The 71293-nt window shown below is 48.3% G+C and overlaps 2 protein-coding genes across 8 annotated transcripts in view; both read right to left on the reverse strand.

Moving 5' to 3' along the window:
• NPEPL1 (aminopeptidase like 1) overlaps positions 1–10059 on the reverse strand; it is an 18326-nt gene extending 8267 nt beyond the window's left edge. The window contains exons 1-7 of one of the 4 annotated variants that reach the window (XR_007515368.1): positions 9863–10059; positions 8941–9126; positions 8125–8461; positions 7867–8066; positions 6393–6482; positions 5958–6039; positions 3392–3534 (exon numbers count right to left, since the gene is read on the reverse strand). Coding sequence is in view for 3 of the 4 variants with exons in the window: in XM_049868944.1 (XP_049724901.1) it covers positions 3392–3534; positions 5958–6039; positions 6393–6482; positions 7867–8066; positions 8125–8461; positions 8941–9126; positions 9863–10012 (1188 nt within the window). In the remaining variant the exon portion in view is untranslated. Of the gene's footprint in view, positions 1–3391; positions 3535–5957; positions 6040–6392; positions 6483–7866; positions 8462–8940; positions 9127–9862 lie in introns of all 4 variants that reach the window. The other 3 variants (XM_049868944.1, XM_049868945.1, XM_049868946.1) reach the window with 3 other exon arrangements.
• Positions 10060–28790: 18731 nt separating this feature from the next.
• STX16 (syntaxin 16) lies at positions 28791–55033 on the reverse strand. 4 transcript variants are annotated; one of them, XM_049868950.1, is made up of 9 exons: positions 54951–54997; positions 37861–37977; positions 37628–37735; positions 37073–37213; positions 35782–35947; positions 34770–34861; positions 33992–34135; positions 32481–32561; positions 28791–29566 (listed from the first exon to the last, which is right to left on the reverse strand). In XM_049868950.1, exons 3-9 carry the CDS (start codon positions 37718–37720, stop codon positions 29462–29464), a joined length of 822 nt encoding a protein of 273 aa, XP_049724907.1. In that variant the 5' UTR covers positions 37721–37735; positions 37861–37977; positions 54951–54997; the 3' UTR covers positions 28791–29461. The 4 variants fall into 4 exon arrangements, with proteins under 4 accessions (XP_049724907.1, XP_049724906.1, XP_049724905.1 ...); XM_049868949.1 differs by having other exon boundaries at positions 54900–54980; XM_049868948.1 differs by lacking the exon at positions 37861–37977 and having other exon boundaries at positions 54951–55033.
• Positions 55034–71293: the final 16260 nt, after the last annotated feature.

The following is a 71293-nucleotide window of genomic DNA, read 5'->3' on the forward strand; positions in this document are numbered from 1 at the left end:
CAGTTGCTGTCCAGTCAGCTCTGATTCATGGCGACCCCATCCATGTACAACAGGACAAAACGCTGCCCAATCTTGCACCATCTTCACCAATGCTGGTGTGCCCAAGCCCATTGTTGCAGCCACTGCGTATTTCGAGGGCCTTCCAACCTAGGGGGCTCATCCGACAGCACTATATCAGACATGTTTCTGTTGTGATCCACAGGGTTTCATGAACTAATTTTCAGGAGATCACCAGGCCTTTCTTCCTAGTCAGTCTTAGTCTGGAAGCTCTGCTGAAACCTGTCCACTGTGGCTGATCCTGCTAGCACTTGAAATACTGGTGGTACGGCTTCCACATCATAGCATGACACAAGCCACCACAGTGTGACAAACTGACAGATGGGTGGCAGCTCATAGTAATGTTGTTGTGTGCTGTCGATTCTGACTCATAGTGACCTTACAGGACAGAGTAGAACTGCCCTATAGGGTTTTCTAGGCTGTAATCTTTATGGAAGCAGGTCGTCAGGTCTTTTCTCCCATGGAGCCGCTCATGGGTTCGAACTGCTGACCTTTCGGTTAGCAGTCGAGCGCTTAAACACTGCGCCACGAATGCTCTACTAAGGAGTTATTTGCCTTCTTGCTGTGCTGACATTTGCAGAAGTGACAGTGGGTGACGCTGCTGGAGCCCTAGCACGGATCAAGGAGGTGACACCAAGTGAACTCGGTCACTCAGCATGGTGCACTCCTGTGAAATAATGCCAAGTTCTGTTAAGCGTTTCCTTGTTGAAGCAGTAAAATTATTAGTCTTTAAAATCCCAACCTGTGTGTACAAGGCTTCCTCAATATTTGTTGTGTCAAAGGCAGTGTACTCACACAGCACTCCTGCTATTTACTCAAGTGCGATGCGATGGTTGGCTTGAGCGAGAGGACTGGTATGATCGTTTGAGTTATGAGCTAAACTAGCCACTTCCTTTATGGAACCCCATTTTTGCTTGAAAGAATGACTGACAGACATTTGTTATTTAGACGTAGGTATTTGGTCGAAATTTTCTCAAAAATGAACAAAAGGAGCCAGCCACTCCCAGGAAAACAGATGACCTTATTCATTGCCAATGATAAAATGTGTGCTTTCAAGCAAAAATTAGAATTTTGGAAAAGTTGTATCTGCCACCACGGCAGCTCCCTAATTCTCGATGATTTTCCTGATGAGATGAACGGTGGTACAGACAGATGTGATTTTCTGGTATCGTATAATGCAGTGTGGTGACATTTGCATAGCTCTGACAACCAATATTTTCCAAGTGACCCATACAAAGTATTACAACATCATACATTCAAAGTCCAAGAGAGACGGATGGATTTTAAGGTAACAGAGTACAAAAGTTCACTGACATGGTTTCAGATACCACATTGTAACTAACCTTTAAGAAACTACCACTTGTCAAGTTTTGGTGTAATATTAAAGAATAATTTCCACAGCTATGTGAAAAGGCTACATATAGATATAAGGCTAGATTTCCTTGATCTAGTTCAACTAAAACAACATAACGCAACAGACTAAATGTAGAAGCAGAGAAGGTGAGAACCTAGCTGTTTTCTATTAAGCCAGAAATGAAAGAGATTTGTAAAAATGTAAAACAATGACACTCTTCTCACTAGATTTTTGTTTTGGATAATACAGTTATTTTTTGTAAAATTACATTATTTATGTTAACATGCAATGGAGGGTAATAACCCTTACTACGCAGCTGGTCCTGACACAGATAAGACTTATTTGAGAATCGGTTCCTAACAGTTTGGAATCCTCAGGGCTCCCTTCCGGTCTGGCTGGTATCTCCAAAGCCTGTGATCCCATACCTCCCTGAGCTTTGACAGCAGATTCAGAAAAAACGACAAGACACAATGACTGCAGTACAAACACACAGGACTTGAGTTTTTCAATCCTGTCATCCTCTACGACCACCTGGAGATGTTGTGTTTAAATCTTTTTTTAATTCCAGAAGCATATGGAAGCTTCTAGAATCCCAAAGAACTGAAGTCATGAACGGTACTGCAATTTCTGAAATTTACTGTGAAATGGGATTTTTATGAGTCTCTGCCAAATGACCCTTTTTGTTAAAGCCTTTTCCTAACCGTGTATCTGTTGCTGCACGTGAAAATAACTCTCTGAAATTAAAATTAATTAGTTTTGCCCTAAGGGTCCCTGGCGGTACAATGTTAAACGCTTGGCTGCTAACCGAAAGGTCGGTGGTTCAAATCCACCAGCTGCCCTTCGAGAGAAAGATGTGGCCCTCTGCTTCCATAAAGATGACAGTCTTGGAAACCCTGTGGGGCAGCTCCACTCTGTCCAACAAACAGGGTCACTATAAGTCAGATTCGATTCTTATGACTTTTTCTAAAAAATGACTAAGAGTAACTAATTCGAATTTTATAATCACTGTTTGGGCTGAGAGGACACATCTGGAAGCCATGCAGGCTGCCAGTTTTCCACGTCTGCTCTGGATGATCCTGGCTTGTCCCCTCCCTTCTAAGGTCTTCTTTCTGGGATGGTTGAGTCTCTCCTTCCAGATCTCCTGGGGCACACACCTCGCACTCCTGCTCCTCTGCAGTCTTGCCCCCAGAGCCCAGCCCAGGGCCGGGTGTGCAGCACCAAGGTATGGAATGAATGCACGGAGACGCCTTGGCTCACCTGCGCCCCTGCCCTGGCTCTGGGCCTGCTCCTTCCTCTCGCTCCCTGGTGTCACACAGCTTGCGGTACACGCCAGCTCCAGGATGTAATGAGTGTGGAGGCCAGCAGGCCGCTTGAGGTGGGCAGATGTGGCCGTGACAGATGCTCCCAAGTGCCCTCCAAGACAATGGACTTGAGAGGCTGCCCCCAGGACAGCTCCCCAGGATCGCGTCACAGCAACGCTCCCAGTTCACCTGTTTCTGTGCTGCCTCCACGTGCCACTTGCACCTGCTGAGGCATCTTCTTTCTCCTATACAGTCTTGTGTGGCAACTGCCACGCGTTCTCCCCATGGAAGCCTCAACAGCCGTGGGGACGTGAGTGTCACCCTTACCTCTGCCTCTTTAGATAGAACCACCCCCGTTTCTGTGACCCTCGCCTCCCAGGGCCTGTTTTCCATTCTTTAATCACTTCCGCAGCTTCCCTCTGGATCCTGTCCAGGTTTTTGTTTCCAGACTCCTGTTGGAAGTGTGGGCACGAAGTCCAGGTGTCCCACACAAAAGTGTCTACTTCTCAGGTGGGAATCGTCCTACTCACTCTCTTCTGGAACGTGCACCCCAGAGGCACACCCTGACTCAGCACTTCCAGAAACCTCACTGCCTTCTCCTGACTCCTCAGAGAGCTGGGTGAACCCCTAGGACCCCAAGCTGCTCCCAGGACCCACTGCAGCACCAGCCAGCCCTTACCTTCCCTTTGATGCTGAGGCCCCCGGTGTCATAGACGATGCCTTTGCCAACCCATGCAATGGTCTGGGTGGCCCCTTCTGGGGTGTGGCTGAGGACAGCCAGAGCGGGTGGGTGCAGGGCAGCTTTGCCGACACCATAGATTCCTACAAAGAGAGGCAGAGGGGCTTGGTCAGGTGAAGGCTGGAATGGGCAGAGGGCTCCCGGGAGTCCCTGATCACTCCGCTCCTGGCATCAGCCCACAGACTGTTCTGGAGAACTGGCTGCCCGGGCCTGGAGCTCCCTGCCTCCTCCTGCCCCCGCCAGTGTGGGACCGTGGAATGCAAATTAGTTTTATCGCTCTGGGACTGAGAACAAATTCTATGCAAAGTACTATTAGGCAAGAAAAACCACAGAGAAAGTATACTGTATCATTTCCAGAACGAAAAGAATAAGACTGCAAAATAAAATGAGTTTTGGGTGACACTTCAAGGCCATCCAGCCCACACGCAGCTCCTTCCCTGAGCCCTTCGAGCATGGAAAGGTACCATCCTTTCCCAAGCTTGCTCCACATCCCTTTCACCCTTGTCTCACTGTTGGGTTCACGGACCTTGTGTCTTCTCAAAAAAACGAGACCTCTTTGTGGACAAAGCCCATGGCTTACCTCCAATAACTGAGGTGAAAATAACAGCAACCATGACATGAGCCAATAATGGCTGCCTGGCAAACTCCTACTCATCCTGCGAGACCCACTGTGAAGGTCACTTCCTCCATGAGGCCTTCCCTGACAGAAGGACCTCTCCCTCCACTTGGAATTGGTTTGGGTGCTGTGGGAGGCAGCCTCTAAGGTGGCCCCTGGTGGTCACCCCTCTGGGCACTCAGCATCCTAGTGTAATTCCCCACCCTTGGGTACAAGCTGGACCTGCACTGACTCCCAGCTAACCCTCTTCTAACCGAGAGAACACAGCAAAAGTGATGGGATGTCTCCAGATAACTGGCCTAATATTGTGTTTAGTGCTTCTGTTCTACCTCCTAGTTTGTTGAGTAGTGCCTGGGGTCTTAAGAGCTTGCAAGAGGCCACCCAAGGTATAATAACCGGTCTCTATTCTTCTGGAGAAACAGAGGAAGGAAAGTGAGGAATAGGAGGAGGATATGGAACGTGTGGCTAATTGCCTCCATAAACAACTGCCTCCTTTGCCATGAGACCAGAAGACTGGATGGTGCCTGGCTGCCATTACCAAACGTTTTGATCAAAGATTTCATAGAAGAATGCTGATCAAAAAGGGGTGGGCAGGGAATGTGGAACAGAATTTTAAATTCTCATGGACTCCAGATTTTCTGGAGCAATGGAGGCTGGTTGAACCTCCAAAATTATTGCCCTAAGATAATCTTTAAATCTTAAACCAAAAATATTTCCTGAAGTCTTCTGTAAACCAAACAGTAGTTCAGCTTAACTAGTAAAGAACGCCTGCCTTAAGCATTTAAAGAATTATCGATAGGGGATCAAACTGACCACAGCAACTCAAAAGATTAGATAGGAAATTTAGAGGGGAGTGAGTTTATGTTAATCAGAGAGGAACAACTCAGAAAAGGAGGGTGAGGATAATTGCACAACTCGAAGAATGCAATCAATGTCACTGAATTGTACATGCAGAAACCATTGAATTGGTGTGTATGTTCTGCTGTGTATACTCTGAACAGCTGTAACAGAAATAGATTTTTTTTTTTTCAAGCACTGAGATGTCACTTTTATGTTATGTTACAAAAAGGACTGTGGCTTCTCTCTTGCTTGCTCTTCCTCTCCCTCTCTCTCTCACTTAGAGGCCTTGCTCTGAGGGTGGCCAGCTCCCATGCTGGAGTAACCCCACTGAGATGCCCCCACAGCAAGGACTAAGGTCTCTGCCAACAGCCAGGGAGGACCTGCTGGCCGGCAGCCCCAAGACTGATACTTCCCGGAAGCGGATCCCCCGGCCCAGTCGAGCCTTCAGATGACCAGAGCCCCAGCCTCCTGAGAGACTCTGGGCTGACGGACTAGCCAAGCCAATTCCTGGCTCACAGAAACTGTGAAACAATAAACATCCTCTTTCCAGCTGCTGCGTTCTGAGTAATTTGTTTTGCAGCAAAGGTAACGAACGCTGTGACCCTCTCTGCACCAGCCTGTAAGAGCTCGGGGAGGCTGCATCGTGGTTATCCCTGTGCCTCCAGGGCTGTGTGGGGAAGGGGTCTCTGAGACCTACAGGGTCAGATGGTGCTCACAGAGGGGTCTCTTGGGGGAGCAGCCCAGGTGTAGGGAGCCAGAAGCACAGAGGCCCGGAGTGACATGAGCTTGCTTATCAGGGAACAGAGTGGCCCTGCAGAGCTGGCCCGGGGGCAAGGGTGGGCAGCACATGAGGAGCCTAGGGGGATGGGGCTGGGCAGGGCTCAGATCTAGCAGCTTCAGGAATCTGAGTCACAGCATCCTTCCCCTCCAAGAGATGGGCTGCGGATGGACGCAGCTGGTTTCTTCCAGAGCACAGCAAGGCTGAAGCGGGGACAACACGGACACGTGGTGCCCCAGCCGGCCACTCCCTGCGGCACCCTGATCACCCACCTCCAAATCCTCTTGTCTTCAGCTCCTCATCCCGGATGATGGCCGGCGTGATCCCCAGGTCTTTCCCAACTTTCTTAATCTCCTGGACACAGTCATGGAAAAGTCAACACAGAAACACGTGAAGACAGCTAGGACCGAGGCCGGCTCCTCGGTTCTTGTGGCTCTGCCTGTGCCTAAGCCCAGGAAGGAGGATTCCACTCCATGCTCTGCAACCTCCTGCCCACACTCTGGGGTCTCTGAGGGCCCTGGGGAAGAGTCTGCCCCCCAAACCCTCTGCTGGAGCTGGAGGGACCTCCCTGGAAGCAACCCCAGGCAAGATGTGCAGTGTGGTCCAGGTGGGGGCCCAGCTCTCCCTCCCCCCACTCCTTTTGGCACTCCTTAGGGTCTCCTGACAGCGTCCTAGCCTACCCCACCCCCGTGTGACAGACCACAGACCTCAAGAAAGGTGTCTGTGTTCATCTCATTGCAGGGCGTGTCCACGATCCGGGCTGCCAGCCGCACACCTTCTGTGGCGTTCACTAGGCACTAGAAAGACGGGGCCATAGCTGGCTCCTGGGACCTCGTCCCCTCCTTGTCCATTGCCCCAGGAACCCAACAACACACCAGAGGCCCACGCAGCCCGAGGAGGCCAGGGAGAGAGAGGCCAGTGCAAGGGAACCGGACTCAGGGCTGCACCTGCTCCGCCATGGCTTGTAACCCACCAGCCCATCGCAGAACACAAGCTGGGATGGCCGCCCACCAACTCCAAGTCACACGGGAACACTGACAAGCCGCACTTCCCACTGCCTTGCATCTCAGCCAGCTTGAACGGAGCTGCCCTTGTGCCTGCCCAGAGCACATCTTCCCTCTGCAGCCACAGGGATTCCAGCCATCCTTCAAGGCGCCACCGAGGCCAGATCCTCCCGACCGAGCACAAGCCTACCATGCTGAGCCCTGGCGCCTGGGACCTGGGTCCTCTGGGGAGGAGGTGGCCTTCTCAAGTGAGTTCCCCGTGAGCCAATGGACTCTTTGAGGGAGACGGGGCCTGGAGGCTGTGTTGTCCTTGCCACTGGGCCCAGCCCTGCTCTGGGCACCCAGGGCAGAGGGAGGAACACAGAGGAAGCCCCCTGACCCACGGGGCTGACACATCAGTGTCCAGGGGGAGCAGGACCTGGACACGTGGACAGCTCTGCGCCTGCTGGTTTTCGGAGCCAGCACCCAGAGGGCCAGGTCTGAGAGGGGCCTGTGCCGGAGGGTGGGCATCACAGTGCACCCCAGAAACACCACCCAGAGAGCCCCAAGCTTCCTCTGCCGAGGCCTTGACCTGGGTCCTCACCCCTCACCATGCTCTGCCTCACCTGCACCCTCATGCTGCACTCTTACTGGGTCTGAGCCCTGGCCCCTAACCCCCACCACCCGCCCCAAGGTCAGAGCCAGACAAGCAGCTGCTCTCGCTGCCCCTGGCTCCCAGGAAGGATCAATGTTGAGGGGAGAGCAAGGTGGGGGCAATGGGAGTGCTCACAGAGCCAAATTCATCACCGCCCCTCTCGGCTCAGGCTGGGGACCCTGCACACCCTGGTCCTGCCCCAAGGTAATGATACGCAATCCTCAAAGGCAGAGACGGGAACCTGACAGCTCAGATATAAAACATGCCAAGCGCCCCAGTGGGCAGAGATGCCCCTCGACACCCGTCAGCAGCTCCCCACAGGGGCAAAGTTCCCTCCAAGACTGCAGACCCACTGCCCAACTCTGACTCAGGAGACTGTCTCCCAGGAGGCCCGGGGGCCTTCCCGTCACAGCCCCAGATAGGAGGCAGCCACACAGAACCAGGTATGGCGAGGGCAGAGGGCAGCTCGGTGGGGGGGGTGGGGGGGTGCCCCGTCTGGCCACACCTCAGCTTCCTCATCACAAAGGAGCGTCATTCATTTACCATCCTGTCCACAGCTGCATGTGCGCCCAGTGCACGCTCGGCCCCGTGCCATCTGCCGACTCCAGCCGGGCATGACATCCCCCCACGCCACCAGGGGAGGCAGGAGAGGCCACAGGCCTGCGGAAGGTCTGGCGGTGGATGGGGTGAGGGAAAGGAGTAGCCCAGGGACACCCACTTGCAGAGTGGACACCTCCACTGGCCTGTGGAAAGTCCGGCAGTGGACAGGGTGAGGGAAGGGAGTAGCCCAGGGACACCCACTTGCAGAGTGGACACCTCCACAGGCCTGTGGAAGGTCTGGCGATGGACAGGATGAGGGAAGGGAGTGGCCCAGGGACACCCACTTGCAGAGTGGACACCTCCACAGGCCTGAGGAAGGTCTGGCAGTGGATGGGCTGAGGGAAGGGAGTGCCCCAGGGACACCCACTTGCAGAGTGGACACCTCCACAGGCCCGTTGTCTTGCCCGACCAGGAAGAACTCCACCGTGACGGTCTTCTTCTCCGTGCGCCGGGTGGCACCCGAGCGGCGGGTGAACAGTGGGAAGGCCCGGGCCAGGGCACAGGCCAAGGCGAAGACATCGGACCTCTCACACACCAACTGCAGCACAGGGGCAGAAGCCATGCTGTGACCGGGGCCCGAGGGGAGGCAAACCCACCAGAGCCGAGTGGGGGAGCACGGGTCAGACCTGGGCAGGGGGCCCCACAAAAGCATGGAGTCATCCCACCCCTCAAGTGCCTGCCTGGAACCACGAAGGATCAGGGACACCAACTCACAGATGACAAAGAAAACAGCCCCCCAGATGTATTTCCTGCCTTCTGAGGCCAAAAGATGGGACTCGGAGGAATGAACGCTAGATGGAGGGCTGAGGAAATCTGAGTCTGAGTCTTGGACCTGGGATCAATCATCTGCTCTCCCCAGACCTGAGCTTCCCTGCAGAGCTGACAGTATCTGAGGTTGCAGCCATACCACCCACCTCGGAGGAGGCAGGCCTTGGAGGTGCAGAAAGACATATGTCCACAGCCCTGCTGCCTCCATCACCATGGCCAGTGGCACACACAGGCCGAGTGGACACTCACCAGAATGCACCGATGGGTCCCCGGGGGCAGGCAGGTCCGCACCAGCCTGGTGACGAAGTGTGCGGCTGAGGGGCTGTTGTGCCGACTCACCCTGGAGGGCAGGGTGGCCACAGTGGCACAGTTGAGGTACAGGGGACAGCTGTCCGTGGGGTTGGGGTTGAGCGTGCTGAGAGCAGCCTGCCAGAGCTAGGATCAGAAGGGGAGAGACAAGAGGCAGACAGAGGCTCACACAGGCCTCGAGCCAGGAGCAGCGTCCCTGCAGGCGGGCCTGCGTGTCTGAAAGGATGCCGTGCTGCTCCTGGCAGCACGCGCTGCACAGGAATTAAGACGTGCGCCTGCTAGAGATGAGCCTGTGTGTCTCTCTGCTGGCACCCTTCCACCCAGGTGGGATTAAGCCGTGGGAATTCAGAAGGCCAGTTTGGGGACACTTTGCTTCACACACTTTACACAGTGACCTGGATGAGCTGTAGCCAGTTGGCACCGAACAGGAGGCCAGATGCCCCTAAAGAAGGGCAGGTAGAAGTACCCCAGGAAGGCCTGGATGGCAAGTGGAAGCCCTTCAAAGGCCTTGGAAAGCAGATCTTTAGGGGACTCTGGTCACATTTCCTGCCTTGCTCCAGAGGGCTGGCAGAGGTACGGTGGGTGGGGGCTCTGGGTGACTGGGCAGGCGCGCCCTGGGCGCTCTGAGCGCTGGTTCGGCCGGGCCTGGGCCGCTGACCCCGGCGGGCTGGGCCCGAGACCGCCGGGGCTGCAGGCTCCTCCCCGCGGGGCAGGGGCTGCGGGCCGCCCCCTCGGTGTCGGGACGCCAGGCCGGGCGCCCCCCGCCCTCCGGGCCGCAGGCGGGGCCTCCGCGGCCTCCGCCGCCCGGCGGCCGGGCCTCCTCTTCCGCCGCGCGGGGCGGCGCATGGCGGCCGGCGCTCACCTCCTCGGTGACCCGGGGCTGCAGCTTCCCGCGGACGTGGCTCCAGGGCACGCGGTGCAGGTGGGGCAGCTGCCCGAGCAGCAGCAGCGGCCGGCTCTGCGGGTCCGCGTCCCCCGCGCTCGCCAGGAACTGCAGCCCCACGTTCGCCATCTTCCCGCCGGCCGGCGCCCCCGCCAGGCCCGCGCTCCCGCCCCGGCTCCGCTCCGGCCGGCGCCGCCCCGGCCCTGCCCGGCCTCCGCCCCGCCTCCCCGCCCGCCGGGCCGCGCGGCGTGCAGGGCCTGCCCCGGGCGCGAGGGGGCGCCGGCCGGGGCGGAGGCTGGGGCCCAGCAGACCCCAACCCCGAGTGGCCCTGACCCAGCCTCCAGAAGCCGGGCCCAGCAGACCCAACCGGGAGTGCTCCTCGCCCAGTCTCCAGTGGGCCCCGCCCAATTGATCCTAACCCCAAGAGGCCCCCACCTAGCCTCCAGTGGTTCCAGCCCAGCAGACCCCAGTCTGGAATGGACCTGACCCAGCCTTTAGCGGGCCTGGCCTAGCAAACCGGCCCAGTAGCTCCAAGTGGTCCCCACGCATCCTCTAGTAGGCCCTGGCTTAAAACAGACCCCAACCCCAGGCAGCAGGCCCAGCAGCTCCAAGCGGTCCCCACCCACCATCTGTTAGGCCTTGAACTAGAACAGACCTCGGCTCTGGCCAGACCCCAGTCCTGAGCAGACCCAACCCCATGCACTCCCTACCTAGCCTCCAGGAGGCCCTGGTCTAGAACGGACCCCAGCTGAGAATAGGACCCCGCCCAGCACACCCCAACCCCACAAACTCCCACCTGGAATGGTCCCTGCCCAGCTACAAGTAGGCCCCACCTCAAACAGGCCCCCACCCCACCCCCACGCAGGCCTGGCCCTGACCAGACCCCATCAGACTCCATGCCAGCCTACACCAAGTCGCGGCCCCCAACCCCAGCTGTCCACCAGCGACCCCCTAGCTGCCCTGACCTCTGGCGGGTCCTGAGCAGACTCAGCCCAACCTCAGCACAGACGGAAACAGCTCCTGGCCTGACAGACCCCTGCCCCAGCCTCAAGCAGACCCCCTTCAGTCTCTGAGCAGGCCCTACCTGCCGGGTCCTAACCACACCGCACGCCAGTTCCCATCAGCTAGGTTTGGGATCCTTCTGGTGATCCTTGGATTTGTGTCAGCTCCTGAATTCCACAGAGGCTAGGAGCTGCCCTACTGCCTGATGTGGGGGGCACAGGGTCAACAGTCACTTCCCCCTCACTGAGTAGGTTCCCCACTATTTGCTGGGCGCTAGCCTTGATTTGAGAAGGCAGACAGGAATGTGGGTTTCTGTCCAGGCCGCTGCGCCTGGGCTGGCCAATTGCAAATCCAGGCATGGCCTTGTCCAGGGAGGGCCCTTCCCCAGCTCACCCCATTGCAAAAAGGGTCATCTGGCCACAGTCTGGCCCAACTGCCCCCCACCACACTTAGGGAGAGAGGACTTGATGAGAGCAGTGGAGTGGCTGACAAGACGGCGTCTAAGTCACCTCTGTCTCCTCTTGGAGGAGATGGAGGCCAGGTGGAAAGGGGCACCTGTTGGGTGGTCATGGTGAGAATCCCTCGCAGGGCCTTGGGGACATGTGGTGGACGGTGGTGGGGTCACGGGTGAGGGCAGAGGGCCCACCTGGCAGGTGGTGAGAGTGCCAATGTAAGGGTGGGCTGGTGAGGGTACCAGCTTCTGCTGAGGCTCAGATACAAGGTTTAGGGATGGATGACCCAGATAAGGCAGCTGGGAGTCATTTAAAAATAACATTCTGTTAGCCCATACTGCCCACATCCTGATAGGCAAGGGCCTCTCGTTAGCACCCCTCTGTTACCTCCAGCTAGTGCCACATGCCATTCCTCTTGAGTCTCTCTTTCATTATGACAGAGCCCTGGTGGCTCAGTGGTTAAGAACTTGGTTACTAACCAAAATTTGGCAGTTTGAATCTGCCAGCTGCTCCTTGGAAACTCTACGGGGTACTTCTACTGTTTTATAAGGTCGCTATGAGTCAGAATTGACTTGACGGCAAGGGGTTTCATTTTGGTTTTCTTCATTATAAACCTTAAAAAATAGCAATACCAACTCCCTAGCCTGGCATTCAAGGTCTCCACTACTGACTTCCCAGTGTGTCTTCCCTGCTTCTGGCTTGCAGCCTGCACACGGGCCCTTTCCCGTCTCCCCCCTCAGCATTGCATCATGGTCCTTGGCACAGGGTAGACCTTTAAAAGCATGGTGCTAGTCTAGAGCTGTGGCATCCTGGGGGCAGGCCTTTCTGTCCCCTTTTGTCCTCAGTGCCTGGCACAGAGCGGGCACTCAAAAAATACATGTTGACTGAGTGAAAAGGATTCCTTCAAAACCCTCAGCTTTTCGAGACATAAATGTCAACGTTAATTGGATCTTATTTTCTTCGAAAGATTTTACAGCAGCTGAATGCTTTCACACATTTGTAAAGGGTACTAAGCATGCATAAAGAGCTATCACTCTCTTTTCTGTTTGCAAACACGGTGCAGACAGGCACATGGTTCTCTAGCAGAGGGCTGAGCCAGCAGGGGGATCTTCCTAGAGGGGTAGAGTCCTAAGCTGTGCCGGGAGGGGTAGAACAGGCTCCACAGGCAAAGAGGACAGGGGATGGTACCCAGGTGGGAGAAATCACAGCAGGACGCACACAGGCAGAGTACAAATATCCCAGACTTAGGATGTATTCGAGTTATGACAAAGAACCACACATATGACATCCTTTTTTTTTTTTTCTACATCTCAGTAATATGTACAACGTTGCAGTGTATAATTTGCTACAATGTTACAACATTTCTCAGCGGTTCATTCACAGATGTTTATATGTAATGTTTCGAACCCTCAAAGACAAAGATCTGCTTTCTAAAGATACTGATGATAAAAGGCAATAGTAATGAAAACCTTAAAAAAAAAAAAAAATGAGGTCTTCGACTTACATCAGAACTGACTTACAACGGATTCATTGGAACAGAACCCCGTCTTAAATCGTGGACTACCTGTATGTCAAAAAAACAAAAACAAACTTGTTGCTGTCCAGTTGATTCCAACTCTTGGTGACTCTGTGTGTTACAGAGTAGAACTGCTCCATAGGGTTTTCTTGGCTGTGATCTTTATGGAAACATGCCCAAGCCTTTCTTCCACTGCATCACTGGGTGGGTTTGAACTGCCAGCCTTTCGGTTAGTAGCCAAGAGCAAGCCATTTGTTCCACCCAGGGACCTAGTGTCTATCCAAACCAAAAATGCAAAGACAAAAACCATTGCCATCAAGTCAATTCTGATTCATGGTAGCCCCACATGTTACGAACTGAGCTCCATGGGTTTTCTTGGCTGTAATCTTTATGGAAGCAGATTGCTGGGCCTTCCTTCTGCAGAATTGCTTAGTGGGTTTGAACTACTAACCTTTTAGTTAGTGGCCTAGACCAAACTGTCTGAGTCACCCGGGAACCAAGAGTACGTCCAGGGGCTCTGAAACGAGTGCAGTTAGAACAGAGGTGAGGAATGGGTGACAGTGGTGGGCTGGGGGTCTGATTTACTCCCTAGGTAACAGAAATGAGGGGCCCCAGAAGCATTTGAGGAAGCTGTGTCTGGCAGTTCTCTGCACACCGACTTGGAAGGGAAGAGAAACTGGGGATTGAGAGATAATTTGGGGGTCCTTCTACTTAGATTTCATCTATATTTCACAATAGACTGAATAACCACAACACCCCCAACAAAGGATAAACAGGATGATTTGACTCATGCAACATTTATTGAGCACTTATTATACACGAAGCAAGAGAAAATGTTCAGTGCTTCTTAGAAGCAGGTATTTGTGATTCTGGTTTTAAGCCACCCCTGAATTAAGAAATCCAAACTAAACAGAAGGCTAAGGAATTATTCCACTCCAGATGCCTGCCAATTTCCTCAAGATGAAGCTTGTGGCAGATACAAATATATTCCAGGAAAGTACTTTCCCCTTCTTGCGCAGACTTTACATAAATAAGACAGGCAGTGCTTTGTTTAGATAAGTTTTTATGAAGGTATTAATCCACGGCTCAGTATATATTTCACTGTCAATGAAAAATTCACCTCTATTTAATTTTCTTTTAAAAAATCAAAGTTTAAGACAACTTACCAGATATGTAATGCAACCCAAGAAATAACTTAGGGTTTGGATGCCTTGAAACTCACCCTACACTCGACCAGGTGTGCAGGTTTCACTTAGGAGTTGAAGAAAAGATTGAAAACTGCTGGAAAAAATCAGAATAAAGTTCTCAGGACTTATTAGGAAGTTTTTGGGCACAGTTCAAATTCTAAGACACAGTTCTGAGTGCCTATAACATACAATGGCTCTAGGTGTGTGGAATGTGCATTTATATGTTAATTTCATGCCAGAGTTCACCTGGAAAAAATCTCCTCGTGCTCCTTTAGACTCCACGAGGTTCCCAGGATCCATTATCTCTGACACTCATTTCCTGGGAGCACTTGCTTCATGCTTTCGGGTGTTTTCATTCATTTATAAGACAAATATTTATTGAATACCATTTCTGAATATCCTCAGGCATGGTCAGGCTTCCAGGGTATAAAGGTGTGGTGTCTGTGTGTGTGTGTCTGTGTGTGTGTGTGTGAGTGCAGGGAGGTCAGGTTTACAGAATACAATTGTGTGTGTGTATATCAGTGTGGGAGGTCAGGCTTATGGGATACAATGGTGTGTGCAAGTGTGTGTGGTGTGTGTTTGTGTGTGCGTGAGTGCAGGGAGCTCAGGCTTCTGGGATACAATGGTGTGTGTGTACACTCGCAAGGAACAAGGGGGCAGATACAGCAGTAAAATCCAGCCCATGGGAGACTGGATGCACCATTCAGGTTGGGTTTGGAGGGATGGGTAGAAGCATGCCAAGCGGTCTGGTCCCTGACAAGGAATGACAAGGAAGACACACAGTATTAAAAGGCAGGAGCCATTCTGGCACCTGTGTGTAAGATTCACACTGGGCCATGGAGTTCGAACTTGCCTTTGTGGGTAGCTGAAGGCCAATGGAAGTTTCTTAGCAAGGACTAGGGTGATGTGAAACAACAGGGAGGGTTCATTCCTGCGGGGAGGGGGAGCACTCTGCTTCGTGGCCTGGAGGAAGCAGAGCCTCCCTCCATGACATCATCCTGGGCAGCTGGCCTAGAAGCGGCCCCCCCCCCCGCCCCAACACAGACAGGGACACATGTACGACCTCCCAGGACGCTGCTCTGTGTCCTCCCTTCTTTCCCATGTCCTAAGCCCTGGCTGTCCGGGAGTGCCTCGGTTACACCTTGCAAGTATTATACCACATCTGGAAGCTTTGCACTAAAGGTTCCCTGAAGGAATGAAAAAGAAGCTAATTGCCATGAAAAGCACATTTCTCTCAAAACTGTTATGTTGAAGAATTCATGAGCCTATGTACTAGGGCTAGTACAATGACAACTTGTACAACACCCTTCACCTAGATTCACAGATCTTTTCGTTCATTTTCTGTACCATTTAAAGGAAGTGGCAAACCCGCTGCTGTCGAGTCAATTCCAACTCATAGCGACTCTAGAGGACAGAGTAGAACAGCCCCATAGGGTTTCCAAGGCTGTAATCTTTACAGAAGCAGACTGCTACACCTTTCTCTCAAGGAGCAACTGGTGGGTTCAGACTACCAGGCTTCTGGTTAGCAGACAAGCATTTAACCACTGCGCCACCAGAGCTCCCACACTGGGTCACCTAGGGACTTCTAATAATAAAAATCAAACCCATTGCTGCCGAGTTGATTCTGATTCATAGCGACCCTATAGGAAAGAGTAAAGCTGCCCCATGGGGTTTCCAAGGCTGTAATCCTTACAGAAGCAGACTGCCACATCTTTCTCCCGCAGAGTGGTTGGTGGGTTCGAACCACTGACTTTTTGGTTAGCAGCCGAACCAGGACTTCTTAAGTGGCAGACGCTTAGCCCTAAATACCTGAGTGTGTATCTCATAGGCATAAGAACATAAGCCCACAGTGCCACAATTCTATCACGACCACACCCATGGAAATTTAACATTGAAGCAATGATATTATCTAATATGCAGTCCAAGGAGCCCTGGTGGCACAACTGTTAACTGCTTGGATGCTAACCAAAAGGTTGGTGGTTCTAACCCATCCAGTGGCTCCACAGGAGAAAAGACCTGGCGATCTGCCCTCGTAAAGATTATAGCCTAGAAAACTCTATGGGACAAGTTGTGTTCTGTCACATGGGGCTACTATGAATTGACTCATAATTCCTGTTATTGTTGTTAGGTGTCATCAGGTTGGCTTCAACTCATAGCAACCTTATGTACAACAGAACAAAATGTTGCCCAGCCCTGAGCCATCCTTGCAATTATTGCTATGTTCGAGCCCATTGTTGCAGCCACTGTGTCAATCCATGAAACTTCCATAGCTGCCCCCAAAATGTCCTTTATGGCTTTTTCTTTTGTAATCCAAGATCCAAACAAGGATCGGGCATCGCTTTGGTTTTGAAGTCTCCTTGAGCTCCTTTCATCTGGAGCCTTGTCCTTCCCGACGTTGACACGTTTTGTAGAAGGCTCCACAGTCTAGATTCATCTGCTTGGTTTTCTGGTGATTAGATTCAGGTCAAAGGTTTTGGCGTTTCTCATCGTGCCTTGTCAGGAAACACATAACCCAGTGTCTCCCAGTATCCATGAAGTTTGATGCCTTGGCTTAAACGGGGTCTGCTAGACATCTCCATGGTAAAAGTACCTTTCCACCTTTTATAATTAACAAACTCATATCCATTTCCTCTCTATAATCCCTGAAGTGATACTTTGAGGCTGCTAGAATGTTCCACGTTCCAACAACCTTCCCCCAGTGGCTTGAGTGTCCAGTGGGGAATCCCCAGCTGAACCAATGATTGATTCCAATGCGGTGACGGGCTAGCTCCATCCCTCCCTCTACATTTATTACCTGGGATTCTTCAGCAAAGAAGAGCTCCCTGCCCCCACCCCCAAGGGCTCGCTACATAACATGTGGGATCCAGTGCAACATGCAAACGTGAAGCCCCTTTTTCCAAAAAAGGGTTTCAAGACAGCAGCAGTAGAACATTTAACCAAGCGGGGGTCCTTCTGAGCTCAGGGCCCTGGACAACTCCTGGGTGGCTCGCCCATGAAGCCAGCTCCATCCCCCAGTTATCACATATGTACACATGACGTACATGTGCACACATGCATTTTTCGGAACCCCCACTCCACGAGTCCCCAAGTGGGCCAGTGCAGGTCCCGTCAGATGGCTCCCGAGTCCTTTCGACATGTTCCTATCTATGGTTTCTGGAGCAAGATGGTCCCCAGGCTCGCTTTGCCCCTTCTCTGCTCCAAATCTGGCTGGAGTCAGCCATTTTTCCAAGGAATCCTGGTTCCTTGTTGTGTGGGGATTGGTTGGTTGCTTAGAAACCCAGGTCTGTGCGCTGGGTAAGCTCTTTGCTCCTTGGGTGCTATTGCTTCTGGGTCCTTTTAGACGACAGAGGTAGGGTTTTTATTAATTTCTTTGTTATATCATGAGTTCATACTGATTCCCAACAACCTTCCCCCAGTGGCTCTAGTGTCCAGTGGCGATCCCGAATATGGCGATTTGGTGATTCAAGCCCCACATTCAGCGTTGGCTTCAGCGATTCTGTATTTGTGTCTCTCCTTTTCCTGCATGAGAAACCTGGTTCCCAGTCACCCTGATACGTACACGCTTGTCCTTTCTTACCAAAACCAAACCTGCTGCCGTCAAGTCGATTCCGACACACAGTGACCCTATAGGACAGAGTAGAACTGCTCCATAGGGTTTTCAAGGCTGTGATCTGTGCAGAAGCAGACTGCCACATCTTTCTCTCAAGGAGCAACTGGTGGGTTAGAGTTGCCAAACTTTCGGTTAGCAGCCGAGCACTTACCACTGCACCACCAGGGCTCCTTCTCCTATAGCAGGCCTAGTATATACAGTTTAAGACTTCTTTTTGTTCTCAGAAAGATCTATTAAAAATTTTCTTGATTCCGTGCGTATGCGTGGTTTATCAATGTGATGTATATTTGGATTCATTTGCTTATTTGTACTCAGTGTCAGGGTTGGCTTTTTTCATTTGTTTTCCATTTTATTTTTTTTGATTATGTAAAACATTTATATGGTTCAAAAGTGAAAACTACATAAAAAGGTGTGCTCAGAGACACCTGCCTCTTCTCTGCCCCCCACACACCTTTTCACTCACTCCATAGGTAACATTACTTGGAATCGACTCAACGGCAGCGGGTTTGGTTTGGTTTTAGAGGTAACATTGTTTTTTTTTTCTTTTTTTTTTTCAATTTTTGGTTTATGTTTCTTTTTTTTTTAAAAAAAAGAAGATGCTATATATTCATGGATTTTACGCCAGAGGTGGCACACTGCAGGTAATCCTTTGCGCTTTGATGAAAAACACATTTTGACGTCTTATCTGAAGTACGGTGTCCTTGCTTTTCGGTATCAGTGGAAAGAGAATGTGTTAATACAAACGTACGAGCAGAACCATTTATTAACAACAACAAGTGTTCCTTCCTAACATCAGATTTTAGGGCTTCTCAATAATATGAGGGGGCTGAACTAGCTGCTCTGGGGTCCCTTGGTGCTCCAGCAGACTAAATTATTCTCTGAGGAAGGGAACCATGTAAGATAGTAATAACCTGTCCTGTCTTGGGAGCTAAATTCCTCTTTATGTTTGAACACCAGCAAAATTATTTTTGTAGCTGCAACAGTTTTCAAGGGCATGTGGAAGACCTGGAGCCTTGGGCTGGGGAGGGTGGCTGCAAAAAGGGAAAGAGAAATAATTAACAGACCAAATGGGTTCCACATTCCTTTAAGCAAACTCAGCATATGAAATGGAGACGTATAGCAAAGCAAAATGAGAGGTCAGTGTTGATTTTGATCAAGAACCTGTTCTTTAGAAAAGCCTTCACTTACAGGAGCCTCTTAAATCCTAGGTTTCTCTAGTGCTTTTGAAAGGATTCAGTCTTTAAAAAACTCGAGTCACATTTTTCCAGAAACATAAAGTAACAGGTCTACCCGTAGCATCTAAATGTAGATCTTCTTTTTTTTCGAGGTAGGAAAAAAAAAAACATAAATCTATTGCTGAGAATTTTGGCAGTTAAGCCACGTGAGGAAAAAGGTGGGGGAAGGAAAAAACAACCAGGAATTGTTAGTTTTAAGGTCAGTGAGAAGAAAATGCAGTATTTTCTTCTCATTAAGTCTGGAAGGTTCCATATTTCAGGCTGGTTCATAGTTATAGACGGAAAATACTGAGATGCGGCAACCTACCTCACTTACATCCCACTGCAGGTTAAAATGCTAGGCTTGAAACCAGGATCGCCTGTCCCTTCTCAGTGATTTACAAAACCTGAGTGACATTACAGCCCAAAGAGCGTAAAAAGCATTCCAGTCAGGTTCGTGGCTTTTCCTAACATCGTCATAAATTCAGTAATACTTAAACATCACTTACGAGAAACACATACATTTTGAAGTCTTCTTACCACGTTAGGAACGCATAGTAAACATGTGCTCTTAAGTGCCATTCTTAAATCACGATCATGAAATCAAGGAGTCTACACTGATACCAAGTGTCCCCTCGTGTTTTTTGGTCAAAGTGTACAAGGAGTTCCCTTTTTTTTTTAAATGAGAGGCTACTTTCCATTCCCAGTCCTCTTGGAGAACGGTATAGCAGTTAACTGTAGTCCGTTGGCAGCGTGGCTCTCTAGGGAGGACTCTGGAAATCTGAGAAGGAGGGTGATGAGGATGGCGGCCAGTGTCGGTGCTTACCAAGTGTTATGGATTGAATTCTGTCCCCCCAAAAAACATGTGTTGGAATCCTAACTTGGGACATAATCCTATTTGGGTAGGGTTTTCTTTATTATGTCAATGGCACCATATTGGTATAGGGTGTGTCCTAAACCTGATCACTTCTGAGTTATAAGGAGCAGGTTAGACGCAGAAGAAAGCACAAAGGGGGAAGATAGATCCACATGAAGATCCCCAAGGAACCAAGGAATGCCAGGACTACAGAAGCTGAAAGAAACAAGAATGTTCCCCTAAAGCCAACACAAAGAGACAGCCTTCCCGTAGAGCTGGGGCCCTGAATTCAGACTTTTAGCCTTCTGAACTGTGAGAAAATAAATTTCTGTTCCTTAAAACCCCCCACTTGTGGTATTCGTGCCACGCAGCCCCAGGAAACTAAAATGCCAAGTTAGGGTTCAGGAGCTGCCAGTGACTTGGGGGGCCCCTTTCCTGCACAACCACAAGATGTCTGCCTCCACCCAGCAGGTGTGGGTGTAAGCACGGCAGTTCTGTGTAAATTTAATTATTAGCATGAACTGAAGGTACTGTCATTGTTTAACTCATCCGACCTTTTAAATGGATAACCAACCTTGAGGCTTAATTGGATTAAAAAAAAAAAAATCAATTTCTAGCCATTGCCTAGAGTGGAAATGGAGAGCTGCACCACGCTCAGGCAGATGTAAAACCAGTTTTGCTGAAGAGTATTTATTATTTACAACTTTGCAGTGACATTCTCTCTCTTGGTAAGCAGTTTATGTACACCTATACCTTTAATGAACAACCGCAACTATACACAGACATGCGAGTCATGTCACCAGCAAAATCATTATTTTCCGTTGGGCAGCAGCCCCATCCATCAGCAGAAATCTGTGCACGCCAATTACGTGGCAAACGGAACTGACGGTAATGACATACCACTGTTTGCAAGTCGCTCTTAGCCTCAGTCGGGTCTAATCTTTGTAATAACAAAAAATCCTTGAGGAAGCTTTTTACCAAATCACACCTTGACCATTCAATCCTTCTTGAAGAAGGTCATTTAATTTTATGGGAAGAAATGAACAATTAAAATGGCAGAAGCAGAATGAGTAGTGGCCTGGAAATGAGAAAACAGAAGATTCTTGTTCAAGCCCTGTGTTTCTACTTGTCATGTGACCTTGACAAGCCCTCTTGTAGACCTCAGTTTCCACATCTGGAAAAGAGGCGGGTTGCGGGGGGCTGCTGCTCCCTGCCCCCAACCCCTGAGAGGCCAAGGGATGCAAACCAGGGCTCTTCGCCTCTATTTCCACATTAACGAAATGAGAAGAATCATGATTAGCTAATGGTGGCATCTGGATGATTCGTTAAAAGCAGTTATAGAATAATAGTTGACAAACAGAAAATGCTAGTCCCAGTGGGCTATTTTAAACAAGCCCAAATTAAATGTACATTGTGTTGAATGGGGTCTCGTTTAAATGGTTCATTTTAGCCAGATTATGGAGCTGAGGCAAAGATCCACGAACTTACACTGAGCATTCAGGACTCCTGAAGAGCTCATTTGGACAATTGGACAAATGATTATTTTCTTGGCCTCGACTGACCAGATAACTGTGCACACATCTCCAAAATTCACCTCTCTGGAATGTCCCTTTGTATTGTAAGAGAACCCAGACACACCTTGGTAGGGTGATGTCCCCAAGGATGGGGTGGAGTTGGGGACGAGCTGAATGCAGCAGTGCAGACACCGCTGAGTCTTGAATCTGAAACCCCTTCATACGACGCTCGGCTCTTGGCATGCCAACACAGCTCCCTCAATCACTTTGAAGGGATTTGCTTTTTCTCAATTTCAAAACAAAATTAAACAAAACACACCAGGTAACAAGCTTAGAGGTAATACCTGGGTGGTCAAGACAATTTTTGAGGAAGTGTTTAAGGGCTAATCATTGATGTGGTGCCTACTTCTCGAATGTAGTCAGCACCAAATGAACCAGGTCTGCCCACCTAACCCTGAGAAGAAATGGAAACTTATGAGTTAATCAATGAATTAGTACCACCATGCAGCAGGAATTCTTAGTGCCATCTTGTTCTCCCTATACCCAGCTAATGCATGTTTCTTTGAAAAGGCATGTTAGCTATGTCTCTCCACATGGTTCCCACGTGTTTTGACTAGAATGAGGGATCCTGATGATCAAGAACAAGATAGCGCGTAGAATAATGTGCTCTTCTATTAGACTGAGATCCAGGCTATGCTAGTTGTCTTAGTCATCTAGTGCTGCTGTAACAGAAATACCACAAGTGGGTGGCTTTAACAAAGAGAAATTTACTCTTTCACTGTCTATTAGGCTACAAGTCCAAATTCAGGGTATCAGCTCCAGGAGAAGGCCTTCTCTCTCTGCTGACTCTGGAGGAAGGTCTGTGTCATCAATCTTCCCCTGGTCAAGGAGCTTCTCGGCACAGGGACCCCAGGTCCAAAGGACGTGCTATTCTCCTGGCTCTTGTTTCTTGGTGGCATGAGGTCCCCATGTCTCTCTGCTTGCTTATCTCTTTTATATCTCAAAATAGATTGTCTGGAGACACAATCCAATCTTGTAGATTGAGTCCCGAGTCATCAACATGATTGCCACTAATTCTATCTCATCAACATCATAGACAGGATTTACAACACATAGGAAAATCACATCAGATGACAAAATAGTGGGCAATCACACAATACTGGGCGTCACGGCCTAGCCAAATTGATACACATATTTTTGGGGGACACAATTTAATCCCGGATACTAGATAAGTCATTTTACTGTGGCTATGCAACTACATACAGACCAGGAAGAAGTCCATCTTGTTCAAACTCTTGGTTATGATCAGGCTTCTTAAATGACGCTTACTGAACTTAGCACGGTGAACTGCTGTACAGCCTGTTCTCTTATGGTCAGCGGGAGAAATGAAAGGGGACAAGGATGTGGCCACCACTTCCAGGCTGCCGACCAGGCATGCCTGAGGGCAACGGCCGATCTGTAGCTTCCTGCTGAACAGGCAGTGTTTTGGGTTGTGTCTGTACACACATGTAGCACCCCTGAAAGAGTGGGCCGCCAATGCCTCATTTAGGACCGTAACCCGTGAGCCCACTTGTCTTAGTTCTCCAGTGCTGCTACCATAGAAATACCCCACATGGATGACTTTAACAATCAGAAATTAATTTTCTCACAGTTTAGGAGGCTAGAAGTCTGAATTCAGGGCACCAGCTCTAGGGGAAGGTTTTCCCTCTTTGTTGGCTCTGGAGGAAGGTCCCTGTCTCTTTGAGCTTCTGCTCCTGGGAGATCTTCATGAGGCTTGACATCTCTCTTCCCCTATCTTTGCTTGCTGGCTTATTTAATCTCTTTTGTATCTCAAGAGATTGATTTAAAACACACCGTACACTAATCCTGCCTCATTAACATGACACGGACAACCCAGTCCCAAATGGGATTATAGCACAGGCATAGAGGCTAACTAAGATTTACCACACATATTTTTGGGGATACAATGCAATTCGTAACACCACTGCTTGGGACATACAAATGGTTTCTTAAACACACTGGGGAGCCTGCGTGTTTACACGTGGGTGGCTGCCTTTCCAGGAAGCCCCATCAGGATGGAACTGCAGTATTAGTCCCACTGGTCAGAATGTTCCAGAAGCCTAAGGCAAATGTCTACCCTTTGAGTAGATCTGTTCTTTGGGCAGAACCAACGGGCAACTTGACAGATGGAACTTCTAATCAAAGCATGAAGTGAGCAAGAGCCTAAGAAAGGCTCTTGCTGCTTCTGCGTGGGCCACTGGAGGCTCTGAAGATGGAGAACTTCCGTGAGCAGCAGCACCTCAAGACTAAGCTGGCCAAGGTGACTACGTGGAAAGATAACTCTTATCTATATGTACAGACTCTGGTGTTTAATTTAAAAAATATTTGTACACGCCTCCATCTGACCTTCTGCCATGTCTCCTGCCATAGTCACGAACGTTAATGCTTAATGATGAAGGACCTGCCCACCCAGCCTTTGAGGACCGCTGAACACAGACATGTTCTTGGTATGTTATCTAAAGCATACATTTGCATAAGAAAAATTATTATGTCTCTTAGGCAGTTTCCCTTTTTGTATACTAGATACCCAGCTGATTGGTCCTCTTGAAAGGGCCCATTCATTAGATAGACTTCCAGACACAGAGGCAAGGGGCCTCCAGCACAAACCACCGTTGGCCCAACATTACAGGCCAGGCCCTCTCAGAACACAAATGTGCCCGAAGGAAACATGAGCTTATTGCTAAAATCAATACTAGGATTGCAGGATGGTCTTTAATCTGCATGATTGCTTTATTATACAAAAAGTTTCCAGTGACAGTAAATTAGTTTTTAAAAAGGACAAAAAAAAAGTCCCTTTGGATAGAAGCGCTTCACTAATTGCTTTATTTAAGCGTATAAGAAAAAAAGCCTCATCTGACCAATGAGGTTGGAAGGGTTTTATTACCTTTAAGAAGCCATTAGCTAGGATAAAACACTGAAAGCACTTGTGTCAAAACAAATAAATAATGCTCTCTCAATTAGCAGAGAAAGCGGTCAATCCGTTAAAAGTCCGCGACGCACACACTGCTTCACGCAGCCAGCACCCCCCACCCCCCAACACACAAATTAACAGAATAGACAGTAGTTTTCAGCTTCTCAGGAAAGATCAGTGGGCGCCATGGGGAGCTGATGGTAAACATTCACGTTTCTCCTCCCTGGGCTGGTCAGCTGCCCCCACCCAAGGACACAAAGGGGCAGGTAATTGGCCCCAGGCCCTCAGCCAAGGCTGCTGAAGATGAAAGAGCCCAGCTGGTCAGGGTGAGGGAGGGACCCTGAGGTACCAGGACATGATTACCGTCCTTTCCTTTTCCATCCCCAAATGCTAATGATCTTTCCCCTGGTGAAGGCTCAACAGGAAAACAGTGTTCAGAAGGCCTCAACAAGTGCGTGCCTGGCTGGTAACTGCCTCTGACTTGACTTGGGGCTGTGCCTAGATGGGGCTGTGCCTAGATGGGGCTTTGCCTGGCACTGCACCGGCTCAGCCAGAAGGGGCACGTTTCCCCCATCCCCACACAACATCCTGAACACAATTTCTAATCAGATCCCTTTTTCACCCAAATGGGGTGGGGGGAAGGGGGGTGACAGACACAGAAACTAACCCTCATAAGCCTATGCACTGAAAATAAGTACAAATACATGACACACCTTTCTTAGCGGGTAAGGCCCGGCATTTTGAAAAGCTTTAGCGACCATCCAGTATTGCCATCATGCCCATCTCTGAGGAAAATCCCTGAATGTGAATGGCCTCACTTCCATGAAGAGCCTTTCTAACTCAGAAGGTCTTGACCACTGAGTCAGACATGCTCAGCTGCTAACCGAAAGGTTGGAGGTTCGAACCCACCCAGAGGTGCCTTGGAAGAAAGACCTGGAGATCCACTTCAAAAAAAGCAGTCATTGAAAACCCTACAGAGCAGTTTTACTCTGACACACATGGGGTTGCACCGAGTTGGGGTTCACTCCATGGCAACTGGTTTGGGTAGTTTTTAAAGAATACCTACAGCTACTCTGAGGGTCTGTAGCAGGCCAAGGAGGGGCTGGGTTTTTATTCCCTGATCCCTTTTCTAAATAACTGTTCCTCAGGCAATAAAATGCTATTTCCTGAAATGCTACATCTGGATCATTCTACGGCCAAACCAGTGACAAGACAACCATGGGTTGCCTGACCGGACATACACCATGGGGAGAGGGCTGCCTGACGGGACACACACTATAGGGAGAGGGCTGCCTGACGGGACACACACCATGGAGAGAGGCTGCCTGACGGGACACACACCATGGAGAGAGGCTGCCTGACGGGACACACACCATGGAGAGAGGCTGCCTGACGGGACACACACTATAGGGAGAGGGCTGCCTGACGGGACACACACCATGGAGAGAGGCTGCCTGACGGGACACACACCATGCAGAGAGGCTGCCTGACGGGATACACACCATGGGGAGAGAGCTGCCTGATGGGGCACACACTATGGGGAGAGGGCTGCCTGACGGGGCATGCACCATGGAGAGAGGCTGCCTGACGGGACACACACCATGGAGAGAGGCTGCCTGACGGGACACACACCATGGAGAGAGGCTGCCTGACGGGACACACACTATAGGGAGAGGGCTGCCTGACGGGACACACACCATGGAGAGAGGCTGCCTGACGGGACACACACCATGGAGAGAGGCTGCCTGACGGGACACACACCATGGAGAGAGGCTGCCTGACGGGACACACACTATAGGGAGAGGGCTGCCTGACCGGACACACACCATGGAGAGAGGCTGCCTGACGGGACACACACTATGGGGAGAGGCTGCCTGACGGGACACACACCATGGGGAGAGGGCTGCCTGACGGGGCATGCACCATGGAGAGAGGGCTGCCTGACGGGACACACACTATGGGGAGAGAGCTGCCTGATGGGGCACACACTATGGGGAGAGGGCTGCCTGACGGGGCATGCACCATGGAGAGAGGGCTGCCTGACGGGACACACACTATGGGGAGAGAGCTGCCTGATGGGGCACACACTATGGGGAGAGGGCTGCCTGACGGGACACACACCATGGAGAGAGGCTGCCTGACAGGACACACACCATGGGGAGAGGCTGCCTGACGGGATACACACCATGGGGAGAGAGCTGCCTGATGGGGCACACACTATGGGGAGAGGGCTGCCTGACGGGACACACACCATGGAGAGAGGCTGCCTGACGGGACACACACTATAGGGAGAGGGCTGCCTGACGGGGCATGCACCATGGGGAGAGGGCTGCCTGATGGGGCACACACTATGGGGAGAGGGCTGCCTGACGGGACACACACCATGGGGAGAGGGCTGCCTGACGGGACACACACCATGCGGAGAGAGCTGCCTGATGGGGCACACACTATGGGGAGAGGGCTGCCTGACGGGACACACACCATGGGGAGAGGGCTGCCTGACGGGACACACACTATGGGGAGAGGGCTGCCTGACGGGACACACACCATGGGGAGAGGGCTGCCTGACGGGACACACACCATGCGGAGAGAGCTGCCTGATGGGGCACACACTATGGGGAGAGGGCTGCCTGACGGGATACACACCATGGGGAGAGGGCTGCCTGACGGGACACACACTATGGGGAGAGGGCTGCCTGACGGGACACACACCATGGGGAGAGGGCTGCCTGACGGGACACACACCATGCGGAGAGAGCTGCCTGATGGGGCACACACCATGGGGAGAGGGCTGCCTGACGGGACACACACCATGGGGAGAGGGCTGCCTGACGGGGCACACACCATGGAGAGAGGCTGCCTGACGGGACACACACTATAGGGAGAGGGCTGCCTGACGGGACACACACCATGGGGAGAGGGCTGCCTGACGGGGCACGCACCATGGGGAGAGGCTGCCTGACGGGACACACACCATGGGGAGAGGCTGCCTGACGGGATACACACCATGCGGAGAGAGCTGCCTGATGGGGCACACACCATGGAGAGAGGCTGCCTGACGGGACATACACCATGGGGAGAGGCTGCCTGACGGGACATACACCATGGGGAGAGACTGCCTGACGGGATACACACTATGCAGAGAGGGCTGCCTGATGGGGCACACACTATGGGGAGAGGGCTGCCTGATGGGGCACACACCATGGAGAGAGGCTGCCTGACGGGACATACACCATGGGGAGAGGCTGCCTGACGGGACACACACCATGGGGAGAGGCTGCCTGACGGGACATACACCATGGGGAGAGGCTGCCTGACGGGACACACACTATGCAGAGAGGACTGCCTGATGGGGCACACACTATGGGGAGAGGGCTGCCTGACGGGACACACACCATGGAGAGAGGCTGCCTGACGGGACATACACCATGGGGAGAGGGCTGCCTGACGGGACACACACCATGGGGAGAGGCTGCCTGACGGGATACACACTATGCAGAGAGGGCTGCCTGACAGGGCACGTACCATGGGGAGAGGCTGCCTGATGGGACACACACCATGGGGAAAGAAGGCTGGGGCAGGGGCCTGGGGGCTAAGCGCGTTCATTATCTGTTTGGACAATTGGGATATTACCACATTCTGGACTTGAGTTTAAATTTCTGGAAACAACTTCAAAGTCAATCCCAGAGAACACTTTATGTGACAGGTCCAAATAAAATGTAACATGTGTAACGAGGCCATGCGCTTCTTAAACTTTCTGAGAGGGGCAACAACAGTGGAAAGCCATCAAAAATTACACCAAGATCTTAAAACCACGCTGTTGTCTTAAGAAAACAAAACCCACTGCCCTCGAGTCGACGCCAACTCATAGCGACCCTACAGGACAGAACAGAACTGCCCTATAGTGTTTCTAAGGCTGGAATCTTTACGGAAGCAGACCGCCACATCTTTCTCCCACAGAGCAGCTGGTGGGTTCCAACCACCAGCCTCAGGGTCAATTAAAACAGGAACAACTTCAGTTTCCAACGTTATCCTACAGCTCCAAGAATGTATGAGAGCACCGTGTCAAGAATAGGTAAGTATTGGTGATCTGGCCCATGCTCATATGAACGAGGGATTTTCCAGTCAAGCCCCTCATGGCCCTGGGAAACATGCCTATTTTCTGGGCACTGCCAAGGGGGCATGGCAAAGGCAATAAATCAAAGCTCTGGGGGAATATTTTACTTTGAAACAGAGTGATGTTTGGTTAATAATTTGAGACCCACTAACCCTAAATGGGGTGACCCATTTAAAATGGCCTATGTGTAAATTCACAGTTCATTAAATGGAGTCCGGTTTGAGCAGGTCATTATGGAGTCTGTGTATAAATAATGGGTGGTGCAAGGACTGCTAGGGGACGGCTACAGGACACAGTGGCCAGGTCTGGTGACTTTTACGACACCGTCAAGCTCCCTCTTAATGTGAGGCTAGCTCAAATCACCAACTTTTAAGTTCAGGTGGTTTTCCTTAGTAACCCCTTTTGGTTTACAGTAGAAGAATGCAGTGCAGAAATTTTAAAAGAGCAACACACCATTTAAAGTTAATTTAAACTTATGAAGCTGTTTTAACTGGCCCATCTAAATGTGTTAATTAACATCAATGATGGCTTCTTGTTTTTCACACTTTGTTACTCTGATCGTTAACAGTGATGGAAAAGCCAAATTAAGTTAATGGGGACGGATTACAAATTCTTAAAGGGCGTCTCAGTCTGTTTTCACCTGGAAAATATACAGAGAAAAATGAAGAGGTATTTTTGCCTTGACTCATAATTTTTTGGTGCCCAATTTCTGAAAAACCAGATGATTTAAAAAAAAAATTCTCTTTCAAAAATGATTTTCACATGCTGCTCAGATGTGGCTGCTAAAAAAATAGCCTATACACATACAACATTTACCAGCTTCTGCATGGGCCTGTAAACTCTCAATTCATTCTCTCTTTTTTAAAAAAAAAAAATATATATATATGTATGTAAATTACACTGGTCACAGAAGGCGACCTCTGCACTGCAGCAGCATGAAGGTTCTCGCAGGCTTGACAAGGAAGGAAAAGGAAGCCTGCTGCCCTCACTTAACCACACATGTGATAGGGTCCACGGACATGCCTGCTGCCCCGTCGAGGGTCCCTCAGGGCTGTGCCTTCGCTGCCGGCCACGGGCCTGGGCCAGGCCGCTCACACCAGGGGATTGATCCACACGTGCAGCACCCACAAGCACAATGCCTATCGAGACTTCACGCCGACGAGGATCACAATGAGGACAATGACGATGACAAATAATACCAGGATGACAAGCATCTTGCGGTTCTTCTTTTGATACTGCTCTGCCTAGAGAGAGAGGGGAAACAGGGCAGTCATTCTTCCCAAAAGCCACAATCTGGTGTCACATGTTTCGAGTTTGAGGCTCCCAGTCCTTGACACACAGTGACAACAACTCTGCTACAAGAGACACTTGTTACATACAATCCCGCCACCAAGCCAAGCTGAAGCAATCGACATGAACTGAAGCATCCAGGATCCCAGAGCTACTTCCCTGCCCTCGTGTACTCAAGCACTTGTTTGCAATCTACTGTTAAGATCTAGACGAGCTTGCGAGCGGCCATCTAAGCTACAACTACTGGTCTCTATTCATCTGGAGCAAAAGAGAAAGAAGGAAGTCTACAGAAACAGGGCTTCATCTACCCTGAGACCAGAAGAACTAAATGGTGCCCGGCTACAGCCACTGACCATTGTGATCAGGGCAACAGATGGACCCTGACTGAATGGGAGAAAAATATGGAATACAACCTCGTATTTCTAAAAAACAAAACAGACTTACTAGACTGGAGGACTCCCTGAGACTACTGCCCTGAGGTATCTCCAGACCTTGAACAGAAATACACTCCTGAGGTCACCCTGTAGACTAAACTGGCTCAAAAAATAATGAGTATCACCAGAAAACACTGTGTTTCTTTAAAAAAAGTCACCTATATGAGACCAAACAGTCAATAATTACTTAAAACAAAGATGAGAATGTAAGAGACAGGGAAACTAATGGAAACTGAACAACCAGAACAGAAATAATGAGAATGGTCACGCATTGTGAAGAATGTAACCAACGTCTCTAAACAATTTGTGTAGAAATCTTTGAATGAAAACCTGAACTGCTGTGTAAACCTTTACCGAAAACACAATACAAAACAAAACAAAACACAGGCCCCTCTGCTGCTTTCCAGCTAACTGTTGCCATCTTTGCAGGGAAGCCCCATTTCTGGAGTCAGCTTTCTGGATGCACACACCCCTCCTTCACTAGGAAGTGAAACCACTGGCCTGGTACCACAGCCAGGATGAAGGGTATTGATGGCCCCACAGAGGGTCATACTCTACCTCGCCTGACTTTGGGAACAAGGAAAAATGCATCCTTTAAATTAAAGCCCGGTTTGTGTACCTGGGATGTCGTGGCAGAGAGCTGACCTGAGCTCAGTATGTCTCTGAGGACACAACAGAGAAGAGCCCCCAAGCTCCACATGGGGCCCAGGCCCCGCACTCAACACCTCCGCCCCTACAGCCATCATCCACAGCTCAGATGCTGTGTAGAGATGGGGTGGTACCCGGCACAGAGCAAGAGAAAGCTGACACTGCATTCCAGAGAGCTGGGATGGAGCAACCCTACCATACCCAACTCTCTCCTGCTCTACTTTCCTGGCCCCAGCCTACCTGCTGATGGCTAGTTTTGTTTCCTAAGTGAACGCACCCATCCACCAGGAGAGACAGGGTGGATGCTGGGAGAAGCTGGCCAGTTTTCATCACCCTCAGATACGCTGACTTCCAGGAAGGGGCCAGCCACGCCAAGAGGGACAGGACTGGAGGGCGAGGCCAAGCACACTTACTTTTCTAATCAGTAACCAGAACAGTGGGAGCCAAGACTCAATAATGCACTTTAAAGCTGCTCAGAGCGATTTATAAAGTAGAACATAAAACAAAATTTTCAGTTTCCCCCTAGATTTGTCCACTCCACGGAGAAAGCCATCCCCTTTATCTGTGTGATATTACAAAACACAGCGCACTTTTTTTATTTAAGAAACTTCAAAACTCATGCATAATTCAACAGCATGTCACAACCTGGGCATTAAAAAGTGAGAGACTAAAGTTACTTTTCATCCTTTTAATATACAGGGCTTGGCAACCCAATTAATCTCAATGCTTCAGGAGCCCTCTGCAGACTCAAGGCGAGCCTCTCTTTCTCATCATGAGGTGGAGCCACGCAATCACCCACACGCCCACCCACGCGTGGTGCCGGGCACACTGCGGGGACAGGTGGGGCTTCTGGCCAGACTCTGCAGAGTCTGACTTTATAAACCTGATCCTGATGGGGCCCTCTCTGCTGCAGGACACGACTGGTTTTCAGAAGAGACAGAGCAGTAAGTACATCAGTGAATATCAGAAAAATGCTCATTACAGGGCTGGAAATACCATGGGGTTTTAAAGACACAAGGAAACGGCCAGAATTTATTTTATTTGGGAAGTATTATTAAACTCCTTTTAAAGAAAATATACACCCAGCTACATATGAGATCCGTTTGGCAGTTTATGCACGTGTTTCCCATAACTGGTTACAGGATTTCCAAGGTGCTTTCTATTTCTTTTTTAAAAAAAGAAAGATAAGTATCATGGAAAATATCCCTTAAATAGCCACCTTATTGACAAAAGCATAAGACAGCTAATACTCTCACTTCAACAGACCTCTCTTTTCTCAAGGTAATACGCAGATATGCGGCAGGGATTAAAAGGGAAAATGAGATTTTTATCTTCTCCAGAGTGACTCCCCAGCAGTAGTTCATCAGAAATGCGTCACGAGAAGAGATGCCTGAGTCAGCGCAACGAGCAGACAGATTTTTCAACACAAATTTCGGCAAATGACCATTCAATTCATATCCAAAAAAAAGGACTCAAAAAGGATGAAATATTTTCTAAACGGAAGAAAACGCCAATCCCTTTAGGATCTGCTATCACCGAAGGTAGCTCTCAGCAAGCACAGGGTGAGGTACACTAGCAACCTCTAACTGCAATAAAACGGGCATCCACACACACTGTGGGCTTTGAAGAGAGGGATAGCGTGCCTTTCTTTTTCACACGTCTAGGATGAGAGTTGACACTACACAAGAATGCCTGAGACGGTTATGACCAAAGAGAATCCACTTAGAAATTCTGGATATCTGATAACAGTTCCTAAAATTCTCAACTGCTGAAATGATGTTATTACCTTGTGAAGCTGTTTCAAGCCGTCTTCGGTTTTGCTACAGGACTGTTCAACGTTATAGTCGATTCTATCAAGGACCGTACCCTGAGCAATAAACGACAGTTACAGACGATCAACGAGCGCGGCTGGGAAAATTGAGCTTCAAAAATGAGATATGCAAACTGCAGACATTATTATCCACAGGACTATCTGTTCTACTTCACTCTGCTGTAAAGGCACACATGGAGAGCTCCGGAATCGATCATTAAGCAGTATCAGGGGCTCAATGGCAGAGTGCTGTGTTAGTTGCAATAAAGTTGAGCTTATAAGAAAGAAACACTGAAAAATTTCTTTTTTGGATTTAGTTACCACAGGGTATGCCATATTCAGCCTTACTGGGGCTTTCAAAAATATACAGCTCAGTGGAAATAGGCTCTGAGTGGCAAAGGGTTAGCTTTTGTGCCATTTGCTACTTAAATACTTGGATTCAAGTAAGCAGCAAAGGCTGGTGAAACCAGACCTGGTCATGATTCAGCCTGCAAATTAACTATCACGTCTCTAAACATGGACACAGGGCTCCATGGAGCAGAGCAAAGACGCTAAGCTCCAATCCACCACCTAAAAATAAAAAATTCTGCCTCGAGGGGAATTTTTTTGTTTTAATTGATGTCCTAGTTCAAGTAGGAAGGAGGGGACGCTGGGTTATATGGGAGACCAGAGCTCTTCCTGGAAACAGGCTGCATCAGATGAGATAGCAGTTCACTGGGACCTGGAGTAATTAGCGGAGCCAGATCTCCCACAGCCGCAACGCTCCATTCTGTGGCTGGTTTTGTTTTTTTGAGGAGGGGGAGTTAGGACCTACATCCCTGCTGGCAAGATAATAAAATACCCTAATCAGATTCTAGTGGTGAACAAACAATTTAATTCCACTTGAAAGCTAGTGGTTCCAGTAACCACTACACAACAATCTGCCAAAATCAGAAGGGAAATCTTATATATTTGCCGGGATCATGGCTCCACTTGGCCAGAACCAACCAGGCCCCCGAGTAGGGAGCTCACCTGAGTTCCCCTGGGGTGTGGGCAGAGAACAGGAGAGTTTATATTTACATGTTAGATCTCTTCCCACAACAGTAGTGTGTGCAATTTGTACACACATACGTGTACATGTGCACACACAGACACACATACAGATACATACATTACATGCACATACACTATTTTTAAGCAAATAATGTGCACCTTCTATGTTTGCCACCCGTGCCCTCCCCTCACAAGGTATTTTTGTAAGTGTGCTTTGCTAAGCTTTTTTTTTTTTTTACAGCAACAGGTAAAAAAATTTGGCATAGTGGCGCTTACAAAAATATCTCACAGTGGGCAGTGACTGTGGTTGGCCAACAAACGCAGAAGGCGCGCATTATTTGCGTAAATCATGGCATAAACTCACACATTCCTGACAGGACCACAGGGACAAAAGCCTGGAGGATGACCAGATGTCACAGTAGGAAACCAGTGACACAGTGAGGATGCTCACATACCTGTTCTACAATCATTGCCCCTAAGTCCCGGAAAATCTCACTGAGGTCCGAGATAGACTGGACAATCTGGCGGATCTCCCGCTCCCGCTCCTCCACCAGCAGCGTGTTCTGCTCCAGCAGCACCAGCTGGTCATCTGTAAAACCCTACCAAAAAGGGAGGGCAGAGCTAGAAGGTCAGACCTTTCTGTTCCCCTCCAAGAAGGCTGCAGCGGTGTAGCATTTTAGATTTAATTTAAATAAAGTGGATTCTGAAAATATTTCTACGAAGCACATAAACAACATTTTGTCGTAAATAAGCACTTCTTTTACCCTAACAGGAAAGATCTAAATTTGCCAAGCAAGCAGGATGTAAAGCGTTAGGCAGGGCCAGCCCAAGCGGGAGGGTGGCAGGGAGGGGGGGCGGGCGTGGAGAAAACCCCTACTTCTGTGGCCCAAGGCAGGAGGCATGGAGGGAACTCTCACTTCTGCAGCTAAGCAAGGGCTATAACCAGCAAAACCACCAAGGATAACCCTGCGCTTCTCTGGGCTCTTCCCAAGAAAGGCATGTGTTTTCCGCAAGGTTTTGGCAGGCAGATGATGAGTTTTCCCTGCAGCCTTTGGGAAGGAAGGGATACTGTAAGCCCATGGCTGCACTTCAGCCTGCTGCAGAAACCACCCAGTGGATACACAGGTCAGACAGTGCTGGGACATGTGCCCTGCACACAGGCTAAAAGCCTATGAAGAGAGAGAAGGAGACGCGCAAACGTGCTGCCATAAACCCTACAGCCCTTTCACGTACCCGATCATAAAGAGTATTATCGCCTCCATCGTCCATTAGTGGTACTGACGTATCAAAAAAATGCTGGGATCTTTCCTCTCGGTTCTTCATGCCTATCACAGATAGGAATTCACTTTACTGGAATATGTCAACTGTCCTGGTTACTCTTCCACCATTAAAAGGGGGAAATATAGAGTAAAACTCAACAGTCAAAATGGAGATACTTAGAGCGGCTTTAAAAGAAGCCTATCTCCAATGGGGAGGGGGGAGCAGAGGAACCTGAATACACACAAGCATTGGGGTTATTCACGACAGAGCCAGCGGTGTAAATGTTTACTGTGCACTTGAGGCCAAGACAGAAATTACACTTACGGTCTATAAGTGAAACAGTAATATTTAATCCAACCGCTGCTACAAAACATTTTTAAAAAATCAATACTTCTCTCTAGAAGCATCTAATAACAATTCCAAATGGCCCTAATCAAATTTGAGAAGTAATAAAATTAAAATACGAATAGGCCAGTGTTTAGAGGGGGGGTAAGTACTGCTGACTGTAGAGGCAGTCAGCAATTATGAGGGAATCTGAACCAGGGTACAGCTGGAACTTAGGGAGAAAGGGCGCCCCGAAGTGAACCAGTGGTATTGGCGAGGAGGGGCTTCAACCACACCCAGGGAATTTCAGTTGTTAGAAAAATATCTGACTTTTATGTGATAACTTTTTTTTACCCTTTTATAAACAGCCTCCCCATCCCAACACCTAGAAAGCAGCAGGTTTTTAAAATGTGCTAGATTGACCCAGTGTAAATTCTTCAAGCTTGACCCAGAGTAAAATCTGCTCCCCAGTGTGAGCTATTTTGATGGCTCTGCCTGCCACCTCCACCTGTCCCCCACCCCCAAGCTGGGCATTGTTGGCACCCTGGCCATGGGCAGGAGAGAAGGCTTCCTTTGCATACACAAGGTGAACCGTGCTCCCAGCCACCACGGAAGCTTGGGGACTAGATGGCAGACAGCCGCGCTGCCCACCGACACTCACGTTTGAGGTAGCCCGACTGTGCGTGCCGGAAGCTGGAGGACAGCTCCTGCAGAGCCTGCGCTAGGGAGGCCACCACGTTGCGAAGGAGCCGCTCCTCCTGCTGTGAGCAGCCCCGGCTCACCCGGCTCGGCAGGGCCTGCACCGCGCGCTGGCATCTGTGGAAGAGCTGAGACAACAGGCCGGCTCACCGTAAGCCCGGGAAAGGAAATCCTCCACAAGCACGGCTCCTTTCACGAGTCTGGGTAGGCAAGGCAGGATCTGCTCACTCGGGGCAGGGGAGCAGGTAAGCCACCTGGGGCCTAACTTCGGAGGTTGGGCAGATTCCACTAACGCTGCACTTTCAAGTGCCTGCTGTGTGCCTGTCTGCATATGGGTATGCAACACCATACCAACCACTCCACTACAGCATTCTGCCCATTGAATCCCTACAAGCCCCTGAGGCAGGTAGTATTAGTATTAGTCCCATTTTACAGATGAGAAAGCTAGAGTCAGAACAACTCAAGAATCAGGTCCCTGTTTCAGATTCAAACACTCCAACACCCAGGGCCACAGCAGCACATGGCCTCCTCCGTTAACTAGCACCCATGTAAATACCAGAGTTTAAGCACTGATCATGTTTTTAAAAATTAACCAAAGTTAACATTTTATAAGACATTTTTATAGGATACTAAGCTTCTCTAAGGAGCCCCGGTGACACAGCGGTTAAGCCCTTGACTGCTAAACAAAAAGTCGGTGGTTCAAACCTACCAGCTGCTCCAAGGGAGAAAGATGTGGCAGTCTGCTTCCATAGAGATTTTGGCCTTGGAAACCCTATGGGGCAGTTCTACTCTGTTCTACGGGGTTGCTAAGAGCCAGAATCTACTTGATGGCAGCGGGTTTAAGTTTCTTTAGGATACTAATATAGTCTTTCTAGTGCAACAGCTCACAATCTTGTCAATGATGTGGACAAATTTTAATATAAAAATTATTCAAGGACTAGGATAATAGAAGCTAAGCATTCTAAACCCAAATGACTGAACTCAGCGATGCTTTGAAAGTTGTACCCTATCAATCCATAGTAGAAGAAGACTACACAACTCAACTGATAAGCAGCCACACCCCTCCAGGACATTATGCTCAGGTGTGATCCTGGGGGACATCAGGACTCTTGAAGTCACTATGAGAACTAACAAAAGCTCTAGGAAGCGGGCCTCCAATCTTATGCAGAATTGTAAACCTTCGCTACATAACGCAGCTTGACGATGGCACAGGGTGAGGGTGGGTGGCGTGGGGCTGGCCGTCTACCCCTCACCTGAGTGATCTCCTGCGTGGTAATTTCAATGGCATGCTCCTCCTCGCTGCTGTCATCCAGGGTGGGTCTGTTTAAGTGCTTGTCGTGAAGGCCAGCTAATTCTTTCATCTTCTGTTTAATCCGGCTGACATCGTACTGTATCTAAACACATGAGATCACCAGGACCCCACTGGAGCCTGACAGGTACGTGTCTGCTCACAGGTAATTAGCTACGCAGGAGACCTTGCAGGCCTGCTCAGGTGTGAGCAGCCTTTAATCTGAGTTACCAGAAATTCAAACACCCCTGGCTCCTTGTTTTCCATTTCTTCCCATGACTCAGACAGCTCTCACCGATGGTAAAACTGAAGCCAAACTCATCCACACACACACACACACACACACATGCACACACCCTTTCCTTGTGGTGTGTGCACTGAATAAACCTAAAGCTAGCATATTCCTAGAGAAAGGCATTCAAGTTTAGCCAAATTAAATTTTATGGCAGAGTATCTCCAAAGACATTAACATCACCATGACTTAAAGAAGAATATAATGTGAAACTAACACGCAACTTACTTCGTCCATTCCATCCACCCACTTGGGGGGCAGCCGTTTTGTCACACCAATGGCTGCTTCTGGGTCTAAGCTAAGGCCTGACACCAGTGCCATGCGGTCATCAGCAAGCTACAGGGAGACAAAGCCACATTAAAAGAGTGTTATTTGAACCCAGTTTGGATAAGCATACTCTTATTCCCTCTTAAATGTTGCTCCCTAAAAAGATACAGAAATGTAGGAGTAAAAGCACTTGCCTGTGGTATAAACTTGCTTTTGATACTGCTAGCATTTGGAATGTTTTCCTATCTTTTCATGCACCAGCTCTTAACTTCCTTGCACATACTTGTGAACATGAATTTGACTTGATCTGGCTACAGAAATGTATGAAAAAGTCAACAACAGATCCTGAAAAGACAGACCTTTTAGTGTTAGTACAGAACGGCATTTGCCTCAACAGTTAATGTGATCAGATACAAACTGAACAAGATAAGATAGTAGGTGGCAAAGGTAACTAATACAAAGTCTTCAACAGGATCAAGGGTTACTTAAATATACTTAGCTTCCTTTGGAAACAGGGCTGATCCAGTTATCTCAAGCACAAGATCACTGACCATGTATCTTAGTCACAAGATCACTGACCATGTGCTGAAATGTATGAAGAAACTGCCTACCAGAGATAGCAAATTATCCACCATTTGGCAAAAGCAATCCTTAAAACTTCAATGCAATCTTACACAGTCATTTCTTTTCTCAGTTAAATGTCCACAGGCCACATTTTCACTTACCCTGAAATGACATGCAGAGTTCTTGTCATTTCAGAATAAGTGTTTATTTTAACTGCCTGAGAAAGCTTTTCCGAACAGGAGGGAACCCCCAGGTTTGGCTTGGCTAAGCTGCTCTCTTGCCCAGGAGCCATGGACAGGTTGAAAGGAACCCAAGGAGCCCTTCGGAGTACATGATTTATAGCTGCCAGTTTCAAAGGATCTAAATGATGATCAAAAAAATAATGGAAAATAGTCTACAAAAGTCCTTTATATGTAATACTTCGTAAATGTTCTAAATCGCACTGTAGAAGTAGGTGAGACGTTTGTACTGCTTTTCTTCCCTCCTCCCTGCATTTACCTAAATTTATCTTTTTATTCCTTCAGCAGATACTTGTTTACTTTTCTAAGAGTAACGGAGCAAGATGAAAATTAAAAATCCACACCTGAAGGGGGAAAAAAAAAAATCACACAAGGAAAAACCTGAATCAAATGAATTTCTCAATTGCCCTACATTTGTGAACACAGAGTTCACAGCAAATTCCCTAAAAGCTAATCAGCGTCTTGCATTTACCCCTCTCTGCCTGCTGGTAAGGCCTGGGTACTCTGGGGACGCTGCTAGGGAAGTGCACCCTGTGCAAGGACCCACAGAGGGGCCAGAGCCCCCACCCGTGCTCAGAGTGTCTGCTGTGGTGGGGCAGCCCACCGGGGCTCCATTTCAGCTCAGACACACGTGGTGGTCTGTCATCTACAGGGACCATCAGGGCACCGAGTAATTTTCCACCACTGCCACCTTGTGCGTGTGTGTGTTTAAAAGTTAACTAGCAGGAATTTTATATCACTTTTTATTATTTTAATCCTGACAAACACTAGGTGCACTAGGAACCATGATTCCAATGTAGAAATGAGGAAATGGAAACTCAGAAAAGTTCAGTAGCTTGCCCAAGGCCACAGAGCTATTACGTGACAAATTAAACCTGGGCTGGCTGGCCCCGGAAGCCCTGTCCACTCCACCAGCTGCCAATCACGCTGACAGGCCCATGAAATATAATTGCAATTTGCTAAGAAAACAAGTGAGGACAGCGGGCCATCGGGTCAGAAAAACAGCAGAGCACAGTGCTCTGACCCGCCCCCGTCCGGGGCACCAGGGAATCAGGACAGGCTCCGGGCGAAGGCCTTCTTCCCATGCAGCGGCACCTAGGGGTCTGCTCCAGACACCGAGGGACAGCTGTCTCCACCACAGTGGCCTGCTCCCAAGTCACCAGGAGCACACAGCCCTGTAGAGGCGGCACTGGCTCGGCAGAAGTTCCAGCCCCAGCATGCTGCCAGCTGCACACGGGTACCTGCCACACTCACACCGCTCACCGGGCTGCAGCAGAACCTGAACATCTCTCTTCAGCCTGTTTACACAAGAGAAACATGAAAACCCTACAGTGCCTCTTCACGGGTCACAGAATTTCAGCTATGACGGTTTATCATCTAATACATTACATTTTATGACACCGTGTTTTAGGAGCGTAATAATACTTTGGAGTGACTTTCTAGTTTTTAAATTCATGATCTTGTTTTGAACTGTCTTTACTGTTTAAAAATACAGATTAAACTAAAAAAGAGAGAGATGCTGCCTAAGTTTACCAACATTACTGTGCTCATCAATCCATCTGAAACAAATGAAAAATTATAAACCACTTATAAAAAAAAAAATTTTTTTTTTTTTTTAATGAACAGTAGTTGTAGTGGACACTATTGTTTTATGCAGCACTTTCTTTCACACAATAGATGTGTTCCCCAAACCCCGTGTGAAAATCAAAACTGGGGAGAACACACTCTCTCGTAAGAGAACTACACAAGTGTGCTAATTAGGGGAGCCTCACCTGCTGTTACAGATTGAACTGTGTCCCTCAAAAATGTGTATCAATTTGGCTAGGCCATGATTTCCAGGTGCTGTATGACTGTCCACCTTTTGTGATCTGATGTGATTATCCTATGCGTTGTAAATCCTAACCCCTATGTGCAAATGAGGCAGGATTAGAGGCAGTTATGTTAATGAGGCAGGACACAATCTACAGGATTAGGCTGTATCTTGAGTCAATCTCTTTTGAGACATAAAAAAGAGAAGTGAACAGAGAGGAGACAGACCTCCTACCACACCGAGAAAGGAGAGCCAGGAGCAGAGCACATCCTCTGGACCCCAGGGTCCCTGTGCTGAGAAGCCACTAGTCCCAGGGGAAGACTTTGACAAGGACCTTCCCCCACAGCCAACAGAGAGAGAAGCCTTCCCCTGGAGGTGGTGCCCTGAATTCAGACTTCTAGCCTCCTCGATGTGTGAGAATACATCTCTGTTTATTGAAGCCACCCTCTTGTGGTATTTCTGTTACAGCCACACTAGATAGCTCAGACACATGGGGACAGGTACAAGCCCACCTGTCTGGCACCAGTTTTCCCATCCTCTGTATCAGGATGTGGTCAATAAGACAGAATTGTGACTCTTTAGGACTGTGAACTTTAAACAGGGAAATGACATGCTCCCTTTATGACATATTCTGTAGCCACAGCTCATTAGGACAAAGAAATGCTGCCCTATTGAGAACAAACAGATCATTTTCTTTCCAGTAAGGGTTTGTAATATGCATCGCAGTGTGTATTTTTTTAAAAAGAACATTATGTTTTGGGAAGGGAAAGCATACTTGAAGATAAGTGTCAACTATTTGAAATGGAAACAAATATGAATATAAAAAATACATTTTAAGTGCAAAATTGTCACACTTTCAAATGCAGAAAACTTCTCATTTGAAAACATGTTTTCTTGATTTTTTAAAAGATCCAGTGTGTATCTGTTTTCAGACGCCACCCTGTTCAATGTGGTGGTGGTTGTGTGCTCAAGTCGTTCCGACTCATGGCGACCCCATGTGACAGAGTACAAGTGTCCCATAGGGTTTCCGAGTCTATAGTCTTTATGGGGGAGCCCTGGTGGCACAGTGGTTAAGTGGTTGGCTCCCAAACAAAAGATCAGCAGTTTGAATCTACCAGCCGCTCTTCGAAACCCATGGGACACTTCTACTCTGTTCTATAGGATTGCTATGAGTCAGAATTAACTCAACACAACAGGTTTACTTAATCTTTATGGAAGCAGATCTTTTCTCCCACAGGGCCACTGGTGGGCTCGAACCACTGACCTCTCAGCAGCCGAGTGCTCAACCACTGCACCACCAGGCTCCTTAACCTACTCAAACAAACAAACAAAAAAAAACAAACCCATTGCCACTGAGTCAATTATGACTTATAGCGACCCTACGGGACAGAGCAGAACTGCCCCATAGGGTTTCCAAAGAGCGCCTGGTGGATTTGAACTGCTGACCTTTCGGTTAGCAGCTGTAGCTCTTGACCACTATGCCACAGGTTTCCACCCTACTCAAAAGACCTCAGAAAAGCACCTCACTTCTTATTCTCCTTATTTATGCATGCTGAATTTCGACTCTGTGCCTCTTCCAATATATGATGTTTGTTATTAATGTGTTTCTTTGCGTGTGTGTGTGTGAGAAAATATACACAGCAAAACCTGCTCCCATTCCAGTTTCTAGATATAATGACCGGTGACACTGGTTGCATTCTTCATGTTGTGTCAACATTCTCGTTATTTCTGTTTTAGTTAATCTCCCTGCCCCCCAACCTTCTCATCTATGCTTTAACATAGCTGTCCACCCTTCAGTCTTATATAGTTTTTGTTTTAAAAGAGACGCCATACTCGAGGTGACAATCTTTACTCTTTGGGTAAACTGTTAACTCAGTCTAAAGGTGACTCCAGGGGATAGTTTCAATTAGTTATTAGAGGGTTCTTTAAATGAACTTGTATTTCTGAAGTCAAAAATCTTTCCAAATCTTTTAAACAAGAAAAAAAAAAAAAAAACTCTTTTAAAAACTGTACTTATGAGAATTAAGAAGTTACTAATGCTTATCTCTTTGATTTATAGCTCTGTCCTCCAAGAACTATGGGGAGCACCTACCCTCGCCCACAGCCCTCTAACCCATCTCCATAAATGCGGGTACACTGTGACAGGCACCCCAAGCAGCATACTCCACAGCCCTCCCACTAGTCTCACTAAAGCTATCTTTGCCCCGATCCACTTCAGACACTGGTATCTGTCCCTTTCAGGAGTAGCAGACAGTACAGACAAGTTCCTGGAACACATGCATGCACATGCATACTTATAAATCTTGCTGCTCCAAGTCTACAGCCCTCCTCCTCTTATAAAATCCTGCCTCATAGGAGACTGCTTTGGTACACTGTAAGACTAAGGAATCGCAAAGCCTCTGCAGAGGCTGGAAAAGTCAGGTACACATCCTCCTCCCTGCCCAGAACAAAACAATGAACTAAGTTCAGGCGTAATGCATTGGTAATGAAAAACAATGGTGACAATTCTGGTTGTCTGTGGCAATGAAGTCCAGAAAGGATACTGAGTATGACAGCCTGGCAGCTCTCACCTCCACCTGAAGCGTCTAAGAGCACAGAGGACGTGGTAAGATCATGAGCATGAAGCCCTGGGCCTGGAAAGCTGGGTGACTTCTCTAACAGACAATCGGGCTTAGGACACCACAGAGCTCATGGAGGGAATGGATAAAAGAGAATGAGGGGATGTCAGCACTGCATTTTCTTTTTTAGCATATGATTAAAAAAAAGTTATCTGATTATGAAATTAATAATTGCTCAAAATAGACACTTTTAAAACTTCACCAAAAATAAGTACAGAAATAAAAAATCTGAGAACGACGCCACCTATACATAAATGTGGCTAATTTTCCTTTTTTCTCAGTTAATATTAAAAAAAAAAAAAAGGCAAGGAACATTGACTACCCATGACTGTCAGTCCCACATGGGGCTGCTGCTGACCTGATCACCTTTCTAATCCTGGCAACCACCCTTCAGGAGGGGCTTTAGGAACCTGCTCTAGGCTATAGCACTAGTGCCACGTGGGGGGACTGGACTTCTAACCCACGCCCACAGTCCCCAAGCCCCCACGTGTCACCCTGCTTCCCCCAAGCCGGATGGTTCTGTAGCCTGTATATGGCCAAACATTTTTTAATAGTTCCTATTTTGAAATTAAAAATCCAACAGCTTGGGAGATTCCCTTACTAGAGGAGCGGAAGCAGATCAGAGACAACAAACTGAGGCCAGCAGTGTCCCTGGAGAGGGGAATGTGGCGGGTGGGCTTCCTTCTTGGAAACCTGATTCAGCATTTCTGGAGGAGAATGAGCAGTGGCATCTTGAGGGCAAGAGTCTCCTCAGGTCTGGGTAGGGGAACGACAAACATAGGCGGGCTGCAGGAAACCCGCTGGCACGCAGGAAGCCCTAGGTGACTCTGCCCTGGAGCTCAGGTGATGCAATCGGGGAGACTGCCTGTGATTCCAGTTACCCCACCAGGGAGCCGGGTGTTGCCCCCACACCATGCCCAGGAGACCGTGACCACAGGCTAGGCAAAGCAAACCTCTAGATGCCCTGCTCTACTCCACCCCAGCTCCTAGCTCAGCACCTGGTGCTCAGTAGTAATAAATAATATACAATTATCATTAGCTGAATGAAATCATCAACAATAAACGGAGGGAATGAATAAATGAGGTAAACAACGATAACAACAAAATGTCATGGTCAATTCTGAAAGCTACACTTCATAAAACAAACAAACAAAAAACCAGCGCTGAGCAAAGGACAAACAGGGCGTAGGAAATGCTCAAGGGTGGGAGAGGGCCTTGAAGACCCAGAGCGAATACATCAGGACTCTGCATTCACTGCTGCCAGGCACATGTTTCTTTCCCCCTCAGGGGCCCTAGAACTGCCCAGAGACTAGATGGAAGAAAAGAGAAGGGTCTGGTGGCGCCCACACAGTGGGTGGGCAGCTTGGGAAATGGCTGCCTGGGTGGCAGTGGCTGGACGTCATTTCAGATGGCCAACACGTGGGTCATTATGACCACTGAGGTGCCCATCATGGGAAAAGTATTCAAATGCTTCTTCCAAGAAGTGGTGCTGTTGCTGGATATTTTCCCTCATCACACACTTCCTTTTGGGGGTCACAAGTCCCATATTTTCAAACTGTTCAGTACAGGGTAGTGTCTATTCTAAAAGTGCCTACCCTTTAAGTCCCTAAGTCCCCACACATTTTGAGTTTGGACAAAAGCCCATCCATGCCAGCTGTATCCCAAAGATCCTGAACTTGCTTGTGTAGCAGCAACAGTGGCTTCTCATCTCTGGAGTCCCAGGGCCCAGTCCCCATGCTGGCAGGCAGGTTCCTGAGTGGGGATAGGACCCTACTGAGCAGGCTGGCCCAGGCACCTGGCTCCAAGCCTCACCAGCTCAGGGTCTGTTCAGCTAAGGGTTTGATTTTAAACACTATCTTAAAAAATGATGAAAGTAATACATACACGTGGTTTAAAAAAATAAAGGTAGTCCCAGACTTACGACGGGGTTCCGTTCCAATGACTGAGTAGGTCAAATACTTCGTTTTAAAAAAAATTTTCATTATTATTGCCTTTTATTGTCAATATCTTTATAAATCTTAACATTGACCATCTGCAAGTGAACATCTGAGAGTGATAACATCAGCAAAGTACGTGCTGCAATGCTGTGTGTAGTGCCTGTTACTAATGACAAGATGTTAAAAAAACAAAACAAAGAGTCACGTGTAGCTCCCTGTAACTCCAATACATCCTAAGTCAGAGGCTACCTGAAAGTCCAACCCAAGAAAAGAGTCAGCAGTAAAAAGTTTCTTTCCCACCCCAGGCTTTCCCTGGGAGGCATTCACTGTTAAGTTTGTTGGGGATCTTTTCAGAAATTGTCTAAGCACACACAAGACTAAATATGAATTATTTTTCTTAAAAGCAGCAGCAGCAGCATTGGCAGGCACCACATCATTAATGCTATTTGCATCACGTGTCCTTCTCGCTTAGCGCCATGGCTGGGAACTCAGCCTTCCCTCTTCACAGCTACAGGCGACAGGCCTCACGGGCAAGGTGGCCTTCCCGCTTCACAGCTACAGGCGACAGGCCTCACGGGCAAGGTGGCCTTCCTGCTTCACAGCTACAGGCGACAGGCCTCACCGGCAAGGCGGCCTTCCCGCTTCACAGCTACAGGCGACAGGCCTCACGGGCAAGGCGGCCTTCCCTCTTCACAGCTACAGGCGACAGGCCTCACGGGCAAGGCGGCCTTCCCTCTTCACAGCTACAGGCGACAGGACTCACGGGCAAGGCAGCTTTCCCTCTTCACAGCTACAGGCGACAGGCCTCATGGGCAAGGCGGCCTTCCCTCTTCACAGCTACAGGCGACAGGCCTCACGGGCAAGGCGGCCTTCCCTCTTCACAGCTACAGGCGACAGGCCTCAGGGGCAAGGCGTCCTTCCTGCTTCACAGCTACAGGCTTCATAGGCAAGGCAGGCCTTCCCGCTTCACAGCTACAGGCCTCACGGGCAAGGCGGCCTTCCCTCTTCACAGCTAGAGGCTACAGGCCTCACGGGCAATGCAGGCTTCCCGTTTCACAGCTACAGGCCTCATGGACGAGGCGGCCTTCCTGCTTCACAGCTACAGTCTTACAGAGACGCCACAGAATCCACTTCACCAATTCCCAATGCAGGATATTTAGGTTGTGCACAGGCTGCTGTGGTTATCAACTACTTCAGCTTTTTAGAGCTCAAAGATAGACCTTAATCCACTAGTTAGGAACGCCACTGGTTTTGAAAATACTGATCCTAATCCAAGGAGCCCTGGTGGCGCAGTGGTTGAGGACTCAGCTGCTAACTCAAAGGTTGGTGGTTCAAGCCCACCAGCCCTAAGACTTACAGTCTTAGAAACCCTATGGTGTAGTTCTTCTCTGTCTTATAGGGTTGGAATCACCTTCATGGCAAGAGGTTTGGTTTTAAGCCTAATCCCACCTCACTCTTCATCTTCTAAATTCAAACAAACAAACAAAAACAACACACACACACACACCATTATTCTCTTTTAAAAGCTCTACTCTCAGGAAATGTATTCTTACCCCTTCATCACTGAAACAGACACTAGAAACACACAAACATTAACAAGCTCGGTTTAATTCTCCTTTTTCCGCAAGCCTTTCATTAGAGCTACTAAAATAAAGTGCTGTGGGTATGCACTCTCCCCCTTCTGGGTGAGAGCTAATGAGTAATGAAAAGGCCAAAGCACGCTGCCAGGAAGGGGCAGAAGCAGGAGACCAGCTAATGACTGGCTCAGCCAGCCTGAACTGAGAGTCACTCACTGCAGCCTCCCCACCACAGACTGTAACTAAAGACCCTTCAACAGGCCCAGGGGCTCTGGGTGTTCATGTCCTTCTGCACTCCACCTGAGGACTTCCCCTGCCTCAGAAATCCAGGGAGCCACAGGCCGACTCCTATCCACAGTCTGGCTTGTTTCAAGTTCAAGAAAATGTTCAGCCTTTGCTGCTTCCAAGGTTCAGACACTTTCCCAAGAGTTGTACATAACGTCCCTAAATCCTTCTCTAAATTATCAATTTGTGCAGTGTGAAAATGTGTTACACCAAATTCTGAGTATTAAATTGTTAAACAGGACACTTATCGGTAGTCAAAACAAATGCTACAATATGTACAAGCTGTGTTAGCATTTCATACATGAGCGAAGACTTCAGGAAAACAGGTGTAATTTTATCAGCTAAAATTACCTAACTGTAACACACAGAAATATTCAAAACACAATACCTCATCCAGCTCCTGGAGAGCGATGTGGTTCCATCAGTCCCATCCAGTTAGGGACAGCAGGGAGAAAAGGATGGGGACAGACAGATAAGGTATGGTCAGTTCAGAAAACACTGAGATTTTAAGCAACTCAAAATTGACTAAAAATAAAAATCTACAAACCATGGCATTTAAAAAACACCCCCCATTCTTCATTTAAAAAAAAACAAAAAAGCAGCTGCATATATGTTTTCATTTGTATTTACCATGGTGGTTGTTTAGATAAATGAGACAGGAGACAAGCAGTGAACAGTTGTAAAAATTAAAACACAATAGAAACAAATAAAACACACTTGCCTTAGTTTCACTGACATAATAATGTTAACCCATTTCATAAACATCCAATACAATGTACAATACTACATTCTAAATTTCCTTTAGGAAAATAAAGAGAGCAAAGCTAAACTGTAATTTCATTGTGTCAAATAAATGTCTATTTTAACATGTAAATCAGCCCTGCAATGTAACACAATTAAAAAAATGAAGGGTCCACAACAACTCTCAATAGCTGTCTTCTGATGACTGCGGAGTGCCGCCTGGGTAAGGCCACGACAAATTAAATCCCGCAGACACAGCTCTACCCGCGGTAACAAGGGGGCCGAGAAACCATGCTTCCCCGGAGAGAGACACAGGTGGGAAAAGAAAAGAAAAACTCCTGCCATTTGCTTGGCATTTATTGTTATTAGTAGAATTCCAGAAAGCACACAGTTATTTATAAGCTGTTATAAAAGCAAGCAAACAAAACACAACAAAAGGTTTGTTTGTTTTTTTTGTTTGTTTTTTTTTTTTTTTAAGGCGGTAGAGAAGGAGAAGCCCCGGTAACCAGGGTATTAAGTTTCAATTTAAAACTAAAGATTCTTTTTTAGATCAACAAAGACCTCTATGTTCTGAAGAGACATTTACTAATGACATAATCTAAACAACTAGGTCTTTTATTTTACAGCATTGATCACTGAAATAATTAGTGGCAAATTTCAATAATTGACCCTGTTGATTTTTTTTTCTTTTACACTTATTAGTAAATTTAGAAAACAAAAACCATAACTTCTCTATTTAAAAATTAATGATGCAAAAGGAACTGGTCTATCAGGGCCAAAATATAATTAAACAATGACAGCAATAAAGATGTAATCAAACACCATTCCTCCACATTCGAGGAAGCTGAAAGTCCTCTTCGTTCTTTCTACTATTTGCTACCGGAGCAACAGAGAAGTCTATCATTCCTATACACACCCTGCCAGAATTAGTATTAATAGAGCTATTAATAGGAGAAGTGGTGTTGAAGGGAAATCTGATCTAATGACCTTTTACTCTTAAAAAGAAAATGTTTTTATTTTTAAAAAGCTCGGTATTTTCAGCAAGACAGCACAGAAGTCTTTGATTAGTAAACAGAGTTAAGACAAGACCCCTAACTTCAGGATCTTAATCTGCTGTCTTCCCGGGCTGCGTCGGCTCCTGGGCATTGAATTTTTCAACAAAGTATTACTGCAAACCAGGGTTAAAATCTCTGCTACACACAAGCTGCTCCCTTGGACTACTAACCCTGCACACACCCTGATCTTTCGGTTTCTACAAGTGGTTTAGTCGGTAGGAAGTTGAGAGCAGAATCATGGGATTCTAGGGCTAGAAAGGATTCCTTTGTTTTTTTTTTTTTACAAATAAGAAAACTAAGCTTCAGCCTTGCCCGAAGTCACAGAGGTCACAGAGCTGACCAGGACAGGCCAGGTGTTGTGGCCTCTTTCTACTCTAGCCCCTGCCTCTTTGGCATTAATAACGATTCAGGGAACTACTGAATAAGAGGCAGCAGTGACCACACCACATCAGAAATTAAACTTGCAAGGCCATCTTTTCAAACAATCCCCCATCTTGCTGCTTGAAGATAGCAGGCTTTCTAAACTCCCCATCTCCAAATTACCAGAAAATTTAGTGAAGACCTGAATTAACACTTAGAGTCACCATCAGCAAAGACCAAAATGCAGCCAAATGTGAACACGTTACTACATGTCACCACCTTCTAAATCTTTAGAGTGCCTTAATCTAGGTTTCTGACCTGCCAATGGCATGCAATCAAGCAAATACTGAAAACTCCAAGCAGTATGTGGAATTTATGGCCTAAAGAACTTTCTACATAAAACTGAGAAGTAAGTGGAATCCCATCTGTGTTTACTCAGGAAGTCTGGAAACGCTGAGCAAAATGAGTTGGAAATACAGGTCTTATGCTATAGTGATGTTTACTTTATTTCCGTTACTGCCAAAATAAAAAGTTTGCTTCATTTTTATCCAACAAAGTACCCTTATTCTCCAGTAAGCCTCACTGCTCAAATGGAATCTTTAGAAGCAGAAAAGCAAATAGATCTAAAGAGAAATATACAATGATTTCACACTTGGACTCTAAAGACAGAGCGCTAATTTTCCAAAAGACTCACCCTGAGCTAAAGAACGCAGAACCTCCAATTTGCAAGTCAAAATTGACTGTGTAAGGTTGTAACGTGAGACAGAGAAAGATGCTATCATATTGCAAGGAAAAACAATTTGTTAAACAACGGGCTCTTCCATTTTCCAGGACCTGCAGCACAAATCCTAAAAAAGCAGCCAGCACCAACCAGGCGGCCCAGTGGGTTAGCACAGGGCTTGGGGGTCGGATCCGCCTGGTTCCAACCCCAGCTCTCCCACTCTCCAGGTGGTTGACACTGAGCAAGTTTCCTAACTTCTCAGCCTTGGTTCCTTATCTGCATCATGAGAAAAACGGCAGCACCTCCTTGATAAGGCTTTGTGAAGATGGCAGGTTCCACACAGAAAGGGCTTAGCCATGTGCCAGGCACCTAGGAAGCTCTCAATAAATCCTAGCTTTTTTTTTTTTTAATAGTATTATTATTATTTTTTTTTAATAGTATAGTCCAGACTGAACAGGAACCTCAGGTTTCTGAGGGCCATGGCTAACCCTTAGTTTCCTTATTTTCTTCTCTAAAGCATACTATGTTTTATTAAAAATAACGTGCTAGTTTCAAACTAATCTAGGACCAATTAACTCTAGCTTCCATTTATGGATTACGCATTATTTTGAAGTGGAGTATACATTAGGCAGTAAACACCAATCACGTGGCTCCAATTCCTACACCGAAATCCACTCCAGGAGATCCACGGGCCGTCAGTCATACCACAACCTCATCGGATCAAAACATCAACACAATGTCTGCTTTACATTCATGCAAGACTTTCCACTTTGCCCCCAGTGATTATTTATTTAACTTTGTAAAGCCACACTGCATGCAACTGCTCGAACGAGGTGCCACCTTGAACCCTGCACTTGGCCGATACAAAGTCAAAGTCACTTTTGCACAGTAGTGGGGCTACTTCTAAGAATTTTTGAGGGTGGCATTGGGTTAACAGCCATGTGGGTCTCTCTTTCTCAAATTCAAGCTAAGGCTGGATGTCTTGGTCACAAGGAGCAATGTACTGAAACAAAATTTGAGGAAACATTGCTCTAAACCTCTCAATTTTCAACTGAGGCAGAAGAGGTCCAGAGAGATCAAAGCTGGCCCAGAGACACACTCATAGCAGCAGGTGGGACAAAGACCTAAATTATCGGAGGAAGAGTCCAAAGCTTCTTCCTTCATTCCATGGTGCCCTGCGCAGGAACACAGGGCTCACAAACAGAGGTGGAATCTGAGTGCAGGAGAGCACCCAATACCGGGTACTGCTGAGAGTCTGAAACCAAACCCCAGGCTGTTTAACAGTGTCACTAATATTAACAAGAACACAGTGAAGTAGAATTGCATTCAGCCCCAGTGCTGGGCTTTCAAAAGGATGGAGAAAAACTAGCCATCATCCACAGGAAAGGAGGTAGGGGCTTCAGGGCCCGGGAAGGACTGGGGGTGGGAAGGGTGGGAGGGTGGGGAATGGATGGCTGCAGGGTCACCAGAACAGAGGACAGGCCTCCTGTGTCAAAGGCCCTGGGAGACAGATCTAGAACTGGGACCACAGGGTGGAAGGCACAGGCATATTTGGGGTTCATGCAAACAAAGATCTTTTGGAAGTCAGAGGTAGTGACTGCTGCTGAATTTCCTACTGCTCTCACAGACAGTGGAAGGCTCTCACAAACGGTGGAGGGCTCTCACAGACAGTGGAAGGCGGGTGCGAAGACCACAGAGTGAGGGCTTGTCACAGACGGGGATGCTGGGCCAAGTGACCGGTAGGTCCCTTCTGTTTTGTCATTGCACCTCCCCCTGAAAGGCCTGCTTAGCTGTGGCGTATTTGTCTGTTGGCTTTAGTGTGTGTGTGTGTGTAGGTACCCACAACAATCTACCCCCTGTCAGCTTCTGGCTTTTTCCTTATACTAGGTTAAAAGACGCAGGTTTAAATTCTTTGATTGGCATGGCTTTAGGTGTGCTTTTCTGGGCAGTCTGTGAGATATACACACACACATACACACAGACCACTTGGCAATCAATTTCCACAGCTTTTTACTCAAATAAGGATGTGAACATTCAGGTTTCAATTCTTTAAAAATCTATTTGTTTAGGTGTGATTTGCTTGCATTTGTGTGACAGAGAATACACACCCAAATCAAAATCAACTTCTGCAGCTTTTCCTGCTAAGAACTTAACAAATTCAGGTTATGAGTTTTTTAATTGAGTTAAACTCTCAGGCTTAGTCATTTCCTTCTTAATTATCTGAGTTTTAGAAATATATTTGTAAGTTACCTCTCTTTAATTATTTTACTCATGTTTTTAATATATAAATTTCTTTTACATTTTTATTTACAATTTTTCAAACACACCAAAAAGTAGTATAAATGTCTTCCCACATATCCATCACTAGATTTAACAATTACTAATATTTTGCCTCAATTGCTTCCTTTATTGGGGAGCGGACTTAAGTATTGAAAACAAGTTATAGACATCATGACATTTCACCCCCAAACATTGCAGTAGGCTTCCTTGGACAAAATTAACAAATTTAATTAACTTATAACTAATGTAATTAATAATTTCTTAATATTATTTAACACCAAGTCCATATCCAAATTTCACATATACAGTTTCGATTTGATACATGGTTTCCTGAAATTTTTTTTTCTGAAATTTATAAGAAATGAGGTTTAAAAATTTTTTAAAGGCAGTAAATACTGCATCAGTTATTCAATAAAGTTCTTTTAAATTGTCTGTTAGAAATGGCTTTTCCAAAAAAAAATGTTTCTTATAAAACTTTTCTAACTCCCAGGAAAGTTGAAAACATTGTACCCTTCCCATGATGCTCACATCCAACCATATGTGTGTGTGTGTGCACGTGCAGAAAGTTTCTGTAGAATGACTTGTAAACAAATGGATATAATTCATGCTTAAATACTTCAGCACAGATGCAGCTTTCATGTCATGTGTTTAATGTACACAATTAAGATGTGTTTTATTTTTAAATTCTAGCCTAGGCAAATGCTTTTTGTTTGATGGCAAAATCTCTCTTCTAGATTGTCTGAATTACTACAGGAATATCTTAAATAAGCTGATTGCTTTTGATTAAGAAAGATTTTAAATGGTCAGGCTAATTATAAGTACATAATATTTAAATGGTATGACTTAACAAGGAAAACGTTTTTTTACTGTTCCGGTTGAAACATATGTATTTTAAAATGGTTTGATTTAGAAATCTATTTTCAAGCAATTGTTTGAATTTAGCTAAATGTATTTGTACATTTTCTGACATATCTATTGCTTCAAACTGTGTAATTCAGCTATCCATTTTTAATTATTTGACTTAGCCTATATATTTTATGCTGCCTAACTTAGCAAAACATTTGAAAAAGCGGTTTAATTAGAGATGCACTTTTAAAAAGCTTTCGGTCTCAGAACAGTCTCGGGCAAGGGGCTTTTCAACTGTCTGACTTGCTGATTAGAAACAAAACAAACAAGTCTCATGTTACCCAAATATCCAGGGTGAGTTTTGAACTTTATATGATTACAAATTTAAAAGCAAACAATATATTTTCAATCGGACAGCCCTGGAAACACGATTCAAGTTCAGTTGTTTTTCCCACGAGGCATCCTAAGACCAAGCCATTCGAGGAACCTGCAGCTCTCCCTTATTTAACAAAACTAAAGTTCTGTGGAGAACTCCCCTATTTAACAAAACTAAAGTTCTATGGAGAACTCCCCTATTTAACAAAACTAAAGTTCTATGGAGAACTCCCCTATTTAACAAAACTAAAGTTCTATGGAGAACTCCCTTATTTAACAAAACTAAAGTTCTATGGAGAACTTTATTCGCTCAATTTCTACCCTCTTAAAAAAAAAAAACAACCCAGTGCCTTCTACCCTCTATTTCTTGGCTTATTTCAGAATATCCTTCTCAAAATTAGCATGCTGGAAGTAGCCCGTTTCCGTGCTAACAGACATCTTTCCACTTATTTCACTAACACATCATTTCTTTCCATTTGTAAATGCAGAAAGCCTTCAAAATCTCAAGTCATTGAAAACCCAAACAGACGCTGTCCCTGTTTTCTTTGCTTTTTTAACCCGAGTTTACTTGGTTTTATTCCTAAAACCATTCACACGGCTTAAAATATCTTTTCTGAACGAGTAATACGGCCAAAGACATTTTTCCACTTGTCACTTAGAAGACTGTCTTTGCAGGGACAATGCTGACAGTCAAGACACACGACGTAATTTTTCTGAAGCATTTAGATAAAATCATAAAGAAAAAAAATTAAGGCAATACAGTCTCTGAGAAGCAAAATAAGTATGAGATTCCCAAGGCTGTATCTTTCTAGTCTCCAAGGATGTGGTCTTGGGATGAGTTTATTCCTTCAGCCCCCAATGCTGCTTAGCCTTAGGCTACCTTTCCCCTACAACTAGTCTCAGGACTTCACCTTCCCACTGACCATAGCAAGAGTTAATAATCACTGTCTTTTTTTCCTACAGAGAATCCAGACCTACCCCCTATTTAACAGAACAGAAAACTGAAGCCAGAAAAGAGAAAGCAGCCCTCCTCAAAACCCAAAAAATACAGCATTCCTTCCAGAAGCTCCCTAAAAGAGAACGACTCCACGGCTGGGCTCATGGTTCAGGTTAATTAAATAAAAAAACATGTGCTATTTGGGGGGTTAATTTTCACATATACATCTTTTTTTTTTTTTTTTGTAAAGTTCGAACGCTGGGGAAAGCTTCATTTCCTGTCTGGAAAATGGAAAAACCAAGGGCCTTGCACCTTACTGTTTCACCAACATGAGCCCCCAGGAAAAACAGTAAAGCAATTATTCACAGGGAGCCACGCCGAGGGCTGCGAGGCCATTTAAAAAAAAACGGCGGGGGAAAAAAAACACTCTTTCCTCTTCTAGGAGAGAAAGTTGTTCATTGGCAAACATCTAGGTCTTCGAAGCTGCAACTCAGCCCTGAGGACCAAGTGAGGCTCAGAATGGGGGGAGGAGGTTTAAAACAAAACAAAAACAAAAAGGCTTCAGCCAAGCCCGCAGCTCCCAAACCCTGGTGCTAAAACATATGTAAATTGGAGACGGCCGGTCGTGCAGTGACGACGGGGGTGGGAGGAACGGGGAGGGCTGCGGAAGTGAGGAGACAGGGCAAGGCGGAGGTGGAGGGAGCCGGGCCTGGCCTGGCTCTTCCCCACCCAGGGTTAGAGATGCCTCCAGACTCTAGCCAAGAGATCTCATATTTCCCTATTATTCTTATCACTCTTCTTCTTTAAACAGAGAGACAGACAAAGACAGACAGACAGACAGCCGCAGTGCACACGGTGCACGGGGAGCAGAGGCCGCCGGAGACTCACCGCAGCAAGGCTACGTGAATGCAGAGGACTGGAGGTGGTGTGACTACTCACTTGCTCGGCTAACAGCTGCCGGTTTTGGATGGAATTATTCCGCAACAACAAGAAAGCGTCGGTTAAACGCCTGGTGGCCATGTCTCACCCTTTGTGACCCCCGTGTCAGGGGCCCCCCCAGCCACTTGGCAGCTTGATTGATTGACTTTCTCTCTCTTGGCCTGGCCTGGACGGCCCACCCTTCACGAAAGCCTTTCTTGACAAGGCCTCAGGCCTGGAGCCAAACAGGCACAGCTTTGCGCTTCTCCGAGGTGCAAAGACCCCTCCCCAAATAACCGCCTAGGCTTTCCAATTGTCTAAATCCCCCTACCCAAGACCCGATTTCGATCTCTAAGCACTTAAATCCCCCCAATCCTTGCCCAGTGAGCCAACGTTACAGAGCCCCCACCCCAATCCAACTCTGGATCCACAAGCGTCTAACTCGCCAATCCGGCTCTGTTAGGGGCGGCCTTGAAGCCCCCTACTCCCCTTAGTCTCGGAGACCCCCGAGGGTCTTTGCCCCCCACTGCTAACTGGGCTCTGAGGCGTCCAGGCCGTGCCCTCAGGCCTGGCCCTTACTCAGTTTCCCTGTCTGGGGCCCAGCCTCGGTCCCCCCGTGGGCACGCCGAGCCACGCCTGAGCTCTGAACTGCAGAAGGCTGCTGCCCCCTTCCTGAGTCCTGTCTGGGCCTGCTAAGGCCGGGGCCCGACCTCCTGGCCCCTCCCCCCTTTCGGGGAGGCCTGGCCCTCCACTGCCAGCAGACTGCCGGCCTCCAGGAGGGCAGCAAGGCCAGCCTCCAGGCCTCCTCACTCTTCTTCTTCAGCTCCCTCCATTCCCGGATCTGACTGCAGCCAGCCCCGGGCCGTTTCCGTGCTGCGGTCCCGGGCTCTGGCGTCCCCCCGGCCCTCTTCCTGTCCGTCTCTCGCGAGTGCCCCCCTGCGACGCTTGTGAGTTTGCCTGCAAAGTTCCGGGCGCGGGAGCTCCCTGCCCCACTGCCCCAGGGCGCGGGAGCGCTCCGCCCTCTCACGGGGTGCTCCTGGGGTGCCCTGTTTCTCTTTCCCCTACTGGGCCCAGCGACGGGGGTGGCAAGCGAACAGGCCCGAGCCTCGGGCGCGTGGTCTCCACGCTGCCAACGCGTGCCCGAGGCTTTGGCGCCTTCGGTTAGAGTGGAAGTTGCGCGGCAGGCCAACGTGGGCTCGAGCAGGGCCGGAGTCGGCCGCGCACGCGGGCTGGGAGCGAGAAAGTTGGAGACGGCCGCCTCTGGAGGCCGAGCACGCGCCACTGCAGGCGCTCGCCCGCTTTTTTTTTTTTTTTTTTCCGCTTCTCTGAAAAAAGACTTTCTCGAAAAACAAGGAAAAAAAAAAAAAGAAAAAGCAGCTCGAGGCCCACACGGGCCCCGGCCTCCGCGCGCCGCCCCCGCCGGGGGTCGCCTGGCGCCCCAGCCGCCGCTCTCTATAGGGGGCACTGCAGGGTTGTGGAATCACCAGTGGGAAAGTTCCCCGAAAACTTTGACACCCCCCAAAATACACTTCTTCTCCCGAGTGGGCCCGCGGGCGTCGGTGAGCCGGGGCTGGGACTGGAGCCCACGAGACCCTTCCCCAACCGCCCCCCGGCGTCCCTGGACCCTGTTCCGCGGGAACCGGCCGGGCGCCCCCGAGACAGCGCGGGGCCGGCGGGGTCCGGGCAGGGCTCGGCGGAGCCAGGCGCCGGGGGCTCGAAAGACCCCGCCAACCGGAGCCGGAGCGGCCTGGGCCGGCGCCGACGCGGGCCGCTCGGGGTTGGGGAGCCGCGGCCGTGCCTCGGCCGTGCCTCCCGGGCCTGGCGTCTGGGCAGGGGCGGCCTCCCTTCCCCGGCGAGCCGAGACCACCGCGGGGTGCACGGCCGGCCCGGAGTGAGGGTCTGCAAAAGGAGGCGGGCCTCGACCGCGCCCGGGTTTCTGGAATACACAAACTTTACATACACGCACATATACATTTTCCGAGCGTTTCCCGGGTGCTAAGCGCCGGGCTTGCAAAGACAAGTAAAACGAAACCCGAAGCCGGTGTCCGCGGCTCGCAAAGGGCTCCCGGGCCAGCGCGGGAGCCTGTTGAGACACGACCCCTCGCGGGGAGAGTGCCCGAGATGGGGTGAGGGCGGGGGCCCCCAGGGGGCTTGAGCGAAATCGCTGAGGACCTGAGGCATTTTTATTTCATAAAGGAGAATGTTTCTATGCATTAGTTGTGTAACTAAGAATTTTAAAATATCTTGGAGAAGAGATATAAAAATGCATACAAAAACAAAAAGAAAATACAGAGCCGGAGAGCAGGGCTGGGCGAGTTCATTTCGAGGAGGGGGCGCTAGCTTCCCGAGCCGGGGAAGTGGGAAAGACGAGCACTGGGAGACTTGGAAAACGGCGGAAAATGCTCGGGCGATATAAAGTCTCCATAGCCGCGGTCACCGCAGCCAGCGGGAAGCTGCCGTTCACGAGCCGGGTTCTGGGGAGACGAAAAGCCGCCCCTGGGAAGACAGAGACCCCCGGCTTCTCTCGTGGAGAGAAGACCCGGGGAGCCAGCGTGTGAAGCCTGGGCAGAACACGGCACCCCAGGAAATATTTGCCGAAAGAGGGAGAATTCTGTTCCCACTCGGCACCCGATCCCCCCAGGGAGATCTGACCCCAGTCACACTGTGGAGCCCCCCTCCTCCTCTTGCAGGGGACAGATATTTGTAAAGAACAGTTGAGCGGGGCTTGGGCAAGAACGTCGGATTAGAAATGCGGTCTGCACTCGGTTCCTTTCTCGTGAGCACTCAACACCTTGCTAAGCACTGACTTGTTTCTCCCGGCCCTCTTTCTCCCCCAGGTTAGAGCGACGCAGGGACCCTGTTTTATTCATCTTTGTACCCACTGGCATCTCTTCTGTCTTGGAGCAGGCTCTGGGTAAATGTTTGTTAAATATGTGCATGAATGAATTAAAGACCCGAGATTTCCCCAAACTGCCTGACCTCCTTGGAGTGACTTTGAGCCTTAGAGCCCTTATCTGTTAAGGGGAAAAAATGTGGGGTTTTCATAATCCTTGTAATCTGCCTATGCCTACCTCTCTGGGGCTATGGTGAAGATGAAATAAGTGAAAATGCTTTGTAAACTCTGAGGTGCTGAGCAAATATTACATGTGATGGTTCTATTCACTCATTCCTTTCACTGGAAAGCTTAACAAAGTGATTCCTGGGCTCGTCCTTCGGCAGATGGTGGTCACCCTTCCTGGTCAGTCTTAAATATTTATTGTATGACGATCTCGTTCTTACACTTAGGTAATCAATCGAGCTTCCATTTCTTTGAGAGACATGAACTGGGCTTGCAGACATAAATAATGAAAGAAAAATCCTCGTATACCCCAAACAGCCACCCCAGGCAACCCAAGAGCCCCACAGCAGGGAGATCATTAAGAGTCTCAGGGATTGGCGTATCAACCCACAGGCAGCACCGTGCAGCCGTGGCTGGCAGAGGCCAGACACAGGATCACACGCACGTGCGCAGTAGTGCTAAGTGAAAAGAAGGAGAGTGTGCCATGCACACCCTGACCCACGCTGGAAAGGAGGTGGGAAAGAATGTAGATCATTCTATTTGAATGTGTCTTGGCTGTTTTATTTTCCTGTCAAGGGGCTTAAGCCTGATTTTTTTTTTTTTTTTTTTTTGAGCCTTCCCTCATAGCCAAGTATGTGTATCCTTGGAATTGGAATCTAGGCTGATGGTTTTATATTTTAAAAGCTTTCATTGTGACTCATTCTTGGCCTGGGAGAGGATTCCGTAACACTCCCCAAGCTTAAAGAACCTCCATGTCCTGTTTCTTGGGCTTCATACCCGCTTTCTAACATTTTGCTGATGGATCCAAGAAGTCAGTTTTGGGGACAAGTAGTTCATTCTGTTCTTGTCATCTTAATCGGTGCTGAAGGGAGCCATAAACATGGACTTTCCCGGCTGAAGGCAGACCGTTGCAGGGGCAGGGGAAGGCTTTCAAGTGCTGACAGCTCAGTGGTTAGACAGGATGGGCCAGCAGGGCCAGACTCACACCTTTGCTGAAGGAGTTTAAGGGACACGGGGCACGGGGAGTCCCTGCACAGGCCCTCATGTAGTCAATGCTCCCTACCTGGGCCACACGGGCTTGATTTGCACTGTGGTCTCACTGATGGAAAGTTCACATGAGCTCTACTCCCTCTGAAAGACATCACCAAGAGGAGGGCTTGCTGGTGGGAACTGGATACTCTCCAAACACATTTCCCAGATAATTATTCTGTAGTTTGGAATTCTAGAGGTGCCTTCAGTGTCTTCTCATGTTTTACGCTCTTAAGGGGACACCTTTTAACTTGGGAACCCCTGGGGGATGCAAACAGTTAACTCACTTGGCTGCTAACCAAAAGGTTGTAAGTTCGAATCCGCCCAGAAGCATCTTGGAAGTAGGTCCTGGTGATCTACATCCAAAAAAATCAGCCATTGAAAACCCCATGGAACTCAACTCTCCTCTGACACACATGGGGTTGCCATGAATTGAAATTGACTCCACGGCAATGGGTTTTTGATTTAAATTTGGACTTGCTAGCTCCTATAGAATGGTGGTCATCTTTTTGTCAAGATGAACAGCAAAAGCTCCCAAGGCTCTAAAAAAAAAAAGCAGCACAGATCCAACATAACAGATTCTGGCCAGATTCAGGAAACAGCAGCTTGGTATTCTGTCTCCCCCAATGGTTCCTCAAAACCTTGAGTATTTCCAACCTCAGAACATTCCCCAGCTCACTATCTTCAACCATGATGCCTCTCCCAAGCAGAGAGACCCCAGGGAGAGGTAACAGCTCGATTTTTTCCAGACTCTATTATCTTCTTATACTAGACAATTCAATTCAGTGGGTATTTCTACAAATTGAGCTATGGCTGTGCCAACTCCGGCCAGGCATTGGTAAAAGACAAGAAATGGAGCACTCTCCACCCCCTGCTGTCCAGGAATTTGCAGTCTCCATTAGCTTGGCCCAAATTCTGGTTCTCGTCATGCGGGTTTCAGCCACGGACTTCTAACAGCTCTTCCACTCCACGCATCCATCCTCTACCCTGCAGCCGCAGTGACCTTTCCAAAGCACAAATCTGATCATGTCCCTGCCTGTCTGAGGCTCTGAACAGTTCCCCCTGGCCCACACCAGCGGTTCTCAAACTCACACGGCAGAAAACAGGTGCTCTCCAAGCTGCACCTGGCTGGGTCATCGCTAATACTAACTAACGACCATCTTTTCTTGGCCGGCAGAAAAAAATTAAGCTAATTGATGGAATAGTCGCCATTGTAAGTGTTTCTCCCATTACTTTCTCTTAAACCTTTGGTTCCTGCTGCCACTTGGCTGTATTAGAATATAAGACAATATCTGATTTATCACAGAATCCTGCATTCCATGAGAAAATTTTTTTTCATGTATTAATGTTTCCTGGTGTTCTGCATGTAAGTGTTCCTCTCTCTCAACATGGTAGAGCACTCACTGGGATGGAGGACTGCCATGCAAGGCCCTTCCCAAGAGACCCAACCCAAGTCAGGAGCTCCCTCCAGGCCTTGACACATTGGTTTTCTCTGAGCACAAGTGGTCCCACTTCTGCTTGGTGAGCATGTTCTTCAAGACTGAACACCACCCAGTGTTAGGTGTAATAAATGTTGGTCGCATGGACGAATGGATGAACTGATGGCTATCGTTAGGTACCGTGGAGTAGATTTTCCATTCTTAGTGACCCCATGTGACAGAGTAGAACTACCCCATTGGGTTTTCCAGGCTGTAATCTTTATGGGAGCAGATAGCCAAGCCTTTCTCTCATGGAACCACTGGGTAGGTTCAATCTGCCAACCTTTCGCTTAACAACTAAATCATTGCATTACCAGGGCTCCTTGGATGAACTGACAGCCAAGTCCAAAAAACAAAAAATGAAGAAACAAAACACCAAATCAATTGCCATCAAGTCGATTTCCACTCACGGTGACTCTGTGTGTCAGAGTAGAACTGGGCTCCATGGGGTTTTCAATGCCTGAGTTTTTGGAAGTCGATCATCAGGCGTTTCTTCCAAGGCATGTCTGGGTGGACTTGAACCTCCAATCTTTTGGTTAGCAGGCATGTGCAATAGCTGGGAAGATGAGATTAAATATATCAAGTACCAGAGAACATCAGATAGCCAGGAGCCAACATTAACAATGGGTGGCATAGACAAGAGGCAGGTGCTCCTATTTCCCCCACCTCTCACCATGCTCCAGCCACCTCACCTTCTTTACTTCTCAAGCCTCCTTAGCACTTGCTTTTCCCCTGCCAGGCTCCTTCCCAGGACACAGGCCTCAGACCACTCAGGGTAAAGTGTTCTCCCTAGCAGGTCCATGGCCTTGGGGGAGGACTTTCCTTTCCCCAGCCCTGGGCCCATCACACCATGTGTCCATTCTTGGTCAACTTCAAGACACAATGTCTAGCATCATGACTGCTGGCCTTTGAGGCCCAGATAGAAGAGGCCTCTTTGGTGGCAGATGTGCCAGCTCTCCTTTTTTTCAGGATGGTGTTGACACATGTGTACTCAAATAAAACAACTCCCCCATCTCAGCCCTGTCCCTTGGCAGGAACAAGAAGCCGATGTACCAGGCCAGGGTTGACCTGCATGACTCACCCTGTGACAAACATAAAGGTAGTCATTGTGCCTCCACCCTGACAGATATTGAGGCACAGCCAGCTCATTCGTGTCTAGATTTTGTTCCACGGCCATCACCACTGACCTATTCTTGGGATTCTCTGTTATGTACATGTGCAAGGTTGGACTCCAGGCTTCTCCAGAAGCTGCTGTTGTAACCAGCAGCTTCTCAGGAGCCATGTGCCCTTGTATGGGTCAGGACTCCTTTGGTTGCAGGTAACGGAGCCCAACTCAAATTGGCTTAAGCTTAAAAGCAAATGTGTTGAAAGGAGCCCTAGTGGCACAATGGTTAAGCACTTAGCTGCTAACCGGAAGGCTGGCAGTTCAAACATACCCAGTGGCTCTAAGGGAAAAAGACTTGATGATCTGCTTCCTTAAAGATTACAACCTGGAAAACCCTATGGGGCTGTTCTACTCTGAACACATGGGGCTGCTGAGTCGGAGTTGACTTGATGGCTCCCAACAACAACAAAAGCAAATGTGTTGACTCAACTAACTGAAAAGTCCAGGTGTAGCTGGATCCAGAGGGCAAATGATATCAATAAGAGTCTCTCTCTCTCAGCCCTTCCTTCCTCTGGGCTGGTTTCATTCTCAGGTTGGCTGTCCCCATGAGGTGACAAACTGATACCTAGAAACTCGGCACTTACCTCTCACGGCATAGCAACCCGGAGAGAGAACACTTCTCTTTCCCAGTGGTTCCAACAAAAATCCAAGAGTCGACTCTCATTGCCCTGTCTTGAGTCACATGCTTATCCCAAAAATGATTACCGTGGCCAGAAAGGAATGGTCATTGGATTGGTCACAAGGCTACCTCTGAATTCAGGATGGCGAGGCAGTCAGGTCAGATCCACCCAAACAAACGGACTATGACTTTCCTTTTCTCCAATCAGTGCTCTGGAACCAAGAAAAGGGGTGATGGGTGTGCAAGTGTGACAGGGCTCTGCCCCAGGCTGTCCTCTGTGCCCTTCGCAGTGCCATCTGCCTCTCTTTGAAACTCATGCCTCTGGCTTCTGGAACTTTGGATCAGGACTTTCGCTGCAGCTCTTCATGGCCTGGCCCCTAAATGGTGACTTTCCCCAATGTTTTGTCCTTGCTTTTCTTCTCCTGCCCATCTCCTTCATCTGATTTCAGGGACCACCTACTTATGAGCTCTCTCTACAAACTCCTTCACCAGCCCTCACTTCTCACTTGGAATATGCCATGTGGATTTCCAACTTCCAACTACACGCAACAGCCTGGATGGCTCACAGATGTCACAAGGTCTACACGTCCAACAGTGAACCATCGTTTTCTCCCAGCTAACAACCTTCTCCTCCTCTATCCCTGCTCTTCATGACAAAAACCAAACCAAACCCATTGCCAACAAGTCAATTCAACTCATGGCGACCCCATGTGTTACAGAGTACAACTGTGCTCCATAGGGTTTTCTTGGCTGCAGTCTTTATGGAAGCTGATCACTAGGCCTTTCTCCTATAGTGCTGCTGGGTGTGTTTGAATTCCAACCTTTCGGTTAGCAGCCAAGCCCAAACCATTTGCGCCACCTAGGGAACTGGTCTTTAAACAACCCCCTAAATAGACCCATTGGCATCATCTACCATCCTAGCTCCTCAGTGCCCCGCCCCCCCATATCCCATCCATAGACTGTGTGAAAGTTTCTGCTCCTAAACACCAACCCTCCACCCGCCTCTCCTGCCACTGCCCGCCACCCTACACATCATGGCTTTTGCCTGGAAAATTGTGACAACTGCCTCTTTCGCTGGCTCCACAAAGCCAATGCCAAAGCATAATGTTCTCTAAACCATCACCTTCCTAAAGAGATCAATCTGTTCATGCTCCTCTCTCAGTCAGATACCTGCTTTGGCTCCCTACTGCCTACTAGAAAAAAATGAACTCCTTAACTTTGCCTGACAAAGCCAGAAGCCTCCATCATCTCCCTAGCCCCGCCCACCTCCAAGCCCATACCCAGCTGAACATCTCTGCAAACTCTATGCTGACGTTTCTGTCCCTTTGCCACTTGGTACCCTCTCCCTCGATGCTTTTCCTGACTGACCTTTTTCTTCTGCTCCCAATCCTCTTCTCTGGGAAAACTCCCCCTCATCTTTCAAGAACAAGCTCAGATGTCACTGTGATACCTTCCTGCCCCCCAGGCAAGATCAGTCACTGGTGCTTCTTGAAGCAGAAAGCCCTGGGCTCACTCATACGTGGTTTGTCTTGGGGTGATCTGCCCTCCGGCCTGTCTTCCCCCTTCAGACCGGGAACGTTGGAGGAGGGCGCAAGGCCTGCTCACCTCTGTGTCTCCTGCACCTGCTGCAAAGAAAAAGCCAGTTATCATCAAGTCATTTCCAACTCCTGGTGACCCCGTGTGTATCAGAGTAGAACTGTGCTTCATAAGGTTTTCAAGGGCTCATTGTTTGAAAGTAGATCACCAGGCCTTTCTTCCAAGGTGCCTCTGGGTAGACTTGAACTGCCAACTTTTGGTTAGCAGCTGAGCAGGTAATCATTTGCATCACTCATGGACTCCACCACAGAGAAAGCACTCACTAATTGTCTGTGTATGGCTGAATGAATGAGTTATGGGGATGAGGTGGGGACACCAGGACCAGATAGGGTTGGGCAGACATCTTGCTGCTTATCACAGTCAGAAGATGCATCCTTGTCTGACACTCAAAGGCCAGGGATAGGGAGTCAGTTTTGAATTCAAATTCAGGGCCAAGCAGGGTCCAGGGAGATGCCTTTAGTGCTTGTGACTTGGAACTGAAAAAAGCCACCCAGGAGCCTAAATGCCTCAGTATGCGGGCTAATGAGAAGGTTTCACAAACCAAGGACAGGGGCTTTCAATCAGAGACTTTGCTGTCTCCAATCGGCCCATCTCTTCCTCCCTTTGAAAGGCCAGCCCGTCCTTACTGGCGATCTAAATCACTTTGGGCCTCAAGGTTGGATTGCCAGTGATAAACACATCTCTGGTTCCCTCTTTATCTTTTTTTCCTTCCAAAGTTCACTCCCAAACCCAGTTAAATGTATCCTTTGGCTCTATTAGATGTGACATAACTGTACTGGCTGATGAGAGCGACTGCCTGCTTCATGTCCTTTTGATGGAAATAAAGGCTGATTGAGTCAGACTTGTGTCAGATTACCCCTGGAAATATAATGGAATACGGGGGTCTGGGTGAAGCTCATTCAGTTCTCTCTGGGTGCTTTGGTTTCAGGAGCTGGGGATACAGGACATGGGTCCTGTATCCAAAGGAGAGATGCTTTTCACGTCCATGAGGACTTCAGAGTTGTAACACTTGATGGAATGGAGAGCCATTCCTGAAGAAGGTCCAAGCTCAGTTGGGTGCCGTAGGGCAAGAGAGGAGCCAGACTCCCCCAGGCTTCTTTCTCAGGGACAAGCCTCCCACTGCAGAGGGTATCAGGACCGTGGTTCTTACCACCTCTTGGTGCCCTGAGAACAATTTCCAGCAAAGAGTACAGGTAGTCCTCGACTAAAGAGCCCTGTGCGTGCAACAGCTAAGCGCTCATCTGCTAACCGAAAGGTTGGCAGTTTGAGCCCACTCAGTGGCTCTGAGGGAGAAACACCTGGCAGTCTGCTTTCATAAAGGTTACAGCCTAGAAAACACTATGGGGCGCTTCTCCTCTGTCACAGGGGGTCACTATGAGTCGAAATTGACTCCATAGCACCCAACAACAGCAACGGCAGTCCTCGATTTATGACGTATACGAGTTGCGACGAATCGTGCTTAAGGCGGGCTTTTTTTTTTTTTTTACCTGTTATTGTTAGCAATGAGTACTGCGTACGCTGCTGCAGTGCATAATTTGCTGATGTGATCATTCCCAGATGTTCACTAGCAGATGTTCCATTTTATGACTTATTGTTCAAAAACACTGCTGTATAGCAGAGGAAAGAAATGCTTCAGAAGAAAGAAAGACTGAGGAAGAGAAAGGAGAGATGTTGTCAAAAATCTTCACAGTGAAAAGAAGAGCTGAAGTTTTTTCTAAACTAAATCAGGGACTTCAGTTGCTTGAATACATGGACCCAAATGCTGATCGTTTTGCTAAAGACGATAGGCAGATTTGGGCAGCAGTGAGATGCTACTGTGAAATATGTAAAGGAAAAAAGAAAAGGACCGTACAGACAACTCTCACTAATTTTCTGACTAGAAATGTCATCCCCATTCCCAGGAATAATCCAGATGATCCAGAACCTTCCACAAGTGGAGTTATGACTGCAGCTGACAAAATGCCAACATCGTCCAACCCTGCTTCATCGTTGGAGTAAATTTTTATGATTTGTGTAATTTTTTGCATATGTATGTAGGTATTAAAATGTATCCGTCAGTTTATGTAATGTTTAAGTATATGTAATGTTCCCAACTCCCAAAGACTGACTGACTTTTGACGGAATTGGTGGGAGAGAACCCCATCGTAGGTTGGGGACTACCTGTACTAGAATCTGATGCTATCAGTGAATGGACCAATCGGTTTACCAGCACAGAAGTATCAAGCAGTTACCATGAGCTCAGCACTGTGGGAGAAGCAAGAGTTGTCCAAGACATCCTGCTCTCACAGCAGTCACATCCTGGCTGGGACACAAAACCAGCAGATGGGGGACAATTAGTGAGCAATGGAGCTTGAAAAATATGCCCAAGTGGCTCTAAGGGCAGCAGCAGTTCAGAAAAGGGAGAGATTGATATTTCAGCAAAAGCTTCCTTCAGGAAGAGGTAGAGGAGGACCTGTGCCCTGAAAGGAAGGAAAGCATTGGGCTTCAGGGTGGGGGTGGGGGTGGGGTATTCCAGATAGGAGGAAATGGTTTGAGCAGATCCAAACAGCAGGACTCTGTCTAAGGTAAGTGAGGGACAAGACAACGGCCTGATCCAGCTGGGTGAACTTTGAGGAGCCATGGCGGGGGCAGGGGGGGTTGATAAATCAATTAGGGTGGGACCCCTGAAAGTTAGGGGTTTAAGTTTGATGTCTATTCAGTTCACTTTTATTAAATTGTCCTGGACATGCAGAAATGAACAAAACACAAGGGAAGTCAGACGCATTCGAGATCTTAGAATAGGTGTTAGAATTCAGGTATGCCCCAGGTACCTGGAAGCTAAAGAGGGGCAGCCAACCTAACTGAGCAGTAAAGAATCAGGTGGCTTCTTGGAGGAGGTGATATTTATATGGAATCTTATAGAGTACTAGAAGTTGGCCAGGTGTACAAAGAGCAGACGCATGATCTAGGCATGCACAAAGATGTTCATTGCAGCGTTGTTTATCATGGTGAAAAACTGGAAACAATCTAAATTTCCAACAAAAAAGGGACCAGTTAAATAAATAATGGCCCATCTATATGGAATCCCATCTAGCAGATAAAAGAATAAAGCAGTCCTGTATGTACTGATTTGGAATGATCTTCAAGCTCTAGCGTTAAGGGGAAAAACAATGCAAGATACAGAAAAAATGTAGAGTACACTGTCTTTCATGTCGGGAGAAGAGGAGTATGCATTTTGTTGGTAAATGATAAGACTATCCCTGGAAAGATACACAAGAAATACGTAATTATGGTTGTTTCCAAGGAGGAAAACTAGGAGCGAAGCAGACAGGGAGGCCGTGAGCCAGCCTTGGTGTGAAATGACCACAGAAGGAGATGCTGCTCGAAGGCTGAATCTTAAAAGTGGGAGGAGTTACCAGGTGGGTGGAGAGGAGCAGTATTCTGAATTGGGTAGACAGCCTGAATAAGATCTGTGAGCAGGGCTGGGAGGAAGATGAAGTTGGGCTGGGAGGTTGAAGGGGCAGGTGGATGCTGGAGAAGACTGAGTGCCATATGCCCAGCTGAGGAGTTTATACTCGAGTCCAATACCACTCGTTCCCTCCATCAACACTATGGAGTGTGGACCTAGTGCAATTACTTTAGAATATGTCAACTTGGCCAGGCTGAACTGTGTTCCCTAGAATCCCTCAGCTTGCGTGTTTACAGTTAGGATGGGCCACTAAACAGTACGGGGATCTGACTCAATCAGCGATGCTCGCAAGAGCTGGAAGGTGGGGGAGGAATATTTTATAGATGACTCACATTCTTGCTGGCCTGCTGACTCACCTTGTGGGCGGGAGCTGCCTGCGGCCTTCCCTTGGGTCCCCCATCAGCTTCTCGGGCTCCTGGGCCAGGTATATGTGCTCAACATCATGAAGAAGGGCTTGGCTTCTGCAGGATACTTGTCACCAACGTCAGAAGCAATAAGAACAGTTACAGGTTTCTGTCTGTTCCCTGGGGCTCCAGCTCACGCTATGGGTTCCAGCTTGTTCCTGTTCTGTCTCATGTCACATCCACCTCCCTCCTGACTGCCCACCTTGTGGACCCCAAGCCCGAGCATTTATTAGACTCAGAGACACAGCCTTACAGTGACTGCTCAGCCCCACAACCGCATAAGGTCCTATCTGCACTGCATCCTGAATGCATGCATGTATCTCTCCCTTTCTGCTCTTCTGGTTGAACCTGGGTGGTTCACCTACCATGTGCCAGCACCATGCTTACCCCGGGGACACAGTGATGAACAATGCGATGCTCACCTTCCCACAGTTCGTTTTCAGAAAGGAAGAATCAGAAAATAGACAGCAATTAAGTCATGTAACCTCAGAGAGTGAGAAGTCCCCGGTGGTCTGCTTAGCCTGGGCGTAGTTCAGGGGGCCTCTCCAACAGAAAGGAGGGGAGGGCCGTGGATACAGCACTCCAGCCGTGGGGACTTCAAGGACAAAAGCTCCACAGTGGGATGACCTGGAGTCTTCGAGGGACAGGAAGAAGCCAGGCGGGCTGGTGGGTCATGAGGGAGGGGAGTGTACAGGGTGGGTCAGAACCCAGGACTGGGTCGTACCTTGGCCTTGGAGGCCACGGAAGGGAGTTTGGGTTTTATTCCAAGAGCATCCTGGAGTCCAAGTGCCTTTCAAAGTTGACCATATGAAAGCCCACACAGTCTTTGCTTTGGAAATTGGGGATAAAATGTGGTGTGTGTGTGTGTGTGTGAGAGAGAGAGAGGTGGATTTCATGCCTCAGTCTTTGCTTTGGGTGGACTTACAGAGTTTCCATTCTGCATCTGTGCTAGGAGGGCCCAATCACCTGCTGGGATCACTCTCGCTAGAATCCCATCTTTCCAAGGAAATCAGACTTCCTCCCACCCAGGAGTTCTTTCCAGGGCCCCTGAGAAAAGCATATGAAGCTGAATAACTCATGCGGTTTTCCGCTTCATTTCCCTGGGATGCCATCAGCAACATCAAGCGTTTCTGTCTTTATTTGACAAAATTTCCTGTACTATTCTGCCTGGAACAGAAGACAGATGAAAGGGGAGAAATGGTGTTGGGAACCGGGTTGGGAGTGGAGGAGTGGCCGTTTCAGAATGGGGCTTTCCTAGTCCAGCAGATGGGAATATTGTTCAAAGGGCCCTCTTATGGATTGAATTGTGTCCCCCAAAATACGTGTTATAAATCCCAACCCCTGTATCTATGGTTATAATTCCGTTTGGGAACGGCTTGTCTTTGTTACTTTAATGGACAATGTTAGTGTACTGTGTGTCTTAAGTCGCTTTCTTTTAAGATACAAAAAGAGCAGATCTAGCAAGGAACCAAGCATGCGAACACCAGTGGGGAAAGATGGATGCCACACCACATGAGATCTCCAAGGAACTAAGAAACAGAAGCTGAAAAGAGACAAGGACTTCCCTCCAGAGCCAACAGAGAGAGAAAGCCTTCCTCTAGAGCCCGTGTCCTGAGTTCAGACTTCTAGACTCCAAAACTGTGAGAAAATAGATTTCTGTTTGTTAAAGCCACTCACTTGTGATATTTCTGTTACAGCAGCACTAGATGACTAAGACGAGGTTCTTGGTTAGCCCTATGTCCTCTGGCACCTATTCCAGGCTTCCTCTAGTGAACTGATTAAGGAATAAAGAACGTATTGGGTAGATGCCTAGAGACAGCGTAGCCCAGAGAAGGGGAGCCGTTGGCCCAAGGTCACATAGCTGCCTAGAGGTGGCGTCTGGCCTTGAAGCTGGCTTTTTTGGCCTCCGGAACAACCCTTTAGTGTACCCCAGATTCCTCCAGAGAAGACTTGGTATCTCTCTGAAGTCTGTTACAGAGACCACGATCTCCTGTCTCTGGATGTGTAGGACAGTGGGTGCCATTTGCTTTCACTGTGGAGATAAAATACCTAGATTGTGATCTAGTTCATAAGCTAGGGGTGAGGTCGGGCAGGAAAACCAGAGGGAACAGAAGCAGGGACCCACTTACATGCTGGTCAAAGGAATCAGAACATTTTGCCAAGCCACATGTAAACTTGGACTGCACCTAACATTTCTAAGACCCACCTGGTACGTTTTGTCATTGTTGTTGTGAGGTGCCGTTGAGTCCACTCCAACTCGTAGAAACCCTATGTACAACAGAATGAAATGTTGCCTGGTCCTGCGCCATCCTCACGATCATTGCTATGTTGGAGCCCATTGTTGCAGTCACTGTGTCACCTGGTGGCACCTGGTGCATAGTATGTCTGCAGCTAATGCTGGATGGAGGAGTCACTAAGTGGATGACTGCCACTTACAAGCTCTGGTTGTACTCATTTAAATACCTGGAGTTCTATGATTTAGCAATCTAGAGTCCTATTATTTAAAGACCTGGAGTTCTACCCTCAGGAAGCCTTCCCAGATGGATGGAAGAACCAATGGATTCTTTGGTCTTGACCAGTTGCATTGGAATTTCTGGGTGGCCCAAATAGTTAATACACTGAGCTGCTTGGGTAGGTTCAAGTCCACCCCAAGGTGTCTTGGAAGAAAGGCCTGGTGAGCTACTTCCAAAAAATCAGCCATGGAAAACCCTATGGAGCACAGTTCTACTCTGACACATATGTTTTGCCATGAGTCAGAATTGACTGGATGGCAACAAGTTTTTTGTTTTGTTTTGTTTTTAGTTGCTTTGGCAAATTCCACTGTTTCTGTGCTCATTGGTCATTCTAGTAAAGACCCCAGAATTGAGTCTCATTGGCCTGCTCTGGCTCACGTGCCCCCATCCCTGACCCGATCCATCACTATCCCCAGGGGAGGGGGGTTCTACAGGCCCAGCCTGGTCCATGTGCTCTGAGGAGCCAGAGCTGGGTTAGGCCCCAACCACACAGCTAAGGGAGGCAGAAGGATACTTCCCAAGGAAACTCAGGGTGTTGTTACCAAAAAACTCAAACCCGCTGCTGTTGAGTCAATAATGGCCCTATAGCACAGAGTAGACCTGCCCCATGGGGTTTCATAGGCTGTAATCTTTACAGAAGTAGGCTGCCTCATCTTTCTCCCATAAAGCAGCTAGTGGGGTTGAACTGCCAACATTTCGGTTAGCAGCCGAGCGCTAAACCACTGTGCCACCAGGGCTTCTCATGTTGTTACCAGAAGAGGGAGAATGGATGCTGGGGAGCAGAACTGCAAGCCCTCCCCATCTCCTTCTCAGAACCACAAATGGCTGCGGGGCTGCAGGCACCTCACTCGCTGAGGCACTACCCGCATACAGAGTGAGCCCCTGGTATTTGGCATGTAAGTGAAAGAATAAATGAATAGCTAATGTGCGAATGAACTTCCCGAGAGCAAAAGGTCATCCCCACAGTGGAAAGAAAAGAGAGACCCCAATTCCCATTGCAAACCGGGCTACAGGCACCCAGGGCAGTACGACTGGCCCGTGGAGACCGTCCTGG

This window comes from Elephas maximus, chromosome 25, assembly GCF_024166365.1.
Source record: "Elephas maximus indicus isolate mEleMax1 chromosome 25, mEleMax1 primary haplotype, whole genome shotgun sequence".
Taxonomy (NCBI): Eukaryota; Metazoa; Chordata; class Mammalia; order Proboscidea; family Elephantidae; genus Elephas; species Elephas maximus.

Excerpts from the sequence above, each read along its gene's own strand:
- STX16 (XM_049868947.1), bottom strand. The coding sequence starts at position 55,031 with ATGGCCACCAGGCGTTTAACCGACGCTTTCTTGTTGTTGCGGAATAAT. Across the intron at positions 35,948-37,072 it reads CCACGCAGGAGATCACTCAG|CTCTTCCACAGATGCCAGCG; the intron begins GTGAGGGGTAGA and ends CTGTTGTCTCAG. Across the intron at positions 29,567-32,480 it reads GCTTGAAACAGCTTCACAAG|GCAGAGCAGTATCAAAAGAA; the intron begins GTAATAACATCA and ends CTCTCTCTCTAG.